The sequence below is a fragment of the Lactuca serriola genome, chromosome 1 (assembly GCF_051521515.1).
Source record: "Lactuca serriola cultivar US96UC23 chromosome 1, Lser_US96UC23_V15, whole genome shotgun sequence".
In the NCBI taxonomy this organism is placed as follows: domain Eukaryota; kingdom Viridiplantae; phylum Streptophyta; class Magnoliopsida; order Asterales; family Asteraceae; genus Lactuca; species Lactuca serriola.
In genome coordinates, this window is record NC_136408.1 from 29,806,130 (window position 1) to 29,878,218 (window position 72,089).

Genomic DNA, 72,089 nt, shown 5'->3' on the forward strand with positions numbered 1-72,089 from the left:
GGCTACAACACTCATGAGTGCTCATAAGTTCTGAGTATTGGATTCAACCCGCGCTCATTGGAATCACTTCATGGATTTTATCACGAGTGATCATGAGACGATAATATCTTATATTCTTCAAACCTAGAGATATGAGTTGTTACTATGAGTTGATAGTACATTGATTGCACGAAACCGCATTTGGTAACTCGGTGCTATAAAACGTGCCTTTGTGTATGATTCAACAAGTAGTAGAACAAGCCATATGAGTCGAAGTTTATCCATTCCTTTTACCTTCGGGATAAAAGTGATATCTGTGGGCCCCTCGATGATTTGATGATGACAAATGGAAGTGCTTGGCCGGGCCAGGACTGATTTGATTTGTTCAATTAGTCAGTCGTCATAAATCGGAAATCGGGAAACAACAAATGGACAGAGAGAATGATTATAATCCATGTCTCAGTCCATATGATATCTAGAATGGAGGAATATATGATCCCTTATCTAATGGACAAGTCACTGACAAAGGTCAGAGTTCATCTACAAGGTCAGAGTTCGACAGAAACTTTTGAGAGCTACGATTGCCGGTTGGTTCCTGAAGTCATACGCAATAATAGTTTTAGACTTATCCAAGTGGGAGACTGTTGGATTAATGTCTAAGTCCATAACTATATTTGGTAAGACTTGACCCGACCCGGCATGGTCCATTTGGGTTGCATACCATCATGCACTTGAATGAGAGAAATAAGACACTTATGGTTATTAATATATTATAAGTTCTAGTATATTAATAATAAGAATAATAAGATTATTTAATTAGTATTAATCAAGAATTAATCTAGGATTAATTAAGTGATCAAAAGAAGACTAATTAAATATATGGGTTGATTGTGTAAATCATCCATACTTGTATAGTGGGCTAATGCTCCATGGATAATCAAGTTGGGCTAAAACCCATAGGATGGTTCATGGATGCTCCATGGTGTATTTGTACCCATGGATCCAAGGAAATGGAAAGTCATGACAATTAGGGTTTACCCTAATTGTAACACTATATAAAGATATTATTCTTGGCAAAATTGGCAACTAGAATCACACTAGTGTGTGAAGTGAAAGGGCTAGCCAATTTTGATGAGTGTAGAATTCTCTCAAGTGATTCCAAGTGTTTTGATGATTGTGATTCCATTTGAGGTGTCACACTTGGGGCACTAGGCACTCAAGCTTCATGAAGACTTTCTACATCAAAGAGGTATGTATTCTATCTTGCTATAGTTATTGTTTTGTATGCTAGATTAAGATAATACCTTGGAAGTTCTTATTTGCATGTATAATAGAGAAAACATAGATCCAAGGTATTTAGGGTTGCATGTACACTTAGGAGTGTTAGAATGCTCAAAACCCAACAGTTCTACCCAACACATTTTGTAGATATAAAATACATATTCAGTTGAAATCATGTAAAACTTATATAAAATCGTTCATCTAGCATAGATAGCAAGTATACAGATAGTATGCACACATAGCACGTAATTTATTTAAAATACTTCATATCTATGTGTAAGATGAAAGTAACTATGCACTCACTTGATTAGGTGGTGACTCAGCACTCGGACAGCGCTTCAATACTCTTAAAACAATTTTCCTTCGATAACACCTAGTATCAATACCACTAGAGTTTAGTCTAACGCTTGACGAGACTAATTTAATAGTCTAGCTATTATTACTATTATATAAGCGTTAAAAAATACTTATATAACCCATAATAATTGCCCAAATACTCCTTATAAGGTCCTAATAACATTACTATATTGAAACATAAGCTATACTAAAGATAGGATAGGTACAACTCACTTACAGCGGGTTTTCTCGAAAAACCGGGCTTCGCTGGAGCGGCGTTTCCGAGCCGAAAGGCTCTTTTCTCGGGACTCCGGGAGCCTCGGGGGTTCTTGCGGGTGTTAGGGGGTTTACCTAGACTTTAGGGGGCTTAAGGGAGCATAGAGAGAGAAACTAGAGAGATAAAGAAGGGTTTGAAGGTGTGAAGAGAAGTGAATGCCCGACACCTCTATTTATAGGAGGCCTGACTGGTGGACTCGCCGAGTAGGAGCACCTACTCGCCGAGTTGGGGCATGTGGCAGCCTTCTGGTGGTGCCACGTCACCCCCTATCGCGTATCAGCCTTCAAACTTAGAAAAATCATAACTCTCGCATACGAGCTCTGTTTTTGACGTTCTTTTTTTCAACGCATAGGTAAAATCAATATCTACAACTTTCATTTAGACTCCGTCGGCTAATTCTTGACCAATCTCAAATTTAACAGTAGGAGGCGTTTAGACTGTTAAATGACCGCGAAGAATTCATAACTCCTTCATACGGACTCCGTTTTCGTATGTATTTTTACCGTTGAGTTCCTATTAATGAGATCTTCAACTCTCATTTAGGTCGCGTAAGCCAAAAACTGGTCGAACTAAAATTCGAGTTTCAAGCCGTGCACTGCTAAGCCGAATCTTAGAAAAATCATAACTTCTTCATACGAAGTCAGATTTGGGCGTTCTTTTTATGGATTTTATCGGTTTAACATATTCTACAACGTTCGTTTTTTATCACTAAGGCTAAAAAGTCCTCCATCGTAAATTCACTATTTACGCTTCCCGGTGCCGTGTCGGTTCCGTCGCGAAACTTCGACGGGCCATAACTTCTTTGTTATAACTCGGATTTTGGCGTTCTTTATATGTACGGAAACCTTGTGACATATTATACAACTTGGTTAAGATTATTTATTCTAAATAATCTTTTGTCTAAAAGTCGTTTTCGACCCCTATTGCCTCTAAATTGACTAGCCCGGATCTGTGGGCGTTACAAAAACCTAAAAATTTGGGTATGCCCAAACCATGCATACGTCCAATGTACTCCCACGTACGCCTAACATACGTGGGTGATGCCCACGACCAACATGTAGCTAGTACACTAGGCGTACTCATGGAGTACGCCCCACATACCAAATACATGAGTGTGCATTAAAGGGGGGGGGGAAAGGAAACTTACCAAATACATGAGTGTGTTAGAGTGGGAGATTGAGTTGGAGCTTCGTACGAAGCACAAGTCGGAGTAGGTGTAGATGACTGTGGGTCTAGAAAAGACGCCCAAGACTTTAAAGCCACATTCTAGGGGCCAGCAGGGCCGGGGCCGCTGCAGCAAGTGAGGCAAGTCGCACATCGGGGTACGTCAGTTGTCCGCTTCGGGATATTTTAAGTGTGGTCATACTGGGCATATGAGTAAGGATTTCCCCCAGAGTGCATTGATCTGTTTTCATTACAACCAAAAAGGCCATAAAAAGGCTAATTGTCTGAAGTTTCCAGGAGGAGTAGTAGCAGGGCCTGCGCCAGCCACTGTGAGGATTACTGACGGCCGCTAGCGCAAGGCGGAGGTACCTACGGTGAAGAGCAAGGCGTTTCAGCTTACTACCGATGAGGCTCGAGCGACACTTGATGTGGTTACTGGTATGTAATTTTGTTATGTCTTTTATTGCTTTAATTATTTATACTCATGTTATATCTGATCTTGTATAGGGACCTTTTTCGTCAATGGTATGGCTGATCATGTGTTGTTTGATTTGGGTGTTACCTGATCCTTTGTATCTCTTGCATTTAGCAAGAAGTTTTCTGATGCTCCCGGGACTCCGGATTACCCATTGGAGGTTGAGATAGAGGATGATCGTTATTTGAGTGCTTCAAGGGTTCACCGTGGGTGTGTCCTGAATCTGTTCACTGAGAGATACTCCATTGATTTATTGTCGATTCCCCTGTGTGGATTGAAGGTTATTTTCGGGATGGATTGGTTAACTGTGAGCCCCAGCTGGTGTTGGTACGAACCCCAAGTGGGGGAGAACTGATTATTCCTAGCGAGGGAGCTTCACATACGCTAGGAGATATATGTAGCAGATCGTTCTAGGTTCCTAGCTTATGTGGCGGATACTCGATTTGAGGGCATGACATCATTGTGTAAGGTGCCCATTGTGTGGGATTTCCCTTATGTGTTTCCTGAGGAGCTACCAGGAGTGCCTCCTGAGAGGCAAGTAAAGTTGCAAAATGATATACTTCCTGGTACGACTCCAATAGCTAAGGCATCGTACCGCTTGGCACACCAGAGATGTAGGAGTTGTCTATGCAGTTTCTGGAGCTGCTAGACAAGGGATTTATTCAACCGAGTAGCTCACCTTATAGAGGATTGGTCCTGTTCGTGTAGAAGAAGGACGATTCACACAAGATGTGACATCCATAAAATTTCATAAACTTTAAACTTTTTCAAACCAACCCAAAAATCATAATTTTTACATCTTAGTTTTCAAAACAAGTTTAACATCAGAGTTTTTCCCAAAATCACAAAAAACACAACATGAGGAGGTACGCTATCAAGCATTTGCCTTCCCACGATCATATGAGGTACCTGAAACATAACCCAAAACTGTACGCCCAAAGCTTAGTGAGTTCCCCCAAAATGCCAACACAACAAATAACACATATGCAATAACCGAATATTATGGGTCAAATCAACCACCGGGTTGGAATACCCCAGCCCCTCAACCATCGAGTTGGAATGCCAACATACTATGGGTCTAATCAACCATCGGGTTGGAATACCCCAGACCCCTCAACCATTGGGTTTGAATGCCAACATACTATGGGTCCAATCATCCTTGGGATGGAATACCCTAGGCCCTAAACCATCGGGTTAGAATGCCCTGGCCTATTGGCTTACGCACAAAGCAGTAAAGCCTCAGCTACCGACCAAACATGTGCACATAATACAGATAAGCATACTATTAACCACCAAGCAAACAAATAAACAGATCTTATGGATCACTAAGCATAAAATTATCCTATCTAACAGGATAACAATCTATTAGATCACTATGGCATAACATCATCGTATCTACCAGGATGCAAATCTCAATAGTACAAAAGCATGCATAATAAGATATCAATCCAAGGGTCAGCACTGGTGCCTTCTCCCTGCAAGTACAGTGAGGAAGACTCACCTCACACTAACGAATCGCACAGAAAACTTCTGACTGCTGGCTCACTAAAATCCCCGAACTATCAATACAAAAAAACATCCAATTAATAATTGGATTACCATTCTTGACTAATAACCCATATTTAGGGTAAATGGCCACTTTACCCTTTCCCTAATTGGGCCAAGACCCATGCCTCATTCTTGATCCAAAAAGCCCAAAATTATTCAAGACCCATAATTAGCCCAAATTTTCCAAATTGGGCCCAAACTTCTTTTGGGCCTTATCCAAAGGTCCAACCCTTCACTTGGCCCAAAACACTCATACTCAGATAGTCCAATAAGGGCCCAAGCATTCAAGCCCAAAAGGTGACCCAAAATTGAATCCCAAATTCCAAAATCCAACAGACGGCATACGCTGGGCGTACTCCTGCGGTACACGAGGCATACACCGAGCCTCGTATTGACCCACACGGGGTGAATGATCGAGTACGCGGTGCGTACTTCCCCTTATATGGGGCGTAGCCTCGCAGACCAAATAGTCCCATTATGTGCTTAATGGCTTAAGCACTTAAACCCAAACTACATATCTGTGGTCCAAATGGACCCTAGAGTCATAAAGTCTCCAAATTTCTGACTTTACACATCCAAAAGGTCTTAATACAAGGTCTTATTCCATTAAGACCCTTTTTCCAAATGCATGGGACACTTCTAGCCATTGGGACCTCATTTTTATGACTAAGGACCCCTCCAAGGGTCTGAAAGGACGACTCAAAACATCCACGACATGTGTTAGATGCCATTTTATGCATCTTTTGTTGGATTAGGTGTCTAAGCCCATAATTATAATTGGTATGTACTTGACCCGAGAGTAGCATGGTCCATTTGGGTTGCAAATCATCAGGACAATTTGTTAGGATGGACTTTTGAGAAGAGGTTATTTATGGTTTATTAATATATTACACTGTTGTAAAAATCCCGACTAGGTCCCGATTAATCTCCGATTAATCCCCAGGCGCTACTCGACCAATTAGAGGGCGCCTAACGATTAATCCCTGCATAAATAATGAGTGAAACATTATAAAACGATCAAATTTTAACATTTTGAAAAAGTTTTATTTTAATGGAAACAATCTGAGGCATGATCAGTGTTGTATTAATCATATTAACCTATTTTGTTATCATATTAGTGGTATTTACGAACTTTCATATGATATTAGTCATATTTAATTTTTTAAAATTCAACAAATTACCAATTAATGGTCCCCGATTAATCCCCCGATAAATCTCCGCGTAGCCGATTAATCCCTTGACCCGAGTCCACCGACTAGCTAATGTCGAGCGTTTTTTACAACCTTGATATATTATAAGTTCTAATATATTAATATGAAATCATATCATTTAATGAGTATTGATCAAGAATTAGTTTGAAATTAATTTAGTGATCAAAAGAGACTAATTAAATTAATGGGGACTAATTGTGTAAATTAGTTATATTTATATGTTGGGCTTATAATCCATGTTGGATTAAGTTTATGTATGGATACATAAAGAGTTGGGCCACATGAGTCATGGATCATAAACCCGTGGGTATGGATTATGGTTAACCCATGACCCTTGGAATCCTACATATAAATATGTTGCTCCATGACCAAAAACGTGTGGATCTATTCTTAGAGACCTATGAGCTGATTTTGTGTGAAAGGAATTCTCTCTCAAAATGTCATCCTTTATCCATGGTGTGTTGTGATTCCATTTGAGGCATTCACACTATTGGTGCTAAGTTCTTAAAGGTTAAAGGTTCAAGGTTTCCAACAAGCTACAAGAAAAGGTATGTTATCTAACTTGTTTTGTAACCCAAGTATCAAGTTTTGTATGCTAGTTAGGGTAATACCTTGGGAAGTTCAAGTTTTTCATGTATAATAGAGAAAACATAGATCTAGGTATTTAGGGTTGCATATACACCTTAGGAGTGTTAGAATGCTCAAAACCCTTCATCTTTTAGGGTAGTTCTTATTATCATTTTAGCATCATATTTTGTACATTTGCGTGTCATATATTTAAATAACGTTCAACTCATTTATTTTATTAACATTCCCTTACTGCTCATGTTTTTATGTCAATTTCGCATAGTTCGAGTGGAGTAGTGCTTTGGGAGCAGTTGGATGCGCATTTGGAACTTATGGAGTATTTTGAGGAATGATTGGAAGATGCTTTGGTCAAGAGAAATTCGATTGAATTGATCACACGAAGATAGAATCTGCAATCTAAAGTTAAAGGATGTTGCTGGCAGCTTTGACCCCTTGTCAGTATTTTGACCATATCTCATGAACCGTAAATCTGATTGACATGATTCAAAATGATCTGAAAATTAGACGAAATTTCAGACGTCTTAGGCAAAACATACGATCGCAACTCTGGTCCATGCGATCGCATGGAGCCTTTATGTGATCGCATGTTTGGTTGCAACTTGGATTCGAGGTTTTTTAGTGCCAAAAATTCATCCGGAAGTAAAAAATGAAAACATGCGATTGCAATGTATGTACATGCGATCGCAGCTTCCCTCTATGCGATCGCATGTATCCCAAAAAGTACCAAAATAGAATCCTACTTCATAAAAAAGTCCCGAGACGCGTTTTCTTCAAAACCTGCGATCGCAACTTTGATAGATGCGATCGCATGCGTGTTGTTTTTGCTGCTAGACGTATAAATAGACCCTCATAACCTTCCAGTAATCTAAGTTGGCGATTCTAGAGGTACTAGACGACGAAAATACGATTTTGGAGGCATTTCTTCTCCGATTTCAACGATATCTGAAGATCTGAAGACTGTAGATCGTCTCCTTCAAGTAGAATAGTAAGATTAGTTGTTTGATGTCTCTTTTCATTTGTTTTTATCAGATTTTAGCCATGTCTGGCTAAAACCTTAGTTTTCAGTTTTGCAAAGACGAGTACTTTTCAAGTGATTGATCATTAGATCAGGTTTTTGATTTGTGTTTCTATCTAGATTCTTCAGTTTTGTCCTTAATGAATGTTTGATTTTGATTCTTGTTAGTCCGATCACCTGGCTAGGGTTTTATCATTCCAGTTAATCAGTTATAGAATACATAATTTTTCTTATCAACTGGTAATAAGTAACAAGTAATAAATCGGTTCTGTGTTTGGGATTTGACTTTATTATAAACTGTAAGAATCATATCTTTACACTTTCGAGCTTGTGAGAAATATTAGGTATTGCTGGGAATTTTACAAAGAACTTAATGCAACTTTTCTAATCTTGATTAAGAGCTTGTTAGTTTTTCTCAATACCAGCTTAGATAGAACGCATCTCAAATAACCAGGTCAATGTTGATTGCATGATTAGGAAAGTCGTAGTAGAGCTGAAATCGTTTTTAATATTGATTTTCATTTAATTTTAATATCACTGCATTTTTAGTTTTTAGTTTAATCGAAATCCCCCTTCTTAATAATTTCTGTCTTGACTAGATTGTACCTGATGCAAAAAAGGCATTGACCATTACGCTGTGTCCCTGAGGATTTGACTCTGCTTCCCTGTGTTATATTTTTAGTGCAACCAGCAATGATTAATTTATTTATTTAATACATTTGCAATAGCAGTTTTAACAAATTGGCACCGTTGTCCGGGATCGAACCCAGGTCACCCGCGTGACAAGCGGGAATACTTACCACTATACTACAAAGACCAAAAAGAAACATAAATAGACTCAAACATGAGATCTATCATATAAACCATAAAGGTATGAACTTTATACCTTTAGATAGTGGAGAAGAGAGCCAAACTTCCAGATCCAATCTTGCTTCAAGCTCCCAAGCTTCTTGATGCACTTCTCCTTCCTCTAAAACACTAAGAACACACTTTAGGGATCTCAATATCACTCTAGGAAGTTATGTTTTTGCAATAACGACTATAAGACTTTGGAGGCTGAAAAGGTGGAAAAAATGAGCCATAAGGATGCTTAAATACCTAAAAAAACCCCTAAAACTTAGGGTTTCCTTTAGACATGAGTACGCCCAGCGTACACACATGTACGCCCAACGTACTAGGTAGCGCCCTAGTACACTTAGCGTACCCACATGTATGCTTAGCGTACTCATCCTAACCCCAAAGCTACAAACTTGCCACTAGGGCTTCTTATGACCACTTCCTCCAATTCAAGGGACAAAATAACATACATTAAAAACCAAGGGGTGAATTTAGAAATACCTGAATTCTCGGGATGTTACATAAGATGTGCATCGACTATCAGGAGCTAAATAAGTTAATAGTGAAGAACTGTTACCCACTCCCAAGGATCGACGACTTATTTGAACAACTTCAGGGTGCATCTTGTTTTTCCAAGATTTATTTGCGTTTAGGGTACCACCAGATGCGATTCAAGGACGATGATGTCTAGGAGACGACCTTCTGGACTCGTTATGTTCATTACGAGTTCGTAGTGATGCCATTTGGGCTCACCAATGCACCATCAGCGTTCATGTATCCCATAAATGGGGTTTGCATGTTGATGTTGGGTCGGTTGGTGATCAAATTCATAGATGATATTTTGGTCTATTCCAAGACCAAGGAGCAGCATGAGGATTACTTGTGAGAGGTCTTGGAGACTCTGAGGAGAGAAAGGTTGAATGCCAAATTCTCCAAATGTGAGTTCTGGTTACATGAGGTGCAGTTTTTAGGGCATACTGTCAACCAAAAGGGTATATTGGTTGAACCAACCAAAATTGAGGTCGTGATGCGATCGGAGGTTCCGAAGACCCCATATGAGATTCAGAGCTTCCTTGGTGGCGCCGGTTATTATCGGAGATTTATCCAGGATTTCTCCAAAATTACAGTGTCGTTGATCTGCTTGACAAAGAAGAATGTTACTTTTTGGTGGGGGCCCAATCATCAGTCGACATTCGAGACTTTGATACAGAGATTATGTGAGGCCCCTATCCTCGTGCTTCCCAATGGTATGGATGATTTTTTGGTTAATTGTGACACTTATATATCGGGTTTCAGAGTTGTTATTATGCAGAAGGGTCATGTGATTATTTGCGCTTCGAAGCAGTGAAGCCTCATGAGGCAAACTACCCTACACATGATTTGGAGTTGGGGGTTGTGGTTTTTGCCCTCAATATTTGGAGGCACTATATGTATGGGGATAGGTGTACTATCTACACTGACCATAAGTTTTTGAGGTATCTGATGCATCAACCCAATTTGAATATGTAGCAACGATCATGGTTAGATGTGGTAATGGACTATGATTATGAGATCTTGTACCACCCTAGGAAGGACAATCTGGTGTCCGATTCTTTGATTCGTAAGGAAGTGAGTTCTCCTATCATGGATATTTTTTTGAGGATTACTTCGCCTTTGTTGGATTTGATAAAAAAGGCTCAGGTAGAGAGATTGAAAAAGTAGAATTAGAAGGCTGAGTGAATCAGGGGAAGATTCTTTTATTTGTCAGAGACAGTCAGGGGTTGTTGACTTAGTGTAGTAGATTTTATGTTCCGACTATTGGTGGGGTGATACAGACAGTTCTGGAAGAGGCACACTAGTCAAAGTTTTCGATCCATCCAGGGACCACAAAGATGTATAGGGATCTGAAGCTGGGTTATTGGTGGCCCTATATGAAAAGGGAAATAGCATGGTTTTTTGAGCGGTGCCTGACTTGCAGGAAAGTGAAGGCCAAACATCAGAGAACCCACGACATGATGCTGCCATTACCCATTCCCATGTAGAAGTGGGAAGAGATCACCATGGATTTTATCCCAAAGCTGTCAAGGACGACGCGTGGAGTAAACTCTATCTGGGTCATTGTGGATATATTTACCAAGCATGCATTCCATACCTATTATTGAGAGTATATTGATGGAAAAGTTGGCCTACATTTACATTCGGGAGGTGGTGGTTCGGCATGGGGTGCCAGTTTCAGTGGTTTCAGACCGGGATATTTGTTTCACCTCTAGGTTTTGGAGGAAATTTCATGAGGAGTTGGTTAGTCAGTTGCACTTCAGCACAACATACCACCCCCATAACGATGGACATAGTGACCGTACGATTCAGGCACTCGAAGATATGCTCCAAGCATGTGTGTTTGATTTTGGATGTAGTTAGGATACTTACCTTCCATTGGTTGAGTTCTCTCACAATAATAGTTATCATTCTAGTATTAACCGACCATCTTTTGAGATGTTGTATGGGAGGAAGTGCATGACCTTGGTTTGTTAGGGCAAGGTGGAGCATCGGGTCATAGGGAGTACTGAAGTAGTACTCAAGACTACTAAGCTAATTCAGCAGGTGCACGACAGGTTGTGATTCGCTTAAAGCCGACAGAAGAGTTATACAGACCGACAATGTTTAAACCTCGATTTTGAGGTGAGGGACTTGGTGCTTCTGAATGTGTCACCTTGGATAGGTTTTATTCGATTTCGGAAACAGGGCAAGCTGGGCCCCTGATTTATTGGTCCCTTCAGGATTACCGCCCAGTTGGGCAAGCTTGCATACCAGTTGGATTTTCTTTGTGAGCTCATCCAGATCTACAACACTTTCCATGTCTCGCAATTGCAAAAGTGTGTAGTTGATGATTCAACGGTGATTTCTATAGATGATATCACGGTCGACGGGCGCCAGAACTATGTGGAGAGGCTGATTGTGATTCTTGATAGGACGACCAAAGATCTGTGCAACAAAGAGGTGAACCTAGTAAAGGTGTAATGACAACACCGAAAAGGATCGAAATGGACTTGGGAGCCTAAGGATGAGATGAGGGAGCATTACCCATACTTTTTTACAGCTACGGACTTCCAGGACGGAGTCTGATTCACATGAGGGTGATTTATAACACCATGAGTTCCAGGTATTTTCATTTCTAGCTTCATGTTTTAAGAGCTTGACAAATTAGTCCATACGCCAGGCATACGAGCCAGGTACGCTGGGCATAGGCGCTTGGCATGAGAATCATGGAGTTAACCACATACGTTGGGCGTACGTGTATGTACACTGGGTTTACACCATCCGAGGATAAACCCTAATTTTTAGGGTTTGGACCCTATTTGAAGACTTTATGGCCTCCAACCCTTCTTACCTCCCAACCTCCATTCCTCTAAACCCTTACAATGAAAACCCTATCTTTGAGAGTGAGATTTGAAGCTTTTGAGTGAGTTTTGTATATTCTTGTGTGTGAAGGAAGATCATCAAGAAAGGGGTTTCGCTCTCAAGTATTTGGATCCAGTAACTACTCATCATTGTGCATCTTCTGGATGTACAAAGCTCCAACCTTGATGTATACTTCTTTAGATATTATTTAAGCTTAGATTTACACTCTTTTGTCCCAAAGCTTTGATCTTTCTGAGTTTGGATTTCTCCAAAGCCTTTAAGTTGTCATTTCAAACGTTTTAGGGTGATACATGTCAAAAAATACAAGCTTGGATCGTGGTTTCTTCCATGCAAGAGTTACAGAATTGTAAATGGTTGAATAAGTTAGGATTTTAGTGTTGGAATGTAACATCCCGAGTTCAGGAGTGCAAGATCAGGGTTCAAAGTGAAAATGTATAAGGGCAACTCGGCGAGTCCATGGGTGGACTCGACGAGTAGAGTCGCGACTCCGGTCGCGTGTTAAGTGGTAAACTCGGCGAGTCGGCGGCTGGACTCGGCGAGTTGGTGTTGGGTGAAGAAAACCCTAATCTTCAGGGTTTGCCCCCTATTTAAAGGATGTTATGCCTTCTCTTCAACCTCTATTTACCCTGAGAGTTCCAGAGAAAACCCTAATCATGAGAAATTCCATTATTGAGAGGATTGAAGCTTGGAAGAAGGGATTTGTGAAGAGAAGTTGGAGGAATTCGAGGATAGCATCAACAGGGCTTGTGGATCTGAAGTCTACATCAGTTTAGGCTCATCTTTGGGGTAAGAATCCTCTGTCTTGAACCCTTTTTCCCTTATTGTCATCCATGGTGGTTGTTTTGGGGTTTTTGGAGGATTTCATGAGTCATTTCGGGATTGGAAGATGGATCTGAGGATGCTACCTCAGATCTGGAGTAGTGATGGTCCAAAATCGCATAAAGTCCCTGTTGATAAGTGATTGGTGAAGCTATCTTGTCCCAAACCCAAACCCTAAAGTGTAAAATGCCTAGATCTCTTTGGATTCACGTAAAGTTTGCCACTTTACGTGATGGATGGGTTATAGGAGGCTAGATCTACGTTTTGGATAAATTGCATCGCCTGGAAGGTTTTGTTTGGAATGAGATCTAGAGGCACTCGGCGAGTCACAGGGGTGTACTCGGCGAGTTGCTTGAAGATGTTCTGGAACTCGGCGAGTTGGATGAACAACTCGGCAAGTAGGTTGAAGATAGCCTTGGACTCGGCGAGTCTGTTCTTGGACTCGGCGAGTCTGGTCGTGAGGACCTATCCTTTCTTCTGGTTAAGCTGTGAATCAGTGAGTCAAGGGATGACTCGGTGAGTCGAGTGTGGAAGGACTCAGAGTTGTTGGACTCGGCGAGTCTTGGGGTGACTCGGCGAGTTGAGTCGCGGATTTGGGAAAGTTCTGAGCATGGGGACTCGGCGAGTAGAGTCAGTCAGGGGTTGACTTTGACTTTGACCAAGGGTTGACCAGTTGACTTCCAGGGGCATTTTGGTAATTGTTGGATATTGTTTTGAGTTCAGTGTTTTGGTGGTTGGCCAGTGGTGGAGATCGTATCAGTGATCGGAGCAACTTGGGTTATCTGTTCAGTCGGCAGTTTCGAGGTGAGTTATCCTCACTATATCAACAGGGTCTAAGGCACCAAGGCCGGCCCTTCATCGGATTGAGATCTGGGTATTTGTTGTTATGTTACTGCTTTGATATGTTTGTATCCTGGTAGTCAGGATGATATATGTTAGAGACATGGTTGAGGTCGGTATCCTATTATGTAGGGTGATGCTATGCTAGTGACCGGTTAGGTCGGTATCCTGGTTAGGATAATGATATGTTATGTGATCCGCTTGATCGGCTTGTTGACTGTGATTTGTTATATGATTGTATGTTTATGTGCACATGGTTGTTGGAATGGAGTTGGGTTGAGGCGGGTCCTGCATTGTGCTGTAGGCCAAGATACCTAGGGCAGACCGGTTGTCCTGAAGGCCCAGCTAGCAGTCCGGATAGGCTGTAGGCCCCAAGAGGGCGGACCAGACGTGCCGAGGCTCGAAGAGTGGACCAGGCCGACTGAAGGCTCGGCCCGGGCGGACCAGTCATATTGTAGACTCAAAGAGTGGACCAGGTGGATTGAAGGCCCGGTGCGGGCGGACCAATCACACTGCAAACTCGATGTATATGGCTAGACTCGGAGGGTGGACCAGGTGGATTGTTGGCCGGTACGGCGGACCTGTCACACAGTAGACCCGAAGTGCATGGCTGTTCTGTGATCGGATATGTTATGGCATGTTAGGAGTGTATGGTATATGTGGTTGGTATTTTGGGGATATCTCACTAAGCTTTCGGGCTTACAGTTGTGGTTTAATGTTTTTCAGGTTCTTAAGGAGACCATGGCAAGGCGAAGGCGTGATCGTACCACTCCTCATGTTTATGTTGTGATGTGATTCTGGGAATACTCTAAATGAATTGTATTGAAAACCTTTTTGTAATAATTTAATGAAATCGGGTTGTTTTTGAAAAGTTTAAATTGGTTGAAATTTTTCGGTCGTTACAAGTTGGTATCAGAGCCTTGGTTTGAGTGAATTGGAGGAACACTCGTGTGACTCCAGTCTCAAACCGAGGAGGGTTTTCAAAAGAGAATTTAAAATGGCTTTCAAAATGAGTAAAGGAGGACACGGAGGTACGATCAGCCGGAGCCAGTAACCCCAAAATACCATACATGATATTTGTTTTTGAGCTTTGATAGAACAGCATGCTAGTGCTTGGCTAGGGATCTCCAGGATTTCATGGTAATGTTGCCTGATTTATGATGCCTGTTAGCCTAGGGTTTCCTTGTGGGAGATTTCCAGTGTTCCTCTAGCAGTGAGGGTTGAGCGCTCGTTTTGTATGTTTTCACTAGGGTGTTGTGGTAGTACTTCATGCAAATATGGGTAGGTGTGGAAGGTAGTATGGGCCCGTACTACTGAAAGCACAGGACCCATACGCGTATCAGGGAAACCATGACCTCTAGGGTTGGGTTGAGAGTTGGTTCCCGGGTTAGTGGGAAGTGCATGAGATTTTGTGGTGTTTTTCAGTATGGAGATTCCGAGGCAGGCTGGGAGTGGATCCGGGTCAGGATCGGGAGCAGGAGAGGGAGTTCTGGGCGGGTCTGTGCCGCCCGAGGTTATTGGTCAGATGAGCACGTGCGAGTTGGATGCGAGGATTCGTGAGATCCTGCATGATGAGGTTGCTGTGTTGTTCCAGGCTGAGTTGCCGGAACTGTTTGGGTCAATCAAGACCGCCATGGTTGAGTATTTTGATGAGCGTTATGCAGCTCTCACAGAGACGGCTGCCGCGGCGGCTACATCGGCTGTAGCAACGACAGGGGGAGGAGCTGGTTGGGGTTTTCAGTATCGGGACTTCGATAATACGAATCCTCCCACCTTTGATGGAGTTCAGGACCCGATTATTGCTATGAGATGGTTATCGGACGTGGAAGGGTGTTTCTTCACGTGTTCATCCCCTGCTGATCAGAGGGTGAGGTGTGCTCTGAACCTGTTGAGGCTTGGGGCGAAGGATTGGTGGAGATTGACCACGGGGTCATATTAGGATGCGCAGAGGGCTACGGTTTCATGGGATCAGTTCAGAGAGATGTTCAGCATTCGTTATGTTCCGCGAGTTGAGAGAGAGAGATTGGCTCAGGAGTTCCTTGATCTGAAGTAGGGTTCGGAGTCGGTGACTGAGATCACCAGGATGTTTATTGAGAGGGCAATGTTCTGCCCTGAGTTCGCTTCGGAGTAGGCTCAGATGTCTCGATATCTGAGCATGCTCAAGAGGGATATCAGACAGTTTGTGTCTACGCAGAGGTGCGAGACTTTGTTGGAGTTGCAGGAGGCAGGCAGGCGGCGTGAGTTAGAGATTGAGTTGCAGTTGCGTGAGCCGAGACAGGCTCTGGTGCAGTCGCAGCCGGCGCCGAAACGGTCCAAGACCGTTGATTCTAGGGTGGGAGATCTGAGTAGCCACACTTGTGGGAAGTGTGGGAGGAGTCACACCGGAGTTTGTAGGTCTGGTGGTGCATGCCGCAAGTGTGGAAAGGAGGGGCACTATGCGAGGGATTGTCGACAGTCAGCGCCAGTTCGGTATTTGAGAATTTGTTATCATTGTCATCAGGGTGGACATTTGAGGGTCAACTGTCCACAGCTCGCTGCAGGACCGGTGCAGGCTCCAGCACCGGCCACTTTGATGATCACGGGTGGAGGTTAGGGTGGAGCGGAGCCCCCAAGGGCTCAGGGTCGTGCTTTTCAGCTTGCAGCAGAGGAGGTCAGAGCAGTGACGGATGCAGCTGCGGGTATGTTTCTTTCTTGATGTCTTGTTATCTTGTGTGTATTGTGGAGTATTGTTTATCTGCTAGTCTCATTGTGTGGTTTCCGGTGTGGTATTCGTTGTTCTTTGAGGGTTATGGTATGGTTATATCTTAGTGTTGGGAATTTCGTTGGTTATCATTCATGGGGGTTTTTAGTGGAAATCTGGCGTATGGTTTGAAGGTTGGGTAGCATCTGCATTCTGAGGAGTGGTTAGCTGCAGATTGAGTTTCTTTCAAGTTCGGTATGATCAGTGTTGATGTGTGATTTTGTGAAGGTTGTATGTGCTTGCGGGACGCAGTTTGCGTGTAAGTGTTTGTGTTGTGTAAGGTTGTTGAGGGAGGTCGGTGATGGCGACCGGTGATTGTTAGTCAGTGCTATAAGTGGGGGAGAATTGGAAAATTCTCCGGAAGATCAATGAGCATGTGAGGTTGTTTAGCTGTTTGGGATTCAGCAGTGTTATGTCAGCTAAGAGCGTAGGCTGGTATGAGTAAGTGGCAGGCATGCGGGTCCGGATACAGACCAAGGGTATTTGATTGTGGAGGGCCTGGGATCAGGCCGGGTTTGAGTATGTATGATGGAGATAGAGTTCGGAACCCCTAGAGGGCTAGAACAGTATGCATGGGAGGATTTCCCGGAGAGATAACTTGGAATGATGAATGCTGGTTGAGCGGTCTGGATAGACTAAAGGCCGGTAGGCGTACCAGTCAGGCCGAAGGCTTGGAGAACGGTCCAGCCAGACTGAAGGCACTGGAGGGCGGTCCAGATTGGCTGAAGGTTTTGAGAGTGGTCCAGATTGGCTGAAGGTTCTGAGAGTGGTCCAGATTGGCTGAAGGCCTGGTGAGGCGGTCCAGTCATGCTGAAGACTCTGCAGGTATTGTTAGATCGGTTTGAGGATATGTATTGTGTATGTTGCGATGTGTTAGCATTAGAAGGTCTGGCCCCGTGTATTGATCTTGATTAGTGGAGATAGTGCATGGGCTTGAGAGTCATTGCGAGCAGAGTTAGAGCATGTGTGTTGGATGGATAGCGGTTACGCTATAAAGGAGTGGTGTAGCGTTGGGCGAGCACCATGGCACTTGTCGTAGTGACAATGCGGCCAAGAGGATTCCCTTGGTAAAGGGAAAGGGAGAGAGGAATGTATCTACGAGAGGAAGTGTAAATTCATGGAAGTGGAAGCAGTAGTGCAGAATTGTGATCGATGTGTTCCAATTATGGTCTTTGAGCAGCCTGATTGCGGCAGTGGCATGGAACCACATCCGGATGGGATGTCTACTGAGGTCGCGGAAGGGATTCCGCGGGTGTAGAGCCAAGAGGCTCGTAAGGGATGCAGGGACGGAGTCTTGGACTCCCAGCTTGATTTTGATCAAGGAGTTGTGTATGTAGTGGTGGTTCATCCTGGGGATGTTTGGAGGTGTCGTCAGTGTGACGGGTTTTCCCCAACCCGAGAGTGCTAGGGCTAGTTCAGCATGTGCATGTGATTGCAAGATGAGAACTCATGGGAGTTGCTCTGAAGAATGTGTCTTCTGTCAGCATGGAATGGATAGAGTTGGACTCGGATCGGGAATCCGGTGGTGCATGGTTATTTCTAGCTCATATGGGTTGAGTGATGGTTGTGATTTGCAGCAGTGTTGCATCATGGGTAGTACTCAGTTGTTAAGTGTGGTTATCAGAGGGTAAAGCCGGTGGCCGGCTTGAGACGGTGGTCAGGACACCGCAAGAAAGGAGAAAGTGAGTTTCTAGTTTCTATGGTTGTGCTTTAAGGAACCTGGTTGGGTTAATGCCAGGTGGTGCGTGGCGGGAGTATTTCTGGAGTTGAGTTATCACAGGCTTCGAGGACGAAGCCTAATTTAAGTGGGGGAGAATTGTAACATCTCGAGTTCAATGAGTGCAAGCTCAGGGTTCAAAGTGAAAATGTATAAGGGCAACTCGGCGAGTCCATGGGTGGACTCGGCGAGTAGAGTCGCGACTCTGGTCGCGTGTTAAGTGGCCAACTCGGCGAGTCGGTGGCTGGACTCGGCGAGTTGGTGTTGGGTGAAGAAAACCCTAATCTTCGGGGTTTGCCCCCTATTTAAAGGATGTTATGCCTTCTCTTCAGCCTCTATTTACCCTGAGAGTTCCAGAGAAAACCCTAATCGTGAGAAATTCCATTATTAAGAGGATTGAAGCTTGGAAGAAGGGATTTGTGAAGAGAAGTTGGAGGAATTCGAGGATAGCATCAAGAGGGCTTGTGGATATGAAGTCTACATCAGTTTAGGCTCATATTTGGGGTAAGAATCCTTTGTCTTGAACCCTTTTCCCTTATTGTCATGCATGGTGGTTGTTTTGGGGGTTTTGGAGGATTTCATGAGTCATTTCGGAATTGGAAGATGGATCTGAGGATGCTACCTCAGATCTGGAGTGGTGATGGTCCAAAATCGCATAAAGTCCCTGTTGATAAGTGATTGGTGAATCTATCTTGTCCGAAACCCAAACCCTAAAGTGTAAAATGCCTAGATCTCTTTGGATTCACGTAAAGTTTGCCACTTTACGTGACATATGGGTTGTAGGAGGCTAGATCTACGTTTTGGATAAATTGCATGGCCTGGAAGGTTCTATTTGGAATGAGATCTAGAGGCACTCGGCGAGTCACAGGGGTGTACTCGGCGAGTTGCTTGAAGATGTTCTGGAACTCGGCGAGTTGGATGAACAATTCGGCAAGTAGGTTGAAGATAGCCTTGGACTCGGCGAGTCTGTTCTTGGACTCGGCGAGTCTGGTCGTGAGGACCTATCCTTTCTTCTGGTTAAGCTGTGAATCAGTGAGTCAAGGGATGACTCGGTGAGTCGAGTGTGGAAGGACTCAGAGTTGTTGGACTCGGCGAGTCTCGGGGTGACTCGGCGAGTTGAGTCGCGGATTTGGGAAAGTTCTGAGCATGGGGACTCGGCGAGTCATCGGGTTGACTCGGCGAGTAGAGTCAGTCAGGGGTTGACTTTGACTTTGACCAAGGGTTGACCAGTTGACTTCCAGGGGCATTTTGGTAATTGTTGGATATTGTTTTGAGTTTAGTGTTTTGGTGGTTGGCCAGTGGTGGAGATCGTATCAGTGATCGGAGCAACTTGGGTTATCTGTTCAGTCGGCAGTTTCGAGGTGAGTTATCCTCACTATATCAACAGGGTCTAAGGCACCAAGGCCGGCCCTTCATCGGATTGAGATCCGGGTATTTGTTGTTATGTTACTGCTTTGATATGTTTGTATCCTGGTAGTCAGGATGATATATGTTAGAGACATGGTTGAGGTCGGTATCCTGTTATGTAGGGTGATGCTATGATAGTGACCGGTTAGGTCGGTATCCTGGTTAGGATAATGATATGTTATGTGATCCGCTTGATCGGCTTGTTGACTGTGATTTGTTATATGATTGTATGTTTATGTGCACATGGTTGTTGGAATGGAGTTGGGTTGAGGCGGGTCCTGCATTGTGCTGTAGGCCAAGATACCCAGGGCGGACCGGTTGTCCTGAAGGCCCAGCGAGCAGTCCGGATAGGCTGTAGGCCCCAAGAGGGCGGACCAGACATGCCGAGGCTCGGAGAGTGGACGAGGCCGACTGAAGGCTCGGCGCGAGCGGACCAGTCATATTGTAGACTCAAAGAGTGGACCAGGTGGATTGAAGGCCCGGTGCGGGCGGACCAATCACACTGCAAACTCGATGTATATGGCTAGACTCGGAGGGTGGACCAGGTGGACTGTTGGCCGGTACGGCGGACCAGTCACACAGTAGACCCGAAGTGCATGGCTGTTCTGTGATCGGATATGTTATGGCATGTTATGAGTGTATGGTATATGTGGTTGGTATTTTGGGGATATCTCACTAAGCTTTCGGGCTTACAGTTGTGGTTTAATGTTTTTCAGGTTCTTCAGGAGACCATGGCAAGGCGAAGGCGTGATCGTAACGCTCCTCATGTTTATGTTGTGATGTGATTCTGGGAATACTCTAAATGAATTGTATTGAAAACCTTTTTGTAATAATTTAATGAAATCGGGTTGTTTTGAAAAGTTTAAATTGGTTAAAATTTTTCGGTCGTTACATGGAATCCTTGTAGCCATGAAAATGAATAAAGGTTGCAAGTTTAGGGGATTAGATGTTTTATTGAACTCAGATCTAAAGTTTAAACGTAAGGTCTTAAGGCATTAAGACCTTATTAGGAGGTTTCGAACCGTGGTACGTACGCCTGTCATAAATCGGCGTACGCTATGCGTACTGCACCTCGACCCCGACTTCCTTTTCAACATCAAGCACTTGTACGCGGGGAGTACATGGATGTACACGAAGCATACTTCTTGGACTTCAACATTTAGGCCATTATTTTGAGCATTGGAACTTTAGGGTTGGGATTGATAAGTTGGGTTGGGTTTAGAAATAAGAAATGCCTTTTTACCCTTATTAGGATAATGGAATAATCGGACCATTTATTATAGGTTAAAACCTACATTATTAATTAGGGTTTCTTTTGGGATATAATTAGTGTGAGGAGTCATGTTAGAAGCAACTCGAGTGTATGGTTCGATTATCTTCATTTAGAGGTGAGTCTTCTTACCACACTAATGGGCCGAAGGCACCAATGTCGGCCCACTGATTTATATGTGTTGAATGTATGTGATTATGTGACTATGTTTGATATGATCAAATGATATATATATATATATATATATATATATATATATATATATATATAGTCAATATGGGCTCAGAGTCATTATGGACTCTGGGGTTGATACGGACCCGACATAGTTGCATGCTGTCATATGGGTTGATACGGACCCGAAACATCTAGATGCTGTCATATGGGTCAATCTGGGTCGGAGTCATTACAGGTACTTCTGGTTCAAAAGGGAAAAGGTCTGGCATGATCGCAACGCATCCACTCATGTTTTGTATTTTCTTATGATTTGGATGTTATACTTTGATGATTGTTCACACAATGAAATACTTTTTTTGGGGTTTTTTTGAATACTTGATGGTTTTTTTTATTAAATTAAAATAAAAATTTTATCCATGATTTTTGGGCTGTTACATGATAGATGCCTAAACTGCTATAGACTTAAGCAATATCATACTATAGGGAGATACCTAAATTGCTATTATATATATATATATATATATATATATATATATATATATATATATATATATATATATATATATAGTAAGTAGTAAATTGCTATGCTAAACTACTCAAACCTACGAGAATAGAACGACATGACGATCACTATGAGTGGAAAAGTCATTAATAACGAAGGAGGTCTAGCACCTTAAAACATTGGAGCTGGAGCTGCTCAGTTCACGATGGATGAAGTCTGGATAATGATGATACAAAACATGCTAGATCAGCAAAGGCGTGAGTTTAGAGAGCTCCTAACCCAAGAGCTAGTTAACGGTAAGGGATGAGTACCAGTGATCAACAAACCGATAGTTGTCAACCAAGTTAACAATGGGTCGGTTCCTTTTCATGCAACAACGAATAGGAAGGTAACAACAAGCCTGAGAGTTATCATGGACCAAAAAAACCAGAGGTCGGTAGAAATGATGAATCCCGAGGCAACTACAAGTTTAAGGACTTTACTACTTGCAAGTCGTCATCATTTAGTGGGAAAGAGGATCCAGTAGGATTCATGGACTGTATTTTTGAAATGGAGCTAGCCTTCATAACATGTGGTTGCACGGATAAGTTGCATACCATCTACGATGTAAGGCAATTCAAGGTTGCAACGATCCGTTAGTGGAATACGTTGGGAAAAGCTGTAAGTCCTAACAAACCAATATAGTGAACATGGGAAGAATTCTTGACCCAATTCAAGCAGAAATTCTACTCTGCTGAGAACATGTTGCAGTTAGAGAATCAACTCCTGACATTGAAAAAGGGAGGTATGCTTGTTGATGAGTATACTACTGCCTTCACTGACAAAATGGAGTTCACCTTGCGTGTTGTTTCGGAAGAACAAACAAAGATCGATAGGTATGCCAAGAGACTACTATAGGAGTACTCTGTGTCGGTTAAACATGCACATACTTTCGAGAACCCTGAGCCTTTTAATATCAAAAAACATGTACTGATTAATTACAATCTTTGTGAATTTTGGTGCTAGAAGTGTTTATGCGACTCATATTTTGAATGGCCTAAGATTTTAATTTTTTGATCTGTGGAGTTTTATAAATCTTTATGGTTATGGGGTATGGTTGGGCTTGAATTTTCCGACAATGTAGCACCTGGTTCCTGGTACGTATTCCTTGTAATTTAATATTTCTTAAATAATGTATTTTGCCTTGGACTCGGCAAGTTGAAGGACCAACTCGCGGAGTAGGAGCGGGATGAGACGCGGGGTCTAAGCTTTGGACTCGGCGAGTCGGTTTCCGGACTCGACGAGTAGACCCTGTTTGGGCAAAAACCCTAACCTGGGTGTTTGCACCCTATGTAAACACTCTAACTCGGCCTCCCTTGTCCCTAACACTTCTAGAAGAGCTGTAGAGCGAAACCCTAGCCCTTTTTGTCCTTGTGAGTGATTTTGGCCTTGTGAAGGAAGTTTGAAGCTTAAGAGAAGAAGGAGGTGGTGGAAGAGTGCAAGGAGGGGAAGTAGATCCAACATCTACCCTGCAAGAGGCTTCCATTCCGGTAGAAAAGTCCCTACCTTGATCACTAGTTCATTAGATCCCCTTTTGTCCCTAATTGGTGGTTTTCAAGCCCTAAAACCACCAATTAGGGACAAAAGGCTTCCATCTACCCTGCAAGAGGCTTCCATTCAGGTAGAAAAGTCCCTACCTTGATCACTAGTTCATTAGATCCCTTTTTGTCCCTAATTGGTGGTTTTCAAGCCCTAAAACACCAAACTCCATGTGTTGTGCTCTATGATTCGAAAGGACTTCAGATCTAGACCTTACGGACGTATTAGAAGTATAAAGTCTCAGTGGTTGAAGTGATTGAGGTCCCTATTAAGTGCATGACATCATGAAGAGCTTGGATTTGCCTTTTGGAGCTTATAGGGCCATGCATGCACGTAAAGTTTGCAACTTTACGTGATAAGCATGCGTTAGGAACATAGATCTATGGTTTGGAAGCGTTGCATGTCTCAGATTTGGTCTGTATGGGAAGTGGGTCGAAGGGACTCGGCGAGTCCCAAAGTGGAACTCGACGAGTTCTATGAAGATGGTCTTAGACTCGGCGAGTTGGATGAACAACTCGACGAGTCCTATGAATATTGCCTGGAACTCGACGAGTTGTTCTTCAAACTCGGCGAGTCATATGAACTGTTACTAAGTAAGAGGGGTTTACGTGTAGAAGGTCCAACCCTTCGTAGTTGCATGCAGAATTAGCAATTTAACGTGTAACAATAGTCCCAGGAACCCAAATCCTCAAGATGGATGCTCTGGTGAGGATTTGGAATCGAGTAGAAGATCTGCTCGTGGGACTCGACGAGTTGTTCTCGGACTCGGCGAGTCGGATTGCGAGTCGGGCCAATCGTCCCAAGTAGCGAGTTGTGGGTGACACAGTGAGTGGAAAAGGGACTTGATGAGTTAGTACTGGGTTAATAGGAAAAGGACTCGGCGAGTCTGTGCCATGACTCGGCGAGTCCAGTCAACTGGAAGTTGGCTTTGACCAAGGAGTTAACCTTGGACCAGGGGTGGGTCAGTCATTTGACCTAAGGGTATTTATGAGTGGCTAATCTATGTTATGGATTTATAGCCGGAGGATTACTGGTGCAGTAGTCAGACGTCTAACAAGCAGACTTTCAGCAGCTACTTTTCGAGGTGAGTTTCCTTTCAGTAGGAACGGGTCTAAGGCACCAAGGTCGGCCCGTATAGACGATATGATAGTATCGGAGTGTGGGCAGAGCCCGTATCTCATAGTTGAGTTTGATGATGATATATGCTAGTGTGGTAGAATTGTTTATACTCGTTGTCTATGTGATACTTGTATGTTTTGGTTTAGTAGCTGAGTGTGGACGAGGCCCATATCTCTCAGATAGCGGAGTGTGGGCAAGGCCCGTATCTCCCAGCTAGCGGAGCGTGGGCGAGGCCCGTATCTCCATGAGTGTGGGCGAGGCCCGTATCTCCTAGTTGTTCATTATATGATTGTATGGTATGTGGTACGATGGGGGAACTCACTAAGCTTCGTGCTTATAGTTTTCAGTTTTGGTTTCAGGTACCTCTTCAGCGAAGGGGAAGGAGCTGTCGCAGTAGCGGCACATCATACACACACACTTATTTATTACATGAATCATGGGAAGTGTGTTGGTTAACATATTTATTACATGAATACTTTTGGATGAGGGTTATAACCTCAAAAATGGCAAAAATGAGTGTTGGATTTAAATATGTATAACTTAAACTTAATTCCCAGCTTTCCACGGAAACGTTATAGTCCATTTACGGACTGTTTTGACCACCTTGAATGTAATATTTTTCAAAACTGTTTTATATGGAAATAGTTCAGGCTTATACCTTTCTAATGACTACTCTCACGCGTTTGTACGATTTTTCTACAATTTTTGGCGATTTTTACAAAACTGCCTATCATTTCCGGAATAATTTCGGACCAGCCTGTGAAGATGAACATTTTCACACTGTTTTGACGCCATTAAAAATTATGAGAAAAATTCTGAACAAAGTAGACTCAATTTCCAAACTCCTAGAGTTTACGGAGCCAAATTTTGACTTACGATGATTTTTCTATAAATTTTTCTAAAAATAGGGACAAAAAAGTCAAAAACTTCAAAATTGTTTTAACATACTAAAAGTGCTTATACTTGTGTTTAGATGTAAGTTTAAAGGTTATAATCTTTTGAAAACACCCAGACATGATAACTTGCATGTGATTATATATTTGATTATATAAATAGTTTCAATTACACTAGATACACTCAAGTCGTTTTACAAGAAAGAGAAGTCATAGTTCATGTAAATATGTTAATGCTCGAGTGAGACACTCCTTCACTCGTACCTACCTAGCGTACACCGTAAGTCTTGTAGTTATAACCAGAGTCTCCTGGAGGGAGAGCGAGATAATTGTGTATAGATCTATACGGGGTTGACATCCCCACACCTGAGCTGTTCGCTACAGCTAGACGGGCCAGTCTAAGGTGACAAGTATCTTTAGAAACCAACGCCTGAAGAACGTCAAGACATGCGCGTCAGTCGTATTAGCATGGTTATGACGACTCACATAGGGATTAACAACACTATTTTGGTTTACGGGAAGCTTTACTTCATTAGTTTTATTAAAAGAAATGGAACTAATTACTAATGTCTATACACTATTCATTTTCATCATGGTCTTAGGGTTTAAGACTACAGTTCTCTATTAAAAAAATATTGGATTTTCTGGATATATTCATTATTACTCTACAAGGAAAAGACACAAAGGGATTACTTAAGATTTCAGTCCACTCATTTAAAAGAAAATATAGGATTTTCTGGAAATGTACACTTTACACTTACAAGCATAGGAAAACAAAGAACATGCATGCAACTATACACGGTTTTGGAACGAGACTCACAAACTACTTTTTATAGAAAATATTGGATTTTTTGGAGTTTTACAATTTATTATAAGAAAAGATAGGGGTGTCAATTTATGACACGACACGACAAAAATACATGACACGAAACGAAATCAGGACGAAATAAAAATACGAATTCGTTTTCGTGTCGTGTTCGTGTCAAGTATAAAAAACACAATGTCGTGTCGTGTCGTGTTCGTGTTTACAAATTCACACGAAATTGACACGATTGAGCATGTTTTTGTCGTGTTTGTCGTTTTTATCGTGTTATATATGATTAAATATGAATTAAATAAAATAATAGTTATGTAATATTATCTTTGTCGTGTTGTCGTTTTTTAATTGGTTTGTTTTCGTGTTAGTGAAAAAAACACGAAATTGTGTCGTGTCGTGTTCGTGTTACAAAAAACCTTGTCGTGCCGTGTCGTGTCAGACAAAAACACGACACGACGGCCCAATTTGACAGGCCTAAAAAAAGATATTACAAAGTTTTTCCTACAAGCATGCTTATGACAACATTCTATGTTGACGCTTTTCAAAACGACTTGTATTCTCAGGGTCTCAGTGAACAGGCACTCGAGCCTTGGATCTGGATTATTTTACTACCTTTTGCGCAATAATACTTTATGTTATTTTTGTGTAATTGATAAACAAGTACAATTTATAAAACAATGAATGGTGGTATATTGTAATGTATGATGTTTGGTTGCTATGTTTCATTCATATTCAATTGTTATGATACTACACAATAACGTCAACCGCCCTCGGACGTTTCCGCCGTCGTGGTTCAGGGGTGTAACACTATAGGAGTACTCTGTGTCGGTTAAACATGCACATACTTTCGGGAACCCTGAGCCTTTTAATATCAAAAAACATGTACTGATTAATTACAATCTTTGCGAATTCTGGTGCTAAAAATGTTTATGCGACTCTTATTTTGAGTGGCCTAAGCTTTTATGTATTTGATCTGTGGAGTTTTATAAATCTTTATGGTTATGGGGTATGGTTGGGCTCGAATTTTCCGACGGTTTGTGGTGGAGCCCGGTGAATGTGGTAGTCGTCGTGGTTCATGTCTCCATTTTCATTCAGGGATATACTAGAATTTAGTTAGAGACGTGTTTAGAAGAATATAATTTATTGGACGTTGATTTATTTCTTTATAATTTTTATAAAATCAAATAGATTAGTGAAAATTAACCGTCAAATAGATTAGTGAAAATTGCAGCAAAGTGGTGAGCTAGCGTAGGCTCACTGGAGAAAATGATCGGAAGCTCGTCGGAGTTGTCAACGTTGCTGGAAGTTCTGTGTTTTTTTTATGCCGAAAATCTAGAACAACATGTCATAAAGATGTAATGTGAACAAAGCCAACAAGTTTAATGATGTATTTTGCAAATAATAATAATAATAATAATAATAATAATAATAATAATAATAATAATAATAACGACTAAAGTGAACAATGTTAACATTTTAAGTTATTTCCCCTTGTATTTAAACCATGAATGTTTTATTAAGCTATTAATATTGTTTGCTACGATTTTGCCATCATTTACCAAAAAAAACCAAAAAGAAAAAAGAAAAGAAATCATTGTATCTTATTTGTCCATTTTCTTAATGAAATTTGAAGTTTTACTTTCTAGAACGTTTTGTGGTCTTATTTAAATGAGTTTTGTACTTTGTAAGTTGTAACCATTGCAAGTAATAAACAAGTGGACTTCAAAAAATCAATATTGAGTAATTTGTAACCCAAAGTGGTATTTTTTGTAAGTCTCAACCTTGGTTTTATCTGGCATGGCCTATAAAAGCAAAACCCAAATCCTCAATGAAAGCATGCATCAATAGCTTCAAGTCTTCAACAATGGAGGTTCCATACTTGTACATCTCCTTCCTACTGCTTCTGGCCTCCTACTTCTTCACACTCCATCTCCATCGCAAATTCTCCAACCTTCCACCAACCGTTTTCCCTAGCCTCCCCATAATCGGCCACCTATATCTTTTAAAACCACCAGTATATAGAACCTTCGCCAAGATCTCCGCCAAGTATGGCCCCATCCTCCTCCTCCGCCTTGGATCCCGCCGTGTCGTCTTGCTCTCCTCCCCTTCTGCAGCCGAAGAATGTTTCACCAAAAACGACATCATTTTTGCCAACCGGCCTCGCATGTTATTCGGTAAGATCCTAGGCAACAACTACAACAGTCTCGTTTGGTCGCCCTACGGTGATACCTGGCGTAATTTCCGGCGAATCGCCTCAAATGAGATCCTCTCTACTCTTCGCCTCAACGAGTTCCAAGATATACGTGTCGATGAAGGCAGGATCCTGATACGGAAACTGCTTTCTCATTCGTCCATGGTGGATATGAAGTCGGTTTTGTATGAGCTGACGTTGAATGTGATGATGAGGATGATCTCCGGGAAGAGGTATTTCGGCGACGATACACCGGAAGTGGAGGAAGAAGGGAAAAAGATAAGGGAGATACTGGAAGAGAGTTTTTTGCTTTCTGGTGCTGCTAATGTTGGTGATTACTTGCCGATTTTGAGTTGCTTGGGAGGGAAGGGACTGGAGAAGAAATTGCTTGCGTTGAAGGAAAAGAGGGATGTGTTTTTTCAAGGTTTGATCGAACAACTTAGAAAGTCGAGAGATAAGAAGAAGAAGACGATGATTGAAGTGTTATTATCTCGTCAAGAATCAGATCCCAATTACTACACTGACGAAATGATTAGAGGCTTGTTTATGGTAATATCTCCCATTTGTTACTCTGTAATTTACGAGTTCAGTTTAATATTTCAAATGGATCTCTATCTTTCCATCCCACCATTTTTTTCAAGTCATCCCAAACCATAAAAAAAATAGCCATAGAAGTTGTAATATTCTATCCCACACTATTCATACCTTTTTTTTATAAGAGACCCATGTGAGGACATTCAAAACTTTAGTTATGGAGGCTGTTCAATATTCAACTATTGATAGTGTCCATGGCATTAAATATTTTGATATATATGGATTTTTAGATTATTGTAACATAATCCCAATAATTGATCGATCAAAATATGTTCTTGGAAAGACTTTAAGGATCATAGATCCTTAAAATACAAGTATCATAATTCATAAATCTTTCGGTGATAATTAGAGTGTAAATAAATTTATAAATTATTTTTCATTATATATATATATATATATATATATATATATATATATATATATATATATATATATATATATATATATATATATATATATATATGATTTGCTTTTGAATTTCGATGTGGGATCTAATACAATCAATGATTATGGTGATTGATCGATTAGGTCCTGTTATCGGGTGGAACCGATACTTCGGCTGGAACTATGGAATGGGTTATGTCTCTTTTGCTAAACAATCCACAAGTTTTACAAAAGGCACAACACGAGATGGATACAGTCATTGGTACAAACAGACTTATTGATGAATCAGACGTAATCAACCTCCCTTACCTACGCTCTATCATAAACGAGACCCAACGATTGTATCCGGTGGGCCCGCTACTCGTCCCTCACGAGTCATCAGAAGATTGTATTGTTGGTGGCTATAAAATCCCAAGTGGCACAATGTTACTTGTCAATCAATGGGCCATACATCATGACCCGAATATATGGGTCGACCCGGAAAGATTCGACCCGGACAGGTTTGAAGGGCTGGAGGGGACAAGAGACGGGTTTAAGTTTATGCCATTTGGGTCGGGAAGGAGGAGTTGTCCTGGGGAAGGGCTGGCAATGCGGGTAATTGGGTTGACTTTGGGGTTGCTTATTCAATGCTTTGAGTGGGAAAGAGTGAGTGAAAAGATGATTGATATGACCGAAGGTTTTGGGCTCAACATGCCTAAGGCTGAACCACTTGTAGCCAAGTGTAAACCACGTTTACAGATGGAGAAGCTGCTGTTGAATGTGTGAGTCAATTGTCATGTTGGCTATTGTCTATTCAGAGGCAAGTTTATGATTGTGGTTTTTCTATATAGTTACAAAATATTTGTGAATTTTATGTCTAGATCACGTTTATTGATCTATGTTTATGTGATCATAGTTCATGTTCTCATAAGTGTATGTGTGTATCCATTGGAACTAGTTTAATGAAGATCTCCCTCGGAGAGATAGTATTGTCTATTGAAGGACTATTACAACTACTTTTTATGTATATATATTTTTTTCAAACGTTTGGTCAATGTATTTATTGTCTGGACCATTGGGCCAATGCCGGAGCCTATTATGTATTAAAGGCCCAGGGGACCCGGTTTTGGAGTGCTTAACATGTGAAATTCAAAACAAAATTTCTAGTATTTTCTTCAATCTGCGAATCTTGTTTACAGTGTGATACCAAACAATTATATATGAGTTTAAGTCATTTTTTGGGAACATATTATACAGGGATATGTTATTTTTTTCCGATTAAATTTTATCTTCCTTTTCGAAAAATATTTTATATTTTTTATTTGACCCTTTTATTAGTTTTTTTTTCTAAAAAAACAAATAAAAAGTTGAGGGTTTTAAAAAAGGTTGAAGGTGTTTACAAAAACATAAATAATAAAAGGTTGGTGTTTTTTTTTCGGAAAACAAATGAGAAATCCTTTCAAAGAAAAAAATAATATTTATTACGGAAAAAGACACATTATATAAGGTATATGCTTTAGTAAATTAAAAAAAAATGACCTATAAAAGTTCAAATGATTTTTAATTAAATCATATATAAAAGGGTTGTTGTCACTATCGCCCAACAATGTTTCATATATTGGTTTAAATGGTCTCGTGACTTGTTATTATTATTATTATTATTATTATTATTATTTGTTTTGAAGGGTACGAACTTGTGTTTTACTGGTTAATTTTGTATATTTACCAATTTTTGAATGTTACACTCCCTTGTCAACTGCCAACTAAGCAGGTGCGTCAACAATGACTCATTGTTGGTAGTGAATCGCCTCATCATTGCCACATAAGCCAAGAGTTATTATTCCTATTTAGTCAACTGCAACAATCTCTCTTTCTCTCTCTCTCTCTCTCTCTCTCTCTCACACACACACACACACACAGTAGGGGTGTTCACGATCCGTTTTTTTTTTTTGGTTTTTATATCAAACCAAAGCCAAACAGTTAGTAACGGTTTTTATATATAAAAAACCAAAGCCAAACCGTTAAAATTTAAAATGGAATCAAACCGAATCGTTACTAACGGTTTGGCTTTGGTTTAGTTTCAATTTATAGGCCCATTCAATAAAGCCCACTAACTCAGGTTAGCTTAGACTCCAAACCCACTTTAGGGAAAACACTGTCTCAATGGAGCCTGCTAGCCCAAGGCACAATTGTCTTGTTTTTCTAAGCTGAGAAATGCTCCTTTTTATTGTCTTTGCCTTCTTTTTGTTATTTCTCTGCCGGCGCTGTGGGAGGTGAGTTCTTTTACACAACTCACGTAACATGTTTTCTTCTTCTCTTCTTCTTTGTTCACTTAAGAGGTGGCTAACGATTTGATATTCATATATTATAAACACAAATATTTAATAAGCATGTATAAAACAAACACAGTACATATATGTACTGTATATAACTATATATACACTTCTTATAAAACAGAATATGCATATATAAAACGTACACATAACATATTTATTCTTTTACATATTATCATATTACATAACACAACACATTTGTAAAACATACGCATAACATATTTATTCGTTTACATATTACCATATTACGTAATACAACACACATTACATACTTATTTATTTTACATACAATAAACACACATATTTTTTTATATATAATTTGTTAATTACATATAAAAAAGTTTATACATATATATATATATATATATATATATATATATATATATATATATATATATCCTACGGTCCGGTCTGATTTTATATGGCTTGAAAATTTTTAAACCGTAAGCCAAATCGTTCAGTACCGTTTCGAGAATTTGAAGCCGCAAACCAAACCGTAAAGAAAAATACAAACCACGAAACCAAACCGATAATCGGTTTGACCGGTTTCACGGTATTAAATCAAACCATGAACACCCCTATCACACACACACAAACCATTTTTTTTGCTTCTCATAAAAACCCTCAAGTTTTCAGGGTTTTGTTGGTTTTGCCCAAAGTTGAAATTTATGTCCGTTTTTACCCAAGCATTTTCGAAAAAATGTTTGGTTTTACCCTTTTACCGGTGATAACAAGTTTTCCAGGTTACCATTATATTAAATTCGCAAAAAAACCCTTAAGTTTACCATTTTTTTGCGTTTTTACCCTTAAGTTTATAAACTTTTTTGCACTTTTACCCTAAGTATATTTTTTTTCATAATATACATATTAATGCAGAAAAATCGTATTTATATACGAAAAAATATTTAATTAAATATTGTATTTATATTTTTTTAATGTTATATATATATATATATATATATATATATATATATATATATATATATGTTTGTTTGTTTGTTTGTGTGTGTTTTTGCATGGTTATACCAGTTAAAAAGATAAATAATATTTTTAGAAGTATGAATATGTGTTTTATAGATATAATTTTTAACATTTTTATGTATTAATATGTATCTATACTTCTAAAATTATGTTTATACTTTAAAAAAAACATATATCAAAATACATATTTACACATATTATGAATATGTGTTTTATAGATATAGTTTTTAACATTTTTATGTATTAATATGTATCTATACTTCTAAAAATATATTTATACTTTAAAAAAACATATATCAAAATACATATTTACACTTCTAAAAATATATGTATATACTTATATAAACATGTTTATGAATAAACAAGTTTTTTTATTGATATGTATATTTTTAAATACATAAAAATACGTATTTGTAGTTTTAAAAACATATTAATTTGTTTTTTTACATCTTAAATGGTTTATCCAACAAAAAAACCCATACACACACACACACACACACACACATATATATATATATATATATATATATATATATATATATATAAAGAAATAACATTAAAAATGTAAATACAATATTTAATTAACTTTTTTTTTCGTATATAAATATGATTTTTCTGCTTGAATAAGTATAATATGAAGAAAAAATACATAGGGTAAAAGTGTAAAAAAAATTATAAACTTAAGGGTAAAAACGTAAAAAAACTGTAAACTTAAGGATTTTTTTTGTGAAGTTAAGATAATGGTAACCTGTTATCACCGGTAAAAGAGTAAAACCAAACATTTTTTTGGAAAATGTTAGGGTAAAAACGGACATAAAATTCAACTTTGGGCAAAACCGACAAAAACCCTGAAAACTTTAGGGTTTTTATGACATTAGCCCCATCATATTTTGCAGACATTGATGCTTGCTTTTGCTGAGAAGTATTTAGAAAAAGACAACAACAAGAGAGCAACAATTGTTCTCAAGAACAAATTTGCTTTTGAATGGAGTATCAAATACATTAAAATCAAAGACAAATACTACTTCATGGATGGATGGGTGAAGTTCATTAAAGAAAATCGTCTTTAAATTTGTGACTTGCTTGTCTTTTCGCTTCTCTCTCCTCCTCAAAATTCAATCTTTTAGGTCATTTTCTATGCACAAAATGGACGCTTCAAACACCCAGTTTGTTCTTTAGGTAATTTATGAACCCACAATTTGATTAACCCCATTGGAAATCAAATCTATTTCCCTCAATACTTGTTCTATTTGTGAACACAAATTTACCATTTAAATGACGAAATAACAGAGCTCAAGTAACAAATCTATTGAATTAGTTAAATCTGTCAAATTAGACAAACTCTTTTACTTTGTGACGATGAAACTTTCACACCTTCGAGGTCCAGGATAGTAGCAGGCAGTGCAGATCTGTCCGACATGAGAGGCGTCAAGTTTTCTAGTAATTCATTTGGAGGAGGTGGCAGCAATAGTGGTTCACCATTTTTCTAGTAGCGATGGTGGTGGTGGTGTATTCATCTTATTTGATGGGGGTTCTTAACACAACTCTACTAGTCTGCATAATTCTATCTTTGATTTCGATTTCCCGTATCACCACATCATCGTCAACTACATTATTGCACAAAATCTGATCGTTTTCGTCAAAACTTAGACCCATTAATCTAAGGAAAATATGTTTCCGTTGGAGAACACTTGTAGGAGTGTTGATCTATATATCATATTGGAAATCATTTGGCACTGAGTCGAATGAGTTAATCTTCCATGTACCCTCGAAGAGCTTTACAAAAGTATAACAATTTTAACTGATTTGATAGCTTAAAATCCTAAACTGGATTTGGAATCTTTTTTCTTAAACCTGGTGGACGATTCTGGTGGCAGATGATGGTGGATTAGCGGCGGTGTTGGAACAAAGTGTAAAGAGGCAGTCACCAGTGGAATGAAATGGGGGATTAGGGCTTTCCGGCCGTGTAAGGAGAAAGAGAGAGAGAGAGAGAGAGAGAGAGAGAGAGAGAGAGAGAGAGAGAGAGAGAGATCTTAATTGATAAAGGATGTTTCTGATAATGTGACATTTTTTAACTTTAAACCTGGTAATTAGGAAGGGGTTCACCGAGTGACCCCTTCATTTTTTTCAATATAACTTTTAAACCCTAAAAACATGAATTCGTAACCGGAAAAAAAAGCCGTGAGAAACCATTTAAACCAATATACAAACATTATTGGGCTACAGTTACAATAATCCTTTATAAAACTCATAAGGTATTTTATGATATCAATCCCATCCCAGAGTTGTTATAAGAACAATAGAAGTAGTTTGAGGTCAACTGAATCAAAGAAATAAATTATATCATAAATATTTAAAACATAAAAAATATATTTTTTATCTATCAATTAATCATTCATTTAACAATAATATTTTAAAACATAAAAATACATACAATACATCATTTAATAATAAAGAGTTCAAAAAGAATATCGTAAGATGTTAGTCTAATAAAAAAATATTAAAATTTAAAAAAATAATAATAATAATTATCTTATGATCCTATATGATCTTACCAAAAAGAACCACGTAAAACCGGAATAATTCCCAGTTGAAATGGTATACGACCAGTATCATAATTTAATTTTGAACTTTACAATTTTTATGATTTATCTTTAAATCTTCTTATAAATATGAATAAAATAAAATAAACTTTGTTTGAAGTATCGTTTCTCACGATATACACACACGCACACATACATGAACGAGCTCTAATCGTAATCAATCTTATATTCCTTTTCCTTGTAAAAATAACAATAAACGTCTTATCTTTCAGGCTCCGGTCGTCAACTCTTCCCGCCGGCGGCGAATCTTTAAGATGATCCACGATTCTCCTCCGCCGCCTCAAGAGGAACTCAATACGGAGTCAAAATCTGAAGGCGAAGAAGAAGATCAACGCCTCCTACTAATCTCCAAATCACCCCTCCCCTTATCTACCGACACCAATCCTAACAACAATTGCACCTCGGATGACGAAGATTTTGCGTACGAGTCTCAAGAAAAGATCATAATAGACGGCTTGGATTCATATTCTGATTCAGCTGATTGCAACTCTACGCCACCGTTCTCGTGGAAGAAGCTATGGTTATTTACGGGGCCAGGGTTTCTAATGAGCATCGCGTTTCTAGATCCGGGAAACCTAGAGGGGGATCTTCAGGCTGGCGCCATTGCTGGTTACTCTCTTTTGTGGTTGTTGATGTGGGCAACGGGTATGGGTCTCCTGATCCAGCTGTTGTCCGCTCGGATTGGGGTGGCTACCGGGAAGCACCTTGCGGAGCTTTGTAGAGAGGAATATCCTAAGTGGGCTGGATTGCTGTTGTGGTTCATGGCCGAGGTAGCGTTAATTGGAGCTGACATTCAAGAAGTGATTGGCAGTGCCATTGCTATACAGATTCTTAGCAATGGGGTTCTTCCGATTTGGGTTGGAGTTATCATCACTGCTTCTGATTGGTTAGTTTTCTCCTTAACCCGATTCTTACATCTGTTTCTTTGATGTGAAAATTGAGATAGACTGCTAGAAATTAGAATTGCTATAAAGTTATGAGATTTACTATTACTCTCTCTCCTAGATCGTATAATTCGGCTTTAGAATATACATCCATTGCATTTTCAAGGGAAAATTGATGATTAACTAAGATTCTGAGAAGAACCCTGTAGAATGTGCATCTGAAACCCCAATAGAATATGACTTGAACATAGAAAAAATATAATGAATATGATGTAAATCTCACCATCAATCTCCTCTTCGAATCTGTTCATTGTAATCTACCAATTCCCCTTCTTGATTCTTGTTTTAACTATTGTATATTTCCATCACCTTCATCAACAGTTTCATGTTTTTACTTCTTGAGAACTATGGAGTGAGGAATTTGGAAGCTGTTTTTGCAGTTCTCATCTCAACTATGGGACTATCATTTGCATGGATGTTTGCTGATGCACAACCTAGTGGAAAAGAACTTCTAATAGGTTACATTTCTAATAACATATTTAACATTCCAACCATAATAATCAAATCACTCATCTTTATACCCCATCAATCACAGGTCTTTTGGTTCCAAAACTCAGCTCAAGAACAATTAGACAAGCAGTTGGAGTAGTAGGATGTGTCATAATGCCTCACAATGTATTCCTCCATTCTGCTTTAGTCCAATCAAGAAAAATCGACCCAAAAAAGAAAGGAAGAGTACAAGAAGCAATCAATTACTACACAATCGAGTCATCTGCTGCCCTTTTGGTTTCTTTCATGATCAATCTATTTGTGACTACTGTATTTGCTAAAGGGTTTTATGGAACTAAACAAGCTGATAGTATAGGGCTTGTGAATGCTGGACAATATCTTGAAAAGAAATATGGAGGAGGGTTTATGCCAGTTTTGTATATTTGGGGAATTGGGTTATTAGCAGCTGGACAAAGTAGTACAATCACAGGTACTTATGCTGGTCAATTTATCATGGGTGGATTTCTTAACCTTCGTTTGAAGAAATGGTTGAGGGCTTTGATAACTAGAAGTTGTGCAATTGTTCCAACTATGATTGTAGCTCTTGTTTTCAACAAATCAGAAGCTTCACTTGATGTGCTGAATGAATGGCTTAATGTTCTTCAGTCTATTCAGATCCCTTTTGCTCTTATTCCACTTTTGACCTTGGTGTCCAAAGAGGAAATCATGGGTGTCTTCAAAATTGGACCTACTTTAGAGGTATTATGATGATTCTCTTAACTGTTTTTATATCTTAAATACATAAATGAGAATATGGGATTATATATATATTTTTCTTGAATATGAATCAGAGAATTGCATGGAGTGTAGCTGCTTTAGTGATGGTGATCAATGGGTACCTTTTGCTTGACTTTTTTGTGGCTGAGGTCAACGGGTTCTTGTTTGGATTTTTGGCCATGACATGTATGGGGGCGTATTTGGTATTTATATTATATCTCATAAATCATGGAGATTGTCTACCTTCTATATTGTTTAGCCACTTACTCAATAAAGGGTATGCCTATATTGGAAAATAAACACCATGGCTTAATCTTCTTGTGTGCCATATAACCCCATTGACTATTGACCTTTTTCCAAATCGAAGATTGGTGTTTTTAGAAATGTTAATCCATTTTTCTATAACAATCTTCATTCGCATCAATGGGCTGTTAACAACATGATGGGTATTGATTGAAGTTTATACAACAAGAAATGAGAAGATAGTATTGACTGTTTATAGAATAACCATTGACCAAGTAAGTGTCTTGAAAAGCTTTGTTATATTTGTATTTGATTTGTGTAGAATGGGGAAAACTTGTGGAAGCAGTGGGTTTTTTTGGTAGTGTAAGTAAAATTTTAGCGAACACAAAGTAGATATGAACATTTTGGTAGGTTTGAGTATTTTGTTGTGTTGAATATGTTTCAAAGCACCTTAAATTTGCATGGGTTGTGTCAAGATTTGATTTGTTGATTATATACATGATTTAAGTTGATCTAGATGTTATTGAGTTATTATATAACATTGGATTTTGTTTTACCTTTATGTTTATACGTGATAAATAACAAATACAAATGATCTTTTATTTAATAACTTTAATAAATTAAACTACAATAATCATGTTGAAATAAAATAAAATAAAATAAAATAAAAATTGTAAAAATGTCCATGTGGTTGTTAAAATTATGTAGTTTTAGTTCAAAAAGATTTGGTGATATGTTAGTGATCTAATTTGGGATACCTTGTACCGTTTTGGTCCTAATGGTTTGACATTTTTTTTGGCTATACTCAACTTGAAATGACGATTTTTGTGGTTTTTGTCTATAGCAAACTTGAAATGATGAATTCTCTCTTAAGAGCATCTCTAACCTTAAACTAAAAATGTCACTTTTATACTTATAAATTATATGCTCAAACCTACATTATACCTAACACTATATATAATATGGGTTTTAGTGTAACACTGTATATAGTGTTGAATTTTAGTGTAACACCAAATATAGTGTTGAATAAAATACAATATACCTAAAATATTCTTTTTAATGTTAAATATAATGTAATGAATTAGAGGACTTTAGTGTTTACATTATCTTTTACACTGCAATTTTAGGTATAATGTAAAAAAATAGTGTTAAGGGTTGGAGATGGTTTAAGTAGTTCATTTTAATTTCTTTTAATTATTTTCTATTTATTCTAATTAAAAAAATGAAAAAAAAATCATACCCACCCCACTCCTTCTAACCCATCCATTTCTCCCTCGTAAAGACATTTATTATTATTATTATTATTATTATTATATCCTCTCTCTCTCTCTCTCTCTCTCTCTCTCTCCAACATCACTGCCTGCTGCTGGACAAAACCTCCTTCCATGGTAGAAAATCCTAGCATCGTCGTCGGAAAAACGGGATCTACCATGGACACCACCGCCTATCTGTCACTAACATCCACTACCACCACCGTTCGCCACCTCCAATTCATATTGCAAAGTTGTCGTACACTACTAGATGCCAATGATCTGTTCTTTAAACATGTTGATCTATTGATCCGTACATTGAAGAAGAAGCGAGAGGTGATAAACCCTTCTAACCAAAGTTATCTTCTTTAAATCTGTCGATTTTTCGACATTCAGGTCTTCGTGTATGGTGACAAGATGGTGGAACTCGAAAAAGCTTTTGTGTTGATTTTCTCGGCAAAAGGTGTGGATGGGGGAAATGGAGGTGGTTGGCGGTGAATGGTGGTGGGGAACGGAGAGAGAGAGAGAGAGAGAGAGAGAGAGAGAGAGAGAGAGAGAGAGAGAGAGAGAGAGAGAGAGAGAGAGAGAGAGAGAGAGAGAGATGCAATTTTGTCTTAATTTAATTAAAGTATTTCATCAAACATTTTTGGGTCAAAACCACATAACTTTAAGGGATTTATGTAAAAAAGTCTCATTATTTTGGGAAATTTTTTAATAAAGTCCGAAAAGGTTTTTTTGTTGAACGGAAAAGTCCCGATTTTTTAACATTTTGCCCATTTAACGAAAAAGTCATTTTTTATATTTTAACAGGAAATTACAGATTATATGATTTTTTCAAAATAATGAGATTTTTCTGTTAAAAAAAATCTTTTAAGACTTTATCAATTTTTTTTTTTTTCAAAATAATTAGACTTTTCGTCACAAAACCCTAACTTTAACAACTACATGGATCTTTTTTGTAATTTTGTTAATACTAGATAACTCAAACTGAAAATAGTATTAAATTCGATCAATGGTGTATAAACAAGCATGGGACATGCTAATCGGCCAATATACCTTTAAATTCAGGCATGATTAATTCCTCTGAAAAAATAGTAATCAATTAACATATGTTGTCAATATTGGAAAAACTGATCACCGATAATAATTTGAGTGGTGATTTATATAGAACACTTTTTAGGTATACATAATCATTTATGCATTAGATGGTTGTAATATGCAACTATATAAGTTTTTTTTTTTTTTTTTTTTTTTTTTTTTTTTTTTTTCCGGTTTTTATCGAATTTCAATTTAGAAAAACGATGACAATTTCAATTTGTTTCGTTTTTTTCAAATTTGATTGATGGTCGAAGCTAATTTTATGTTTTTTGAAACATAACTTTTTGGTTAACAATAAAATATAAGTTTTTGATCCGAATCTGACCTGATTTCGTATGACTTGAATCGAATATTGAATATTTTAGTAGAAAGAATCTTGATTCCGTTGCTGTTTTTCATATTAGTATGATAATCGGAGAAGACAATGACGATCAAAGAGAAATCAACGTGTCATCATCGGAATAATAACACTTCAGCCCAATTAATATCGGCCCAATGTTTTTTTTATTTAGCCTAATCCGCCCAACATTCTTTTAAATTTGATTGCAACTCATTTAATTTTTTATTGGACCTAAATACCCTAACGTTTTTAGTCTTAATCGGAGTCGGAATATATATATATATATATATATATATATATATATATATATATATATATATATATATATATATATATATATATAGGCGTATGTTATTCTATTTAAACTAATTATTGTGTTATTGTATGCATAAATGTGGACAAATCATTTTTACTTAATTTAAAAAAGTCATTAATATATATTATTAAATTAAAGATAATTGAAAAATACCATCTAATTTCATTCTAAAGGTATTTTATACAATTGATATACATTTAAAAAAGGAAAATTCCATATTTTTTGGGATAATTAACTCTCTTGATTTTAAAATTCTAATTTTTTTAATTACTTTAAATTTTAATTATAACGTAATTTTTATAATTAACCCCGATTTATTCTGTTAGAATTATATTCTCTACGAATTATAGAATACATATTTTATTAGAATGATATTCTATAAGAATGCCAACACCGACTAATAACAAATTCTTAGATACAACTTCAAAATTTTCATTACATTCGTAAAAAAGTAAAAACTTTATATAATATTCTATGACAATGAAATACTCAGTAATAACAAATATATATATATATATATATATATATATATATATATATATATATATATATATATATATATGTTATTCGACTTAAATATTCTAGCGGAATATATTATTACATATACTCCTATCATTCTATTGTATATTATTTTATCAGAAGAATAACTATTTTCTTGATAATCAATGAAATTAGACATTTAACGAAAATAACTGTCATGAATCAAATCATGTAAGAATAATATTCTCTGAGAATGCTTAGAATAACTTTGAAATTTGCGATCCGTTCTTCAAGCATCAACTTCTGTCAAAACAAAACCAAATTGTAGTTTAGATTCCAACAGAATTGAAATTCATGATTTCATTCCAACAGCCCCAATTTCAAGAAAGCTCCCAAACACAGGTTGCCATACAAATTAAACCAAATTAACTCAACCCTGTAATATATTAGAGAGCAATGTATTGTATTCGTACCTCTTCATTATGGGACTTCTCAAGGTAAAATGGAATTTCCAAGAAGAATTAGCAATTAAAATAATTGAACAAAGCAACACCAAACCATGGCATATTTTAAGAGACAATAACATATATGCAATACCCCATGGACAAAAGTACCCTTCCAGCAATACACTGACACAATTTCAATTGGATTGATCACCTAAATACTAATTAATGACTGCTGAATTTTTCTCCAATTGAACCAGATTTTAGAGACATTTTTCTCCAAGTCAAACAGATTGTAGCGACATTCATCATGGCATACATGGGATACAAAATAATAAAACGATAAAAACTCAAACTTGAATTCAGAAAGCAAGTCCCAAAAAATTGTTAGCCAGCCAATGCTTCGTCTGTTCAGAATTTCTGCAAATTCAGGCCGTTGATTCAGGACTAATTTTGAAAGGGAGAAAGGGTCGCTGGTGCCGCTGGTGTCGAGCCAATGCCAACGAAGCCCCACCTGCTGCTACTCACTCCGATTTCAAACAGGAACTCAATCGGGATGGATGAATTGTTGGTCAATGCAAAAGTCAAAATTGGGTCGAACCGATTCCTTGTGAACATTATCAGATTTGTATGGGATGGGCTTGCAATCGTGATTGGAACTCTGTTACAATGGGTGTGTATTTGTTCGCTATTACCGGTCCATTTGAAATCGAACATCTTTTCAATTTCCGATTGCAGATGAATGTTGCGTTTGCGATAATGTTCACAGCAAATTGTTCGACCCAATTTTGCTTTTTTTTTTCACTGACCATCGACCCCATCTTCTTTTTCGCAGCAGGTGAATGGGGCGAAGGAGAAGGAGGGGTTTCGATTCACCGGTGATATACGATGCTAGGGCTTTATGGGGTGAGATTATTTAGGTTAAAAAGTCAATCCCATGATTACAGGGAATATTTTTAGAAGTTACTGAACAAATTACTACATTACCCATATTTATTTATTTAATTATCTATTTTTTTATTTAATTTTGATTGGCTCATATTGATGCATACAGTAACACACTATTTAGTTTAAACATCTGAACCTATCTCTCTCTCTGTGTATATATATATATATATATATATATATATATATATATATATATGTATGTATACTTTCGATCTTATTGTGAGTGGTTTTAACTACTTTTGTAATTTTAATTAAGTTAAATAATCTACTATAATAAATGAATGTTTTTTTTGCCACTTGTTACACTCTTATTCAATTTGCAAAATGTTACTTTGTGGTAATTTTGAATTAATTTTTATTCCACATGTCATTTTATGGTTTTTCTATTTTATTAAATTGAGTAAATTACGGAAATCGACCCTATGGTTTGGTCAAAATTGCAAATTTGGTCCCTAACTTCTTTTTTGCACTCGGATCGTCCCTGTGGTTTGATTTTGTTGCGTTTTTTGTCCATTACGTACATAAATTTAGGGATCGGACGTGCAATTTTGACCAAACCATAGGGACGGAAAACACAACAAAACCAAACCACAGGGACGATCCGAATGCAAAAAATACGTTAGGGACCAAACATGTAATTTTTATCAAACCATAGGGACGATTTCAGTAATTTACTCTATTAAATTCCACAATGTATTTAAATGCAATAATAAATGCATATTAATTTTCTTAATGAACTTTCCTTTTAATTTCAAAATTACTAAATTAAAACTTTATTAATTTTCTTTATTTATTATCTAAATTATTTGTTTAAATTTAAAGAAAAAAACTTTAATTTTTATAATCAATATTTTTTTTCTTATAAATTCAAACTTCTCAAATGTTTAGAATTTATGTTAGTTTTTTCTTTTAAATAAACTCATGTAATAGACGAGTCAATAATAAAGTTTCATTTATCACAACATCTAACTTGATTAGGTGAGATTAATGATAGTTACTTGTAGGTTTTCGTCATTCAAAAAAAATCTATAGTTAGCTCAACATTTTTTATGACAAATTAAATACTAGAAAGAAACTAAAGAAAAAAAATATATAATAGAAACAATAGTTGCAACAATTACAATCCAGAGGTAGCCATATTTGGGCAAATTATTGGGACAACCAATCTAGTTTATAACCTCAACACCTACTACACTCCAATCAAACGCCATATGCATGTGTAATAGACTCAAACAATGCATGACCCCCTGTTTGGTTTAGCATCCTTCATGAATCAGCAACCGCAGAAACCATTTTAGTATCCGAAGGTTGGGGTAGTTAGAGAAACCCCCCACCAGATCTTAACTTTATTCCAAAGGTCAACCACAACTTCACATTTAGCAAAAATGTAATCTTCTTGCGACTCCACATCTTAGCTCGACATTTATTCAAGAGACCATATTTTAAATCTTGACCTTTTTTTTTAGTTATTCGAAAGGCCTTCTTTTGTTTTATATAATATGGGTCGAGCCTAGAATTCCAATACCTGCATACATTTTGACACGGTTAATATAATTAAACTAAAAGCGGCATATCCTAATTTTTCTTTCCTATATCCGCCATTAGTTTCCTTCTTGTCCTCCGTATTCGCATGTCCTGGCCCTTTGGGACTTGGTCCTGACATCTTGTTATCCGTATCCTTATGTCCAGGCCCTTCTGGATTTGAACCTTCCATCTTGTTGTCATCGGGTCCAGTCTCATGTGCCTCGATTCCATGAGCCAAGAAACAGAATGTAATAAGAACTAGAACAAGAACGAGGGGGAGAAAATTGAGCTTTTTGGCCATTAGACTATTTATATATGTTGAATATTGATTGTTGAAAGTAATTTCAAGTTCACTTTGAAACAAAGAATATGTGGTGCATGGTATAGATACATATATTTATACGTGCATGCAAGCAAAGTGAACGAAATTTGTGCAAGCTAATGTGAGGTGTCGCATTTCTTTAGTTAGATATAAAGAACTAGCGACCTCTTACTTCAACTTCGAATTTCATCCCATCATTTTCCTATGTTTTGGGGCGATTTCAAGGTGGAAAAAAAATTGATGTTGGTATCAATCCCGCTTCTACCATTCCCCGTTTTTCGGAGATTGCAAATTGTAATATTTGATTTAAAAAAAAACAATGTAATTAAGTAGGTTTTTGCCTATAAATAATTTGTATAATGAATGTTATCAAACATATGGAATTTGTAAACTAGTGTGTATGAAAATAACCAAACAATTAAGTGTGTAGAAACTAGAAACTAGAAACTAGAAAGTAATAATATCAAGATAAAGTGTTTCATTTGCATGAGAAAAAATGATTGTTATTATATTTTCATGATAAAAAATAACTTATTTTCTTGTAATTATGAGTACTTGACATGCACCATCGCAACAATTTATTAATTACTTTCCTGGTTTTAATAATATATCACCTCTTTCACCATTTTGTCAAGAGGAAAATAACTCATGACAGCAATAAATTTTTGATTTTGTTCAAAAATAATTATTTTATTTTATTTTATATATCATATACCATTCAGTTTTGTTCACATACTACCTCTAAAAACACATCATGCTAGCCAACTTATATATATGAATAACACCTTGTCGCTATAGATTTCTTTTGTCGTTGATACATGTAATCATCATAGGTTAACCGAATGACGGCGACTCGTAGCCATATGTTTATTGGTATAACTTAATAAGAAATATAGGGATGCCATTTCATCATATATGTTTTATTTATAATGATAACATGTCAGTCGGTCCTTTTTCCTTTTTTCTGTTTCAGTTTTTCTCAAACACATAAATTGCACAACACTAAATCTAATAACAATTTTTTTTGTACAAACTCAATTCAGTTATGAATAACACCTTTTCACTATAGATTCCTTTTGTCGTGGATACAAACTCAAGTGCAATGTGTTTGAATCGAGTACCAATGACATGATTCTTTGTCATAAAAATAGCTCCAACATTATCACGCTGCAACGATGGAGGATCGGGAATAGGAGCAAGCATCTAATTCAGTCAACAGTTGCTTTATCCATATTAGTTCAACAGGAGTGTAAGCCAAGGATTGATATTCTGCTTTCGTACTCGAACATGCCACAACCCGTTGCTTTCTAGATGCCCAGCGTATAAGATTCGGTCCATGGTATATGGAAAAATCATATTGAGAATAATTGTCGTATTTTTTGGATAACCTTCCTGCATCTGAATAATCCAAAAGAGATGTCTTGAAAGTAGGTGAAAAATGTAAACAATGATCAAGTGTTCCATTGAGATAGTGTAAAATTCTCTTGAGAGCCTGCCAGTAAAGAGTAGTGGGAGAATGCATGTATTGACATACCCTGTTGACATCATATGCAATATCTGGTCGAGTGATTGTAGTGTATTGAAGGGAGGCAATAACCTGTCTATACAATCGAGGATCAGAGAAAGATGGTCCAACAAGGGTAAGTCTTGATTGAAAATCAACAGGTGCAGAGATTGATGAGGCTTTGTCCATGTTGGTTTTATGAAAAATATCCTGAATATAACCTTGTTGATTGAGGGTTACACCTGTTGAGGTACGTTTAATCTGGATACCAAGAAAAAACTCAAATCATCCAAGTCTTTGAGAGAAAATGCTTGATGAAACTGATTAATGAACCGTTGGAGCAGAACTACACTTGAACCTCTAATTATTAGATCATCCACATACACCAAGATATAAATAGTAGCAGATTTGGATAAGTGGACAAATAGAGATGTATCCGATTTGCACGCCCTAAAGCCTTGTTGTAGAAGATATGATATTAATTTTGTGAACCAAGCTCTTGGAGCTTGTTTAAAGCCATAGAATGCTTTGTGTAGATGGCATACATGAGAGGGATGTTGAGAAATTTCAAACCCACGTGGCTGTTTCATGTAGAACACTTCATTTAAATCACCATTGAGAAAGGCATTGTTGATTTCCAAGTGCCGAATACACCATCCTTTAGAGACAACAAGAGAGAGAACTAGACGAATGGTGATGGGTTTAATGACAGGGCAAAAATTTTCAAAGTAGTCTACCCCTTCTTCTTGACTGAATCCTTGAGCCACTAGACGAGCTTTGTGCCGGTCAATGGTACCATCTAATTTTTTTTTTGATCCTGTACACCCATTTGCAGCCTGCAAGATTAACATTGGAGGGACACGGAACAAGTGACCACATATGATTTCTTATTAAATCATCATATTTAGATTGCATCGCATCTTGCCAGCATTTAGATTGAACTACTTGGTTAAAGGTGCGAGGTTCAATAGTTAGAGTATAAGAGATTTTAGAAGAAAATATTTTTTGTTTTAAGGAATTAGTACACGCTCTAGTAAGCATAGGATGATGTGGCTTGTCTGCGTGACGATAGTGAGTGGAAGTAGTAGTTTGTTTTGCTCTAGAGCTTACTGTGGATTGTTGGTAATTTGGAGTAGATGTTGGTAGAGAGGCTACTAGTGTGGAAGATCTGTGAATAGAGTTAACAAGAGTAAGAGGAGGTGAAGAAGGAGGGGAATAAGGAGGGGAAGGGGAAGAATGAGGGTTAATGGCAGCTTGTTCTAGAAAGGTGGTATGTGTTGAGGTAGTCGGGGCAAAAGTGGAAACAGGAAGAGGAGGAGAAGGATTTGTAGAAAATGGAAATATATCTTCATTGAAAATGACATGTCATGCAATATATATGTGCTTGGAAGGGGAATGGTAGCATAAGTGTCCTTTATGTGTGGTAATGTATCCTATGAAGACACAGGGAAAGGATCGAAAGTCAAGTTTATGTTGATTGTGTGACAACCCGAAATTTTCTATCCTATACAGTCAAGCACTTCATTGAAAGTCAAACTTACTCCTACTAACTTTTAGCACAATTTAGAGTCCGTTTGAGCATTCCGAGCTATAATACATCAAAGGATTAAGTGAATAAGTGTGTCAGAAGAACTTAGAAACTGTCAAACAAGCCTTAAGCCATCAAGAGAGGAGTTTACAGCCAAGAAGACCTTGGAGTTTACGACCGTAAACTCAAGGTGGCCGTAAACCCTAGTGTATATATATATATATATATATATATATATATATATATATATATATATATATATATATATGACACTTAGTCATTTTTACTTCTTTGCTACCATTCAAAGCCCAAGAAAACGGATTCTCTCTCTAGGATCTTGAGAGTTTTGCTTCCAATCTTCAATCTAGTAAGTAAACTTTCCATTTTCAACTTGATATCCTTCCATATCTAGTGAATACACATGATTTCATCCATGAAATCTCTTATTTGGATAGATCTTCAAGTGTTCTTCAAAACACCAAGAACACATACTAGTGTTCTTGAACCTTAAACACCCAAACAAGCTTCTATATTGTAAGTACTCTTGTCCTAGCTTGTTGTATACTAGAACTAACTTGTTTATACCTTAGAAAAATCAAGAAACCTAGAATGGAATGGAGTTTACGTCCAGGGCATCTCCCAAGGCCGTAAACTCTATAAGAGGGTGCATAGATGCCTTAACTTCCTTCCTAAGGCTTGGGACTTGAACTAGAACCATTGACAATTGAGTTAAGGACCTTAATATACGAATTAGGGGAGTTTGCCATGGGTTTACGGCCGTAAACCCACTAGGGACGTAAACCCTAGGCCGTAAACTCCATGGAGAGTAGTCCTTGGGTCGTGAATTCAATAGCAATGCCTTACAACCCTTAGAGGCAACCCTAAGTTCTTATAACACCTAAATCCAAGTGTTTTCCATGTTCTAGGGTGTTTATACTTTCTTAATTAGTGTTATAATCACTAATTAGTTACATATATATATATATATATATATATATATATATATCTTTATATGTTAATAGGATCATTGTGCGTGTTCAAGTCTTCACTTGACACCTAGCACCTTGTCCAACACTTCCATCCAATCTACTCACTACAGGTGAGTTCATACCCCTTAATCTATCCTTTTAAATGACTTTAAATGCTTTTATGGGGGGAATACAAGTAGAAAACACATAATTATAGAATCAATCACATGTGATTTATAACTTTGTTTTCAAACAACGGATTTCATATACTTCAAACTGTGTTTCAAACAATGGATTTCAGTTACTTTAAACTTTGTTATCAAACAAACTACTTTTGAATCATTTTATAAACTGACATCAAGTCATTATTATTTATTGTTCAAAACCCTTAAATGTATTACAAAACCTCTTTCAAACTTATATATGGTTAAAAACCATATCTAGACACTTATGTATTAAGTATATATGTATTGATATGAGAGCTTTATTTCTTCTTCAGTTCCAATACCCTTGAGTAACAAAGGTGTATAAACATACTTGGACATTCAAACTACATTATAGTAAACTATAATAGGTATAGTTTAGGAGATACCAATTACTATTCCTAGTACAAGGGAACATACATGAGTCAGTTCATTCTTGAGTCTATACAAACATACTATACAAAGAGAATTACTACATAATATACGGGACTGACCATCCTACACTTGGCTGCTAGCTACAACGGGACTTGTTCATCGACGGATGTTCTCGGTTGTACTGTTCGACGATTTACCGCGTTGTGTTTATCCTAGACAAATGGATACTATTTCAATGAATATATAACTTTCCCCATTATCTTTATTTTGTGACACATTCACATAAATGATGGGGTAGACTATATTTTGATAATAATAGTTGTTCATGGGAAAAACCTTCATTCTTACAAAGAAGCAAACCTTCAAAACAGCCGAGTCTTAGTAGAAGACTACTTTTTATACTAGTAGGAAATATGGGATTTTCTAGGGTTTTCATACTTATACAAACTTTTTCATTGAAAATTTACAAGTATTTTCATCAAAACTTTACAAATCAATGACACTAAAATACTTATGAATTCGCCAGCTTAAATGTTGATCTACGCTTTCAAAATAACTTGTATTCTCAGGTCACCAGTAGACAGGTACGATGACCAGGTTTTGAGAAGACGGAGCAGTCAAGACTCATCTTTTATTTTGATTTATTATTATGGTGTCTTATTCCATAAAAGAACATATATGTATTAAAATGTTACTGTTAATGAAATGGATGATGCTGTTGCTTGTTTACTACTTTGCACTGTTGTGATACTTTACATGACGTCCTCCGCCCCAGAATGTTTCCGCCGTTCTTGGTTTTGGGGTGTGACAGATTGTAAGGACGAAAAAACGGATAACAGAGACAACCATATGTTTTTAAAAAAGGCATAATCAGGAACTTTAGAGTAAAGCTTTTGATATGGTGAAAGATAGTCGAGAATGGGAGTGATTATAGAATTATGAAGATATGTTGCTTTTTTTGAATGCGTGTTCCCAGAACTAATATGGGATAGATGATTGGGCTAATAAGGTAAGTCCCTTTTCGATAATGTTGCGATTTCAACGTTCAACCGCACCATTTTGTTCTTGAGTATAGGGACGCAAAATACGATGGAGAATGTCTTGTGTTTGAAGATAAGTAGACATATTTCTATACTCTCCACCCCAATCAGTTTTAAGACTCTTTATGTCACAATTAAATTGAGTTTTAACCATTTGGGTAAATTGCAAGAAAGTTGAATAAACTTGAGATTTATGGGACAAGAAATAAATCCAAACAAACTTTGTGCAATAATCAATGAACAAAATGAAATATCTATTTCCATTTATTGAAAAATGGGGAGATGTTCCCTAAACATCAGAATAAACCCATTCAAAAGGTGTTTTGGAAGCAATATGAGAAGTAATAAACGATAAATGACGACTCTTGCCTAATTGACAAGAATCACAAACATTGAGTATAACGTTCCAAAAATACAGGCCAAAAATTTCATTTTTATTTATGTTATTACATAAAACCATCAGTATGAAAACATTCATAATAAAGTCTCATATCAAAAACCAAGTGACAGTAATCCAAAACATAGGATCATAAAACCATATCAGAGCGTAATCCCCAAGGATCTCATGTGCGGAAAACATAGTGTGATGCGCTGCGATCGAGCCGGCTCCTTTCCTTTGAAAACGAAGTACCTGAAACCAAAACTGAAAACCGTAAGCACAAAGCTTAGTGAGTTCCCCCATCATACCACATACCATACAAGCACATATAACATACATACTGTCAGGCATATCTGGGTGCTCGACCTACCCCTTCGGTCCTATCGGACGAATAATGCCTAACATATCTGGGTGCTGGCCTCCCCTTCGGTCCTGTCAACTGGATACTGCCTAGCATATTTGGGTGCTGGCCTCCCCTTTGGTCCTGTCGACCGGATACCGCCTAGCATATCTGGGTGCTGGCCTCCCCTTCGGTCCTGTCGACCTGATACTGCCTAGCATATCCGGGTGCTGCCACCTCGTTATCTTTCAACCGGTAACCGGGGACTATTTCACCCCTACCACTACCACATAATATCATATCACATATATCATAATCTGGCTAGCATGGCTGGGTACTAAACTACCCCTTCGGTCCTATCGACCGGTAACCGGGGACTATTTCACCCCTACTACCACTATCACATAACATCATAACATAATAGCATATAAACATATCAAGTAGTTGCAAACCTAGATGAATATCACAAAGACAATCATCTAACATACAACTCCTACTGGTGGGCCGACATTGTGGCCGTAGACCCACCGCTACTGGAAGGTAACTCACCTCACACTGCTGAAGTCCCGTAGACACAATCTCACACTTGCTGAAGTCCCGCAGACTCAACCCTGGCTGTTGGATGACAGGTTCCCGAACTGTCTGCACCAAAACAACACCCAATTAAAAATTGGGTCCCAATACATAACCATAATACATACTTGGATAATTACTACATTACCCCATGCTTGGCTTATTTAAGCCCAAGGCCCAAAGCCAACTAGGAATCAAGCCCAACATATGGCCCAATTTTCCAAATTGGGCCTAGGCCTATACATGGTCTTATTCTAAGGCCCAACATCATATAATCATTAAGGCCCAAACTATGGCCTAATTTTCCAAATTGGGCCCAAACCCTTTACATGGGCCTTACCCTAGGCCCATTAGATTATTCTAGTCTAATTTCTTGATCTTGTATGGCCCATTTAATAACCCAATCATCAAGGCCCAAAAGAAGGGCCCAAAAATAAACCCAAGTGAAATTAGGGTTTCTCATAAAATGGTGATTAGGGTTAAGTTTCCTACTTAACCCATTAAGGACTTAATCCTCTAAGGACTTAATCCATTAAGTCCAATATCGCTTAGATTAATCTTTGCAAATGATTGTTATTTAATATCTCAAGTTATTAAATAATTTCCCGTGCGTCCCGATTATCCCAAATTAGGGTTTCATTGCATTAGGGTTTTCCAAACCCTAATTAGGGTTTCCAACCCATCTTAGCCCAATAGGCCCAAAATCAAGTCCTTAAGCCCATTAGGGTCCATTAAGCCCATTAGACACATGCTTGGGATTTAATGTTAATTAGGGCTTCATTGGGACCATTAGGGTTTTAAGCACCCCAAACGAATCGATCACGACGAGGCAAAGCACACCGCCACCTGACACGTCAGCCGGTGGCGGCAGGAGGCGGTAGCCACCACCCTAAGGTGGTGGTTTTCAATTTCTTTATTATACTTTAGTTAATTACAATTTACAATGCCTTAACCAAAAAAATAAACACTAACTACATAAACACACACAATGGTGGTTTATGGCGGCAACCACCATCTCACGGTGGTGGCAGTGGCGGCTCTTATGATTTCCGGCCAAACAAACCACCCCATTTCACTGAAATAAACACACACAAACACTCTTTTGCCTGAAACAGCAGCACAGCCACCCACCTGGTGGCATACGAGGCAGAGAAGGCGCTAGATGGCGGCAGTTTGCGAAGGCAACGACAGTTAACGGCGGTAGGCAGCAGCATACAACGAAAGGTGGCCTTCAGTAGCTCGTTTCCGGTGACAGCAAGCTAACAGCCACACGAGTCTTGAAGCAACATCACACACCCACACGAACCCAACTTCACGAGGCCACAAACTCACCCACCATTTCGCGGTGGTAGGTGGCTAATGGAGGGCGTCGGCGAGATGTAGCGATCTTCTGAACGACAGCAAGAAAGCAGCAAGATCCGACAGTCACGTCGTTGACCCGTTCTCGCCGGAAGAAAGTAGTTGTGACATTCGGCGGTGGCGGTAACAACAATAAAACAGTGGCAAGTGGCATCTCCCGGCTCCGTCGTCAACTGATATGGCGGTTGCTCCCATCTCCTGCCGATCCTCAATGTTTCCGATGACGAGAACTACTCTGATGATTCTAGGTGGTCGGAAAAGCGAACAAGGTGAATGGTGGCGGCGCCTGAGACGAAGAGATGAGAGTAGTGGCGGCCGACAATTCTTTTAGGGCTAGGGTTTAGAATGTGTCATCGCAACATATATATACCTGGACATTTTAAAAATTTCCCATAATTACACCTTTGGTCCCTCCCCATGGGATATTATCAAATTTAATCCAATATTTACAATTTAAACCATGAATATTAAAATCTATTACAACTTAGGTGCAAAATTTACCAATTTAACCCCTGCTTCCATAATTCTTCACAAATTCGATTCCTAATTTACCAAACAACCCCTTAGCCCCAAAATCTCTTCAAATGAAGTCCCAGAAGTTACCATTTAGTTCCCGCCTTCATAAATAATTATAAAATGAGTCAGAAACTTATACTTTTAACCCCCAACTTCTGAATTGTGCCAATTAACTCCTCGAAACCAACACCCTGCATATATAATTATTTGTTTTTGGGCTACGAGCCATTCATTAATTAATTTATTTATTTAATAAATAAACGGGGTTTTACATTGAGAAAATTATTTGATGAAGTAGAAAGCTTGAACAAAGATAATAGTCGTCTAAGAAAGGGAGCATAGGGATGTGCCAGCCTCTTGTGCCAACCATGGAGAGAAGTCCGCACACCTGTGAGAGCCATGATGAATGTAGAGTGGTTTTGGATAATAGGTAAACGATAAAAACCATGCTTAACGTCCCCTTTGAGGAGTGTTTTGCCCTGAAAGGACTTGACAAAGCAGTGAGATGGCCAAAATTCCATGCAAACATTATTGTCATTGGTTAATTTAAAGATACCGATGAGATGTTTAGTAATGTGTGGAAAAATTAAAACAGATGGCAATTTAAGATTAGGATACAAGAACGATGAGCCTATGTGAGAAATTGAAAGGTGGTTAACATTTCTAACTTGCAGCTTGTCAGTACCCTTGTATTCTTCTGCAAGATTCAATTTCTGAAAATAAGGAACAACATGATATGTAGCTTCAGTATCGAAATACAAGGAGGGATCAACAACCGTTGACAAACTGTGATGATGAGTCAGTGTAACATCCCGACTCCTAGGTAAGAATTTCAAGAATTTTTATACATCATTTAAGACCTACTCGACGAGTTGGAGGCCCTAACTCGTCGTGTAGAAACTGACCAGGTTGTGTGGTTTATGGAACCTACTCGACGAGTTGGAGGACCCCAACTCGACGAGTCGAGGCTATGCATGAAGACCCTAATTTTTAGGGTTTGCACTCTATTTAAAGGACCTTTAGTCCCCCTCACCAGCCTCCCTTATCAGTTTACAGTCCAGAGAAACCCTAATCGATCTAACCTTCCATTTTGAGAGTGTGTAAGGCTAAAAAGTGTGTGTTTGGTTCATTTCTTGAAGAAGCTTGAAGTGGTGAGTGCATAACTGAAGGAAGGGGCTGTAGATCCGACTTTTGCATTATTGTAGTAGTCATCTTGAGGTATAATGCTGCTACCTTGACCTTTCATTGGTTAGATCTCCTATCATGAAAGAAAATGGTCCCTTTTGGTACACCTTGGAGTCATTCTCGGATTTGGGCTTGTCATGAGGACATGGCTTTAGATCTAAACCCCTTTAGGCCTCCTTAGCCCTAAAGACTCAAGCTTTGTCAAGATTTGGCCAACTTCCATGCCCTAAACTTCTTATTTAGCTTTGTATTGGTGTTTTGATCCCTTTTATGCCTTTCATGCACGTAAAGTTAGCAACTTTACGTGGTATCTTAGTCCTAAGAGGCTAGATCTGTAGTTTGGGGCCTTGGAGTCAACTGGAAAGGGATAAACATGTTAAGACAGGAAAACTTAACGAGTTTCTTAGCCAACTTGATGAGTTGGATAAGTTTTCTCACTTTCTGGATTTTGAGTGAACTCGGCGAGTTGGTGAGATAACTCGACGAGTTGATTAAGGCTTTCCCGATCTTCTGGACACGACATGGACTCGACGAGTTGTTTGGTAACTCGGCGAGTTGACTCGAGTTTTCATGATTTTTGAGTTCTAAATGAACTCGACGAGTCAGTAAGTTGCACTCGACGAGTTGGGTCAACGTGGACTGTTGACCTTGACCGTTGACTTTAAATTTGACCATGGTTGACCAAGTTTGACTTCTGGGGGTATTTTGGTAATTTGGGATTCTAATGGAATCAGTCGTATGGGGATTACAGGCAGTTGAGTTTGGAGCTGAGAGTTGGGGTTTGATCTTCTTGATTCAACACTACTTGTGAGGTGAGTTTTCCTCACTATACTAACAGGGTCGAAGGCACCAATGCTGACCCTTTTTAGATTGTTATCCTGGTTATCGCATGATAACATGCTTAGTGATTTTTGATGGGTTTTTGGTCATAAGACATCCTATGTGGTCATACAAACCCTAATGCTTGGATCTAGGTTTCTCTATTGTACATGCTTTGAATCCAAGACTATAAACCCTAATTCTAGCATATGGAAATCAATATTAACATATAATTAGGTTTAAGATATTACCTTGATTGTTATGTAGCAAAAACAATCCTAATTCCTCCTTGAATTAGCTTTGGGAGGCTTAGAGTCACAAGTGTCACTCCTCTAATGGCTTACAAACACCATAAGCAAGTGGAGAAGGTATAAAGAGAGAGGAGAGGTGTTAGAATTCGTCCCTAGAACTTCTTGGGAAGGGTTAGACGAATTCATGTGCCTTAGGGGGTTTATATAGGTGTAAAGATTAGGGTTTTAGTCCTTATCCTTATCTAGTTGCTTGCCCACCAAGCAACCATAAGATAAGTCTTAGAAACCCTTATCCTAGTCAAATTCTAAGGCATTATCACCTTAAATTCGTTCACCCTATATTTAAGATAATCCTTACCTTATTTTTTAACTATCACATAATTACAATTCAGCCCCTCTAGTTTAATTAATTACACTTGATCACAAAATTAATTCTTAATTAATTATTGACCAATATTAATTAAACAAATATGATTTCTCCTTTAATATATTATTCTTATAACATATTAATAAATCATAATAACCTCTCTCTCTATTTATTTCTCCAATCAAGTTGCTTTGGTGAAGGCAACCCAAAAGGACCATGCACCATCGGGTCAAGTACATACCAAAATAGTTATGGACTTAGACACTAATCCAACAGTCTCCCACTTGGATAAGCCTAACAACTATTCTGCGTATGACTTCAGATCCTGATCTGCAATCGTAGATTTCCAAAGCCGTTGTCAACTCTGATCATATCAGATACGCGTGTCCTTAGATAAGGGATCATATATTCCTCCATTCTAGATATCATTTGAGATATGATTTCAAATCATTCTCTTTGTACTATTTCTCGATTTCTGATTTATGACGACAGACTAATAGAACAAATCAAATTAGCCCTAGCCCGGCCGAGCATTTACGTTTGTCATCACTAAACCATCGAGGGGCCCAAAGATATCACTTTTATCCTACTTTGAATAAAAGGAACGGATAAACTTTGATACAATGCTTGCTTGCACTTACTAACCAAATCACACACAACAATATGTTTTATAACACCAAGTTACTAGTGCGTTTACATATTATCAATGTGCAACCGATTCGCAAGATACAACTCACACATCTCGGTTTCAAGAATATAAGATGTTATCGTCTCACCAATCACTCGTGATACAATCCATGGAGTGATCCAAGTGAGCGTGGGTTTAATCCAATGCTCAAATCATATTCATAAGCACTCATGGATGTTGTAGCAAACATTTGCTTATGTCTAATACTCTTTTAGACAATCTACACACCAATTCACGGCAGTCTTCATTCATATCTACTTCCAACATATGAACGACTGTGGCCCGTTTGAATAATTCGATTATTCTTAATAAATTCAATTATTCTGGAAGTCAAAACATGCAAATGTGAAACACAAGAATAATACTAATCCCATGTGGCCTCAACCCTTTGAGCATAAATAAAACACCTTTTATTTATCACCATATTGATTACTCATTATTTGTCGTTTCGGGTAATCAACTTCTTACTTGAATTATTACACTTGTCCCATGCTCCTAGCATGCACACAATGTTTACCTATGGTTCTTTCTTTGTGAAATAGATCACATTGAACACATTTCCAATCATTCTCATTTCACAACTCCAAATCCTTTTTCCATAAGTTAAAGAATATCAAATTCTTGCTACTTATAGAATATGCTAGATTCTAACATTCTATGCAACGATCCTTTCGTAATGTCACTGCACTAAAGTCACAAAGACTATTGCCAATGATATTACAAAGTCTTCTATCGGAGATTGTTACAAGACAATTCCTTAGATATGATGTCTCTCACTCAAAGTACATTCCTTTGAACATCCTTTTGTATAAAAGTTTCTAATCTAGTCATTGATTTTTAATATTCAATTCCCAATATGGACACACTTCCATATTTTCCATATGACAACTCATTCTTAATAGAATCTTATCTATTCATAATAAAGTCGATATGGTCCATCCAATATGGAAACATTTCCATAATTTCCAATACTATACTTCCAACTACTCACAAGCGACCAATCCTCGTCGAACTTTGGATTGTCCTTTGATAGTTGTTTAATTATTTTAGTTAGAACCGATTCTAGTCCTTTTTCCCTCTAAATGCGCTCGACATTTGGAAAATTTTAGAATGGTCAAATATCAATGCATTTGCAATCGATCCTATACCCGAAGCGTATGGGACACGACACATAATGTTTTATTTGCTATGTTCTCAAAATTCGAATTGTGAAGAGGAATGCCGTAATCATAAGTGAAATTTTAAGAACACACTTTGTACTTTTGACTAAATTTTATTAACATTTCTCAACCTAAACCTTTAGATTTGAAATGAAGCATAATATTCTCTCCCTTAATTATAGCAAAACAACTCTTCAACTATTGCGACTTTGCAAAGTATGACTCTTGTTTTTCTATAATTAATATTGCCAACTTTGCAATACTTTCCTTAATAATCATACAATCATAACATTTATGCTCCCACTATCATGATGATTATTATAAAACATAACACTTATTCTCTCACTAGCTTCGACATGTATTCATAAACATCTTAACTTTCAGAAAAACAATACTTATTGAATTTCTTAAGTTCATGTTTCTAATACTTAGTGCTTTGATAATCTTTTATCAAGGCTTCTTATACACTTCTTTCTTAGATAGTTCATATGTGTGTCTAAAAAATTAAGACTAATTGCCAAACCTCACAATTCAAATTATGGAAAGGGATACCGTAACCATAATCGAATTCGAGAATGCAATTTTATAATCACTATCTTCTTAAAATCTTTCTTAGTGAAAGCATTTCCTCACAATCATTTTCATGAAGGAGTAAATCTTATGACACTTAGATTTAAACGGTGTATTTGTTCCTATCCATGTGAATTTGTCAAAACCAAAGTTTACAACGAATTCAAACTCATATGGATCGAACTTTCTTAATCTTGATTTCTTGCCTTATGGTAGCACAGCTGCCCACCACGTCTTCCAAGTAGTTAAGCATCTCACCTTTTCCTATCAATGTACTTTCCATTGATCAAGGTCCTTGCCTTTTATGCATTCAAATGAGAACTCATAGGACTCACATGCATAATTAACTCGATTGGATTGGCACAGAAACAAAATAATGTCTTCACGATAGGTTGTAAACCTCAACTCGTGTGCTAGTGATGATCGATTAGGTTTATTTGATTTGTTCTTGAAACTTTTCAAGACTATAAAGACTCCCACTGACTCCTTGACATATACGATTCTCTTGTCAAAACATTTCTTGACAAACAAATATTCAAGAGTTAGTGTAGCTTTTATCAAAACAAAACACTTCACAATTTTGGTCTTATTTGGTCTTTGTCTTATCCAAGACATCACAACTTTCCACAATTGATGAGTGTTATAAAACTTCTTAATACTATTCACTCAATGTCACAATCTTAACTTTAGGACTTGTTTTGGAACGAAGTATGATTGACTTATTGATTTGACCATTTCTTCAATCTTTGATTCCTCTTCTTGGACATACAATTGTACCAAGACTCACTTAGAGGATCAATTGAGATATGGTTCTTAATCATTAAGACCTATGATAAAGCATAAAAGGTACTCTCCCTTCTTCTTAGAATGGAGAAACTTTTATCTCTCTGCCTACTTGATTCTTGTTATTCGTTCTACTATTGATTTAAACTTTTTCAATCAATTCAGAATTACACTTAATCTTATAAGTATAATCATATTTACTAAACCATTAGTAAATCATGACGAATATCTTGTTACTCTTATGGTTACTTTGATCAACACACAACTTTGTGTTCTCGATCTCCTAGTCCTTCACTTGACACTTTGTCAATGAATCAGTCTAATTTCCAAATACGAAATTTCTCATTCATCGTGCATCCACGTTGCATGATTCCAAGTTTCTGTCCAAATGAAACTTGGGCGATGAGAAACTCTCCCTATTTGGTAAATTCTCGACTTTTCCATAAACACCATAAATAAGAATCATATCCATTTGTTGTAGAAATATGCAAACACCAATTTTCATAACGATTTCATTGCAAGGAAATAAATAAATAAATAAGTCAAACGAAAATTTATTTTATTTATAAAAGCAGCGGAAAACATTTGTCCTTACAATGCAAAATCCATTGAAAACTATGTATTTCAAAAGAAAATTTCTAACAACTCTATCATAACTATCTAAGCTCAAAATCTAATCTTCAAGTCCATGCGATCAAGATCCATTCCTTGTGATTAGATTCATCTTGTTCTTTCACCAAACTTCCTTTCTTTTCACCGATCCTGTAAAACATTCAAATGCAATCTTATCACATTATGTGTCAATGAATAGGAACTTAATGGAGTTAGATAGTGGATTTTACCTGAAGCGCAGCCATACTCTTTGACTCTCCCAGCTTCTGGACTCTTCAGGCTCTTTGGGCAGACTTGTATCCAACGCCCTTTCTTTTGGCAGCAAACACAGGTCGGTTCTCCTAGAACGTCCTCGGAATCATGGTTGGTTGACTTTCCCAACAAATACGCTCCATTGCTTCGCCAAATCATTTCTGATTCAGCATCAATGAGCATATAAGTTAGGTCAATGAGGTTGTCGTCATGATCCATCATATAATAATTTCTTTTGAACTCATTATATGATTCAAGAAGTGACTGCAAAACCCAATTCACAGCCAACTCATTCGGGAATGACGCACCCAACATTATCAACCTATCAATGTGTGATTTCATTCCTAGAATGTGGGCACACACGGGTTTACCATCTTCATGTTTCATTTCCAATAGGGCTTTAGTGATATTGAACCTTTCAATTCTTCGATCTTGTGGGTTGGGGAGAACAATAGGAGGAGGAGGAGGAAGTGAAGCATGATTTCTCGTTCCTCGATTGAATCGTGGAATACCATCTTCATGTGGAATGCTTGTTCCACGGAATTTGGGAAGACCATAGTTGTCGAACTTTGACATCTACAAAACGGGAGAAAAACGAATTCAAGTTAGTTGATAGATTGAGTCCTTAGTAAATCACCCAAATGAAATACTAAGGCTAGGACCCAACACAATATTCTACAACTCGGGAAAGGGATGCTGTAACCCTAATTGCAGAATATTTGAAGGTAAGTGAATGACGATTCACTAATTTCCACCATGAAAAACGAAAAAGAAATTTAAGTTTTAAATCTATGAAAACTCCTAGATCCTTTGAGATTCATTGAACTTTCAATGGCATGTTTAAATCTCGATATGCCCCTCTTGTTTGTAACTGGGATGCCGAGGATCACAAAGCGGGTGTGAATAACCATGCAAACTTACATGGTGCCCTCACATGTTACAGTCACCTATTCGATGTGCCGGTAAACCACACACGCTCCACCGAACTATGACAAACATTGAGTCACCCTTTGCTACCTTTGCTTAGAACCATTTAGTGTGCCGGTAAACCACACATGCTCCACTAACGTCTTCGCAAGGGCACAAAGTGTAATTTCATGGAATTGCATCAATTCACTTTTGCCTAAGTAACTAAGATTGAGAATTTTATGAAAACATTTAGTTACTTTTATATTTCATTATACTTATAATGGAAGGTTTTGTCCTATCCTACCCGTTCGGCTAACGACCCTCCACTAGTCAAGAGTGCGGTGGGTAAGAGTGGATACCCATTCAATCGCCATTTTATAGGCAATTTCCTTAAACACCCCTTATAGACTAGCTTCGTGAATGAGGCCTACTAACGGTAAGACTGACTTTTACTCATACATATATATATATATATATATATATATATATATATAATGTTAGACTTTTAATGTTATATATAGTATAGGGTGTATTTTATACTTTCAAAATACTAGGTGGTCTAATTTAACAATTATACCTTTAATTCAATTAAATTGTAAACCTAAACTTTTATGGATTTATTAAACTTCTTTTAATTATACACCTTAATTAATTAACAAAACCATAAGGGTGTGATTTGAACTTTTTCAAAACAATACTAGAGTTTTAGAATTTAACATTCCTAATTAACCTTTTAATCAATTTTTAAATTCCAAAACTTGAGGGCAAGTTTTGAAACATTTCAACACATTAGGGTTTCAACTATTTAAATTTCAAAACTACAAAACTATTGGGTTCAAATTTAAACTATAAAAACTAAAGGGCAAAATATGAAACTTTTCATAACAACAAGGATCAAATAACAAATAATCTAAACTAACATTTAATTACATAATTATCCATATTTGATTTGTTTAATGATTTCTTGCAAAACAATTTATAAATTTACTCAAAATAATTAATCAATTATCTTATAAGGAAACCATTATCTTATTAATTGATAAATATCCTCAATTACATCAAAAATATAGTCAAATATATCGTATAATCAGATTAATATTGATCTAACATGATAAGGTAATTATCCCAATGCAAAAAGCAGCAAGAAATCCCGAGATAAGCTCTATCTGACGAGTTGACTCGTCGAGTCAAGCCTGGACTCGTCGAGTCACCTTGGACTCGACGAGTTCAGCTATGGACTCGGCGAGTCCAGCCCCCAAAATACCAAAAATCGAATTTTTTAGATATACAATGCATCAATACAATTGAAACCAAACTAGACTTTGATACCACTGATGGGTTTTTGGTCATAAGACATCCTATGTGCTCATACAAACCCTAATGCTTGGATCTAGGTTTCTCTATTGTACATGCTTTGAATCCAAGACTATAAACCCTAATTATAGCATATGGAAATCAATATTAACATATAATTAGGTTTAAGATATTACCTTGATTGTTATGTAGCAATAACAATCCTAATTCCTCCTTGAATTAGCTTTGGAAGGCTTAGAGTCACAAGTGTCACTCCTCTAATGGCTTACAAACACCATAAGCAAGTGGAGAAGGTATAAAGAGAGAGGAGAGGTGTTAGAATTCATCCCTAGGACTTCTTGGGAAGGGTTAGACGAATTCATGTGCCTTAGGGGGTTTATATAGGTGTAAAGATTAGGGTTTTAGTCCTTATCCTTATCTAGTTGCTTGCCCACCAAGCAACCATAAGATAAGTCTTAGAAACCCTTATCCTAGTCAAATTCTAAGGCATTATCACCTTAAATACGTTCACCCTATATTTAAGATAATCCTTACCTTATTTTGTAACTATCACATAATTACAATTCAGCCCCTCTAGTTTAATTAATTCCACTTGATCACAAAATTAATTCTTAATTAATTATTGACCAATATTAATTAAACAAATATGATTTCTCCTTTAATATATTATTCTTATAACATATTAATAAATCATAATAACCTCTCTCTCTATTTATTTCTCCAATCAAGTTGCTTTGGTGAAGGCAACCCAAAAGGACCATGCACCATCGGGTCAAGTACATACCAAAATAGTTATGGACTTAGACACTAATCCAACAATTTTCTAGATCTGTATCCTGGTATATAGGATGATGCTATGTTTAGTGACCTGTTAGGTTGGTATCTTGGTATAAAGGATGATGCTATGATTAATGATCTATTAGATCGGTTTGACTGTTTGTACTGTTGGGTTTTGTATACTACAACATCCTATGGTGCACATACAACCCTAAATAATTTGGATCTATGTTTTTCTCTAATTATACATGCAATATTGTTTCCAAAGCATTAATCCTACAACTAGCACACAATTGGCATAAACAACATAAAATACTAGTTAGAAGTTTACCTCTTTATGTAGCTTGTAGAACTTGTTGTATTTGGCCTTTAAGAACTTAGCACCCCAAGTGTGATGCCTCAAACGGTTCACAACACACCTAGGACAAAGGATAACTTGAGAGAGATGTTGCTAGCTCCAAAATCGGCTCTAATGAACTCCAAGAACTCTAGTTTCCGATTTTGGGTGCTAGGGAGTCCTTTTATAGTGTGGCTAAGTCTAGGGTTACATCCATGCAAACCCTAATGCCCATGACCTTTCATATTACTTAGGCTCCATGGGTTAAACCTACATGGACTATCCATGGACTACCATATTGCTTTAGCCCATCCTAAATAACAATTGGCCCACACTATAAGAATCATTGATTTACCAAATCAATCCCCATATATTTAATTAGTCTCTTTTGATCACATAATTAATTCCAAATTCATTATTGATCAATACTAATTAAATAATATGATTTCATATTAATATATTAGAACTTATAATATATTAATAAATCATAAGTAACCTCTTACTTAAGTATCCATCCTATCAAATTGTCCTGGTGATATGCAACCCGAAATGAACGATGCTACTTTTTGGTCAAGTACATACCAATTATGGTTATGAGCTTAGACACTTAATCCAACATGTACATGCTAGCATTTGTTATCTATGTGTTGATTGTATGCTTGGGGGTGGGTTGAGGCGGTCATGCTTTATGTTGTAGGCCAACATACCTAGGGCAGCTCGGATACACTGAAGGCTCAATGGGGTGTACCAGTCAGGTCGAAGGCCCGGTAGGGCGGACCATACATGCCGAAGGTTCTGCGAGTGGGCCAGACAGACTGAAGTCCCGGTGAGGGCGGTCCAGTCACACTGTAGACTCTATATGCATATTGTTTGTTATGATATGTTATGGTTTGTCTGACGTTGGTATTTTGGGGGAACTCGCTAAGCTTCGGGCTTACAGTTTTGGATTTTGTTTCAGGTACTTCAAATGATCGCGGGAAGGCGAAGGCTTGATCGTGCACCTCCTCACATTTTATGATTTTGATTTCTGGGATACTCTGATGTGAAACTATTTTTAAAACATTTTGTAATAAATAATGGTTTTTGGATGCTTGAAAAAGTTTTAAATTTTCATGAATTTTATGGATGTTATAGTCAGGTTCACCTGTCGTTGAGCATTATGAGCTTGGTCTCTTGGATTGGGACGCTTAGGGTGAAAAGCAGTGTGGTTTTTGCGTTGTCAGCAATCAATAGTTTCGTGCCTAGGTTTGGTGCATATTTTGCATTGGAGTCTTTTGCGACGAGAATCACCAGACCGAGAAGAAAGAAAAAACTATCATGTAGTGGGAAAGGATGAGAATCGAGATTGAGAATAATTCAAATTCATGGCAATTGGAATGGATGAATTTAGATATGGATTTGGTGTAGCTGGTTGCACAGACGAATATGCTCTTGTTTAATTCTCGATTCTTCTTACAGAAACATACAAATGAGATCATCAATGGTAGAATTTTCTCCGTTGATCTTGAAAGCAACGAGGAAAGCGCCATAAGAAGAATCGAGACCTAATAGAAGATAACCAATGAGGTCTTCGGTGGAAATAGGAGTGAGATCCTTTGCCAGAGAATCGACAATAGATATTTTCTTTTCGAAGTATTACATCATCGACATGGACCATTTAGATAGGGTTTGAAGTTCCACTTTCATGAACATACGTTCTGCTCTGGTTTAGGCTTGGTATGTCTTTTCAATTGCAACCTAAGCCTGCTGAGAGGAAGTGGCCCGAGTTATAGTTGCAAGCGAACGACCCAAAATCATGGACTTTAACCAGAGAAGAACAAAGAGATCCCATTTTTTTCCATGTCTGAAATTCAGGATTTGGTTCAGTGGTGGCCTCACCTTCTTCATGGGTAACAGTAAGGGTTTCAGAAAGAGGATTAGGGTTACGGATAAATTGCTCAAGATCAAAGGTCTCGAGAGCATAAATAATCATGGTTCTCCATAAGCAATAATTGCCAAGTTCAATTTTGATACTGAGAGAAGGAATTTGAAAATTGACCGATGATGAATTTGAAGCAAGTTCTAGTAAGAGAGGATGAATCACCATGGAAAGGAAAGAGAAGTGTAGAAAGGGGTAAAAATTCACTAAACTTTTGATTAGAAGTACAGAAGATGTGTATATTCAATTGATTTAATACAAGATTACAATATTTTATTATATAGGGCACTATACAACTGAATCCTAAATAACAGGTCTAACATATGCACGTGTACACACGTGTGTATTGACTAACACTAACACACTTTACCATTTTCAACAATGTAACTATAATAGTCCATAGAGCATGTTTTTATCACCAAATTAGTGTCGTTTAATTAGTTTGTGCCATTCAAATCAAGGTTGTCAAGTTCGGGATCTTACCCAAGATCGTGATCGGGTCGGATCAAGATCCTAAGATCCTACCAAAATGATCTCATAATCAAATTTACTTGCAAGGTATTGGGTGTGAAATATCGATTATAGTTTGATGTTGATTAAGATGTTTATATGAAGTTAACTTTAATTTTTAAACATGAACCATAATTTATGTTATTTCCAACCCTAAAAGTTGGGAAGAAAACATTTTAATTGCAAAAACAATCAGGATAGTTATGATCATATAAAGTCTTAACATCACAAAAAGAATATCACGAGTGTTACCTGCCTGATTCGAAATGAATCGATGAAACTCTATGAGGCTTTTTGAAACTTGTGATGCTCGATTTCAAGCTGAATAGACATTTTTTTAAGCCTCGACTATATAATAAAACTCGAGAGGTAGCATCAAATAATGTTAAGATATTAAGATCCTAGTCAGGATCTTAAGATCCCAATATAGATCTTGCTTATGATAGATCCTATTGAGACCAGGATTGTTATTGGCTTGTAGGATCTTAAAACCGTACGATCTTAAGATCAAGATTGGGATCTTAAAAACCATGGTTCAAATCATGTATTTACTATTTTACCCTTCTTTTTATAGATTTATTATTATCACCATTTTTTATGGAAAATAATCATGATGATCATTTATAATTTTTGTTTATATTTGATCATTTTTTACACTATTAACCATTAAGATTTTATTCTATATTCGAAATATCCATTTATAACAGGTTGTAATAGGTTAATTTCCAATTGACATATATGTGATTGAGAAAATGACTTAAGAGAGTAAATAGTTATCATTTTTGTTCACATTTGATCTTTTTTTGTATGTTATTGACCATTAAACTCTAATTTTATTTTCAAATTATACTCTTATAATTAACAATACATGGTTTCATCTCTTCAAAATTGTATAATACAACTATTACAACCAACCCGTTATTGAATACAATAACCCTAAACATGATAACAATCATTTTTTAATTGGTCACTCGTGTCGGGGTGTCGTGTGTTTAGCTGACACGACACAATAGTTTTTTTTATATAACATGAATTCAACACAACACAATGTTGTATTTTATTTTACTAATACAAAAAACAAGAAAAAAATAAACTATTAATTTAACAAACATATCTTAATACCGTGTCAACTTTGTGTCGAAATTTGAATACGAATACGACATGACATGATTTTGTGTTTTTTACACTTTGTAAGAACATGACACAAACACAAACTCGGAATATGGACGAAATTGAAATTCAAATTTGGTAACCCACATTGATCAAACATTATATAGAAATCAACGTAGTCTTGAGTTGTTTAGTTCAATCATCCTATGTATCAAACTCTACCTAAGTGAGACTATTCATCATTCATAGAAAACTATCCCCATTAAGGGTTTCACTGTTCACCACTTATTTATTTAAAAAAGAAGTATAAAGTAAAAGAACCATAACCATCCGCTCACCGCCCACAAGTTGACTCTTTTGTTTCGTGACCCATTTATCTACCCAAGTGTCCATCATTATATGCCGGTATTACATTAATATTTATAATCAAAAACTACTTTCATAAATAATCATATTTTATCTCTATAAAATAAGTTAAATATTGATATCTATAATTTTTCATATATGTTTTTAGTTAAAAGTTGGTTTGGATTGAATTTGATTGCTAATGAGATAAAAGTTTTATTTGGATCCAGTTTTTATAAGTGTAACATAAAGAAACTAGTTTTTTAATAAAAAAAAGTTAGGGGTGTATAGGGTAGTGTGAGGCGGTGGTTGTGCGTAAGAGGAAGAAAATGACTGTACAGAGAGGAAATAGTGAAGAGTAGAGAGAGAAAAAAAGAGTTTCATTGTTTATCTTCACTCGCTTGTTTATCCTCGTTTTTTTTCCTTTTAGTTTAGCTTTATATTAATTTACTAGTTCATGTATTACATGAGTTAATTTAAAAAAATAAATAAATACGAAGATCAAAATATTTGAGAACTTTAAATTTATATGAAAATAAGAAAAATAATGAATTAGTATAATGTAAAACTTTTTTATCTTTTAAATTTAAATAAATAAAAGAAATTAATGAGTTTTAATTTTGAAAATTTTGAAATTGTAAGGTAAGTTTATTAATGAAATTAATATTCATTTATTGTTATATTTATTGCAATTATTAAATTAAAATATTACGTGAAATAAAATAAAATATAAAAACTCATAAAATAATATGTAGAAAACAATTAATTCAAAATAACTACAAAATGACATTTGACAAGTTGAATGAAAATGTGACGAATGGAAAAAAAAAAAAATTCATTTATTAAAGAGAATTTTCCTTAAATTTTAAAGTTAGTCATGTTGTAGACCAGTAGACCAGAAATAACATTAATATGCCTTTTTTTGGCTTTATTTTTGTATTATGCTTTGACCAATATCTTACATTTGCATTTCATTTACGTTAAGGTAGAATTGAGTAAACTAGGTAAAGTAGTTTAATAAAATTAAAAAAATGAAGTGTTAGGAATGTTACCACTCCCTACCAAATGCTAAGACTATATTCTAAATGGTCAAAAATAAAATGACACTTCAAAATATGACCAGAAATATGTTAAAAGTGTTACCATTTCAAACATGTGTAAGGTATTACACATGTTTGAAAGGATGTTGCACGTGCGATTTCCTTTTTCGTTGTAACACCATGAATTTCAAAATAATTTTTCGCATAATATAAAAACATTTTTATTTAATTTTCATAAAACATCAAGTTTAAAACTCCAATCCATATCATACAAAATCCCAAGATGACATATCATAAAAACCCCATGCGTGTGTACAGATCAAGCCGGCGCCTTTCCACGGTCATCACTAGTACCTGAAACAAACAACACTAACACTGTAAGCACAAAGCTTAGTGAGTTCCCCAATATACCACACATAACACATATTAGCCACTCGAGGCTATAACTCTGTGGGTCCGTAGACCCTACTCTGTGAACCTACTGGTTCTAACTCTGGGAACCTTCCGGTTCCAACTCTATAAACATGCACAGGATAAATCACATAGAAATAATGCAGTACAACACATAACATACATATAGCATACAAATACTCTGTCACATAACTCTGATTACCTACTCAAGGTAAAGTATAGTGAGAAGACTCACCTCGTATATCTCGATAACTTGCGAATCCTGGAAATCACTCGTGCTCGATCCTCCGAGCTATAATCCTCCTATAACATCATATATCTCTAATTAACACTATTACCATTAAGGTTGACTACCCCTATCAAGTCAACACTAGTCAACTGTGGTCAACAGTCAACGGTCAACTTTGACCGGACTCGGCGAGTGCACTAGGGCGACTCGGCGAGTTTATATGTGTTCACTGACTCCCTAGGATCCTCTCCTGACACGTCGAGTACACCCCCAACTCGACGAGTCCCACCTGGCATGAATCGCGGGGCCACCACGACTCAACTCGCCGAGTCTCAAGAACAACTCGGCGAGTTCCAGCTCGACTCAGTCCACCTGTCAACCCTCTCTAACTCTCCCTGGCTCACTGAGTCAACCCTTAACTCGACAAGACCACTCGCTGAGTGGTTAAGGACAATCTTCATGCTACTCACCGAGTCTGTTCTTCGGACTCGGCGAGTCCATGCCATGCATCAACTCAATCTCGCTTCTGAGGTCAGATCCGCTCCATCAACTCATAGATCTGGCCCTCCCAAGCTCATTCATCACGTAAAGTCACAGTCTTGGCTACCATGCAACACCTACAAGGCTCCTTTTGAAGAAATGACCTCTAAGATGGCAACCTAAGTCTCCAACCCAAAAGGAAGGACATAAAGCATGGCATTTGGGACTCTCTGGACTTGCTAAGGTCCAAATCTAGGTACCATATCCCCATGGGACCTCTCACACTCCAAATACAAGGCAAACAAGGCATGAAGAAACCCTAGATTTGACCATGTCAACAAAAATACGAGAATAAGCTCTGAATGATACCTCAAGAAGCTTCCTCTGACGAAATGGAAGTAGATCCAAGCTCCCCAACTCTCCTAGCTTGATTTTCCCCTTCCTTTCTTGCAAATACACACAAAATTGGTGAATAATGGCCTCTTTTCTTACTCACAAGAACCCTTAGCTGATTAGGTGCTCTCAAGGTCAAGGTAGCCGCAATGAAGGGCCATAAGGTCCTTTAAATAGGGCTTAGGACCGGGAAATTAGGGTTTCATTAAACAGCGCGGACTCGCCGAGTCCATTCCTTGGACTCGCCGAGTCTAGGCGCGAACCCGCGTCCAGAACCGCGATCCTACTCGGCGAGTTTGAGCTCCAACTCGCCGAGTCCCCTCACAAAACACCAAAAATATATGAATAAAAGATACCTGGAAATCTGAGCTGTTACATTCGTGCTTCATTCTTACATATTGACTAATTTCTTTACAATTGACAAATAAATGAATTATGAAAGCTTTTGGTTTGTGTTTCCATTTCAAACATGTGTAAGGTATTACAAAGGGAGGTTATTTTACTACATCATTTGCATTTAAACTTAACTATTCATTTAAGAGAGTGTTTGTTTAGTTTATTAACGATTCTAAACCACTGTAAACTAAAAAAAATGTTTGAATAAAAAAATGATAAACCGCTAATAAGTCATTTTTATATAACTTAACTCCCTCTAACTTGTTAGTTTATACAATAACCTAATAAACTACAAGTTAATAAGTAATCAGTTTATTTATTTATTTATTTATTTTATACAAACACCTCCTTAGTATTTGAAACAATGAAAAAGAAATATTTCATAAATAAATCTAGAGAGAATTTAGGAACTTATATACAACAAGATCAAAGGCAATGAACATACATCCGAACCAAGCAAAATGACAAAACAAAATACTAGCAGCATGAGGATCTTTGATCCAAGAAATCGAATTAAACGTACCTATATATCTAATGCTTAAGAAAAATACTTGAAGCAAACAATAACATTCATATATATTGCTATTGGCCCTTCAAAAAAAAAATCCATGTTGCTATTGAAGTTTTCATACTAACTAGCACGAGATCCAGCAATGGGCACATTATTTCCCACCTGCCCGGTCTTTGAAGTTAAATCCCTCACCCTGGGGAATGGGATGGGGATGATGAATTGCATGATGGCTTTGTTTACCATGTCCATGTCCATGTCCATGACCATGCCCATGCCCATGTCCATGACCATGCCCATGCCCATGTCCATGTCCATGGCTACGAGTACGGCTACGGCTACGGCCACGTGCCCGGCCCCGACGAGGGTCATTATGCGATGTCTTACCAGCATCAATTCTTGGAACTATATTCTCAAAGCATAATGAGATGAGAAATATAAGGAGAAGAAGGGTGAAAAGGTTGAGCTTTTTGGCCATTACAAAATCTGGATTAATTAATGTTCAGAAATGATGAAAGTTTGGATAATAAATGTATCGTGCCATATATATAGTACTTTTACTCCAAGTAATCGATGGAAGATTAAATTTGCTAACATGGGGTATCCCGTGTCTTTAGTTTGAGAATATCTAATGTCCTCCTACGTACAACAACAATGAATTTCAGTCTAACGTTCGTTTCACAAATGGTGGGGTCCTTTTGAGGTGAAAAAAAAGGTACTCCGACCTATAAGGAAGGAAGTAATGCATTTTGTGACTAACATATTGCATTGCTTATATATAAAAATATGTTATTTAGCGCAAATGTTTTTAAAGCATTTTATACATATTCTTTACAACAGGTATATTTTAATTAGAATGGGATATTATTAAACATAGGCTAATGTTGTTTTAACATAATCAACTATCTATATATAATATCCATTTTAGTCCTTCCTGTGAATCATTTACTAGTATTTTCACTACAAAAATAAGGGGACAGGGGGTCGTCTCGTCGTACGTTTATATAGATGCCTGCAATGACATGTCGCTTTAGACCTTTCTTTTGTCGTTGTGATAGATGTCGTTGCTATAGGTTACCCTTTTAGCAACGCATGCAATCAGCAAAGTTTAGTGCATATAACTTTAAGAAACTAAAAAGAAAATAATTAATTGATATAATCACGACGTCGTCATAGGTCTACCTGTGCAACAATAAGTCGTAGCTGTATCTTTTTAAGGACCCGCCTAACATGTTGTGATGACAAGTCGTCGCTATAGATTTCCAGAAATGATGTTTGCTTTATTTTCTTTCCCACCAAACCTCTTGAGACAACATGTCATTGTTGTAGCTTAAGAAGCCAAATTTGTCTGAACAAGTTATAAAGGCGACGGCATGTGGACACAATAGTCTATCCTGGCGACGACAAGTATCGTTGGTCTTTATTCTTGTAAAGTTCTTAATTAATAAAACTTTATTTTTTTCGAAAACATTCTCGACAAAACATGTCGTGGCGAAAGGTCTTCGGAATAGGGGGTACCTACCCCGACGACACCTATGTCAACGACGTTATTGACCCAACGACTCAGTGCCGACGACAAATCGTCGGTATACCCTGTGTTGACGATGATTGTTTGTGACGATCGGATACACTTCAAGTATGAATAAGAAACGAAAAACTAATCTAAGCAAAATAATCAACAAAAAGTAAATAGAAAAGAAGTTCTCCAAATTGTTCCTTTCGTTAGAAAAAGAGGTTGTCTTCACCAAGAAGACGGGTTTGTCACAAAGACGATT

At 37.5% G+C, this 72,089-nt stretch overlaps 2 protein-coding genes across 2 annotated transcripts; both read left to right on the forward strand.

Annotated features, from left to right (window-relative positions):
- Positions 1 to 27,696: 27,696 nt before the first annotated feature.
- On the forward strand, positions 27,697 to 30,130 carry LOC145079736 (cytochrome P450 81Q32-like). Its single transcript, XM_079023126.1, has 2 exons — positions 27,697 to 28,726; positions 29,300 to 30,130. Exons 1-2 carry the CDS (start codon positions 27,815 to 27,817, stop codon positions 29,918 to 29,920), a joined length of 1,533 nt encoding a protein of 510 aa, XP_078879252.1. The 5' UTR covers positions 27,697 to 27,814; the 3' UTR covers positions 29,921 to 30,130.
- A 5,027-nt stretch (positions 30,131 to 35,157) lies between these two features.
- On the forward strand, positions 35,158 to 37,960 carry LOC145079752 (metal transporter Nramp3.2-like). The gene is made up of 4 exons (XM_079023127.1): positions 35,158 to 35,937; positions 36,317 to 36,453; positions 36,531 to 37,183; positions 37,276 to 37,960. The coding sequence occupies exons 1-4, from the start codon at positions 35,306 to 35,308 to the stop codon at positions 37,498 to 37,500; spliced, it is 1,647 nt and encodes a 548-aa protein (XP_078879253.1). The 5' UTR covers positions 35,158 to 35,305; the 3' UTR covers positions 37,501 to 37,960.
- The last annotated feature ends 34,129 nt before the right edge of the window (positions 37,961 to 72,089 follow it).

What these genes read in the sequence shown, in the direction of transcription:
- LOC145079736 (XM_079023126.1), top strand. Translation starts at nt 27,815, where the DNA reads ATGAAAGCATGCATCAATAGCTTCAAGTCTTCAACAATGGAGGTTCCA. An exon ending in TGATTAGAGGCTTGTTTATG is followed by an intron (nt 28,727 to 29,299) that starts GTAATATCTCCC and finishes TTGATCGATTAG; the next exon opens with GTCCTGTTATCGGGTGGAAC.
- LOC145079752 (XM_079023127.1), top strand. Translation starts at nt 35,306, where the DNA reads ATGATCCACGATTCTCCTCCGCCGCCTCAAGAGGAACTCAATACGGAG. An exon ending in ATCATCACTGCTTCTGATTG is followed by an intron (nt 35,938 to 36,316) that starts GTTAGTTTTCTC and finishes CTTCATCAACAG; the next exon opens with TTTCATGTTTTTACTTCTTG. An exon ending in AAATTGGACCTACTTTAGAG is followed by an intron (nt 37,184 to 37,275) that starts GTATTATGATGA and finishes AATATGAATCAG; the next exon opens with AGAATTGCATGGAGTGTAGC.